At 49.9% G+C, this 64208-nt stretch overlaps 3 protein-coding genes across 4 annotated transcripts; 2 read left to right on the top strand and 1 right to left on the bottom strand.

Moving 5' to 3' along the window:
* Window positions 1-10572: 10572 nt before the first annotated feature.
* Adar (adenosine deaminase RNA specific) lies at window positions 10573-33278 on the top strand. Of its 2 annotated transcripts, none has more exons than XM_050166428.1 (15): window positions 10573-10690; window positions 14393-15812; window positions 17922-18105; window positions 19108-19256; window positions 19777-19915; window positions 20023-20207; window positions 24817-25042; window positions 25260-25431; window positions 26061-26154; window positions 26666-26788; window positions 27025-27158; window positions 29215-29397; window positions 30023-30135; window positions 30419-30546; window positions 30686-33278. In XM_050166428.1, exons 1-15 carry the CDS (start codon window positions 10663-10665, stop codon window positions 30930-30932), a joined length of 3525 nt encoding a protein of 1174 aa, XP_050022385.1. In that variant the 5' UTR covers window positions 10573-10662; the 3' UTR covers window positions 30933-33278. The 2 variants fall into 2 exon arrangements, with proteins under 2 accessions (XP_050022385.1, XP_050022386.1); XM_050166429.1 differs by having other exon boundaries at window positions 24817-24964.
* A 551-nt stretch (window positions 33279-33829) lies between these two features.
* On the bottom strand, window positions 33830-51124 carry Chrnb2 (cholinergic receptor nicotinic beta 2 subunit). The gene is made up of 6 exons (XM_050166418.1): window positions 43440-51124; window positions 42359-42504; window positions 42140-42184; window positions 41503-41612; window positions 39877-40849; window positions 33830-36521 (listed from the first exon to the last, which is right to left on the bottom strand). Exons 1-6 carry the CDS (start codon window positions 43501-43503, stop codon window positions 36351-36353), a joined length of 1509 nt encoding a protein of 502 aa, XP_050022375.1. The 5' UTR covers window positions 43504-51124; the 3' UTR covers window positions 33830-36350.
* Window positions 51125-51234: 110 nt separating this feature from the next.
* On the top strand, window positions 51235-60402 carry Ube2q1 (ubiquitin conjugating enzyme E2 Q1). The gene is made up of 13 exons (XM_050166419.1): window positions 51235-51703; window positions 53735-53839; window positions 54176-54280; window positions 54905-54955; window positions 57155-57295; window positions 57474-57558; window positions 58151-58211; window positions 58383-58473; window positions 58586-58644; window positions 58743-58791; window positions 59059-59154; window positions 59408-59474; window positions 59918-60402. The coding sequence occupies exons 1-13, from the start codon at window positions 51377-51379 to the stop codon at window positions 59947-59949; spliced, it is 1269 nt and encodes a 422-aa protein (XP_050022376.1). The 5' UTR covers window positions 51235-51376; the 3' UTR covers window positions 59950-60402.
* Window positions 60403-64208: the final 3806 nt, after the last annotated feature.

Raw genomic sequence — 64208 nt, forward strand, 5'->3', positions numbered from 1 at the left:
AGCCCCTCTTTTCCTTTTATAATAGAAACAAAAAGTACATCTCAGCCTGACCTGGTTGGGCAGGACTGTAACCTTAGCTACTCAGACTGCATTCAAGGCCTGCTTGGATAACCTGGACAAGACCTAATCTTTAAATAAAACAAGAGAAAGTGGGGTGAGATGGGCTTAGGGATATAGGTCAGTGGTACAGGCACTGGCTTAGCTTGTAGAGGGTCCTAGGTTCATTCTCAGCACTGAAAAAGAAAGAGGTGGGGTGCTTCTCATACAAATAAACTCTTAAGGAAAGAGGGTTACTGTTCAACCCTGTCCTGGCTCCAAATGTCTGAACTCCAGTTCCTGCCAGAGAACCACGTCCTGATATGCTTCCTCAATGTGAGCGAAGAGTGCGTTGCCCTTGCACTGGTCCCTTGGGACCAGAAGTGTTTTGGATAGTGTGTGTGTGTGTGTGTGGTTTAGGGAACACACAAAACGTCATTATATTTTCGCAGATCTTTATACACAGCCCTAGCACAGTCTCATATTGTAGTTTTGCATTTTGTATGTGAAGCAGTTTCATGGTGTAGAATTTTATACTTTGAACCACATCAGAGCTTGAAAGGCCTCAGCTGCAGCATTTGGCTCTAACTGTTTGGGATGCTCCCCATCGCTACTCCCGCCGCCCTCGGCAGTTTTGAGACAGCCTCCCTGCCTTTCAAAATGAAGTGTTTACACTAAACTGGGAAAACATAAGATCAATTTTTAAAATATTTGATTTTAATTTACATTTTATTTATGATTACATGAGCTTTTTTCCATATCCTGTTAACTACCTCTTTTATACTCAAAATTCTTAGTAGATTTTTGTCTATTTGCTGTGCTTAAGTGATTTTGCACTTCATTTTTTTATTTTGATTGTGCAAAAGTAAATTGCACAGATTTACTAAAGCAGGGGTTCTCAGCCTATGTGGGTCATGACCCTTTTGCAAACCTCTGTCTCCAAAATAGTTACATTATGATTCATAACAGTAGCAAAATTACAGTTATGAAGTAGCAATGAAATAATTTTATGGTTGGGGGTCACCGCAACATGAGGAATTGTAGTGTATAAAAGAAAAAAAAAGCTAATTTACTGTGGACTTTGTTCCCGAGTGGCCTATCTAGTCTAAGCTTTGGGGTTGAGCATACAAACTTTGGGATTGGGAGTGTAGCTCAGTGGGGCACTGGCCTAGTGTGTATGAGGCATAGCTTCCAGCCCAGCCCAGAAGATAAGGCACTTTTCATTCTTCTGAAGCTTAAACTACTGTAAGCTTAAACATGTCCTCACCTCCTTCGTTCTTTATTCTAGATTTACAAAATTTTAAAAAGCAATTTTCTGTTTTTTTTTTCAGCTTTTAAAAAGAAATTTGATGAATATGCTTTTTTAAAAAAATAAAAATAAATGTGTATGGGTATTTTGCCTGCACATATCTGTACATCACATGCATGCCTGGTGCCCATGGAGACCAGAGGAGGGCGTTGAATCCCACTGGATCTAGAGTTACAGATGGTTGTGAGCCTCCGCGTGGATTGGTGCTGGGGATTGAACCTGGGTCCTCTGGAAGAGCAGTTAGAGCTCTCAAGGGCTGAGCCATCTCTCTAGCCCCTTGTGTAATATTTTAAATAATAATAATAATAATAAATTAACTAGCTAAGGACTGGAGCAATGACTCGGTGATTGAGAGCACTGACTGCTCTTCCAGAGGATGTGGGTTCATATAGCAGCACACGTGACCACCTAGAACTCCAGCTTCAGGATCCAATGTCCTCTTCTGGCCTGCACAAGCACTGGTACTCTCTCTCTCCCTCTGTTTCTCTCTCTGTTTCTTTCTCTGTTTCTCTCTCTGTTTCTCTCTCTGTTTCTCTCTCTGTTTCTCTCTCTGTTTCTCTCTCTCTCTCTCTCTCTCTCTCTCTCTCTGTGTATGTGTGTCTGTCACACACACACACATACGCATGAATAGCTTATAAGAATTTTAACTGGAGGTCTGTGCTTTGTCTCGACTCCGCCGTTAACTGCTGTGTTGTGAAAGTGCCCGTTAATACAGGCGCTCCTGGCTAAGGCTGGTCTGGCTTGTGCCTTTTCACCTTCTCTATGCATGCAAAGAGCACACGCGTCGGTAGGAACATAGTTCACAGTTTGATCTTTCCCTAGGCCTGCTATGTGCAATTCCATCTGGTAGTACCCAGCCACACCGTCCAAGGGGCACCAAGAGGGCTTTTCAGAGCCGCTCGGCCGAGCTGAGGTGGCAGCGCACGGTGTAGCCGGTCCTCTCCTGGCGTTCCTTTGGTCGGTGAGGGAAATGGTGGGATGTAACCCCATGGAAAGTCAAGGTCGTCCATACAGTTCACTATTCTAGTGTTCTTAGCGCGTCAGAAAGTGCTGCGGGAAATTCTGTGTGTGTGTTAGTGCAGAGTCTTTCCGTGTGCAAGCGGGAAGATGGCTTCAGTCTCTGTCCTTGCCTTCTCATGTGTTCCTGAAACTGCCCCACCACGATCTATGTACTTGTGTGTACAATTCTATGGGAGTCACCGTGTATCTTAACAGAAAATAGACCCTTTTAATTAGTAGCTCAGTTGAGAACTAAAACGTTTCTCCTAGAAAATCATTGGTGCCAGTTTCTAGTCACAGCTAAAGAAACGCCTAAAGACAGCTGCTCTTCTCAGGGTCTTCACCATAGACTCATGTAGTGGAATCACACAGTGTGTACTTTTTATGTGTGGGTTTGTTTGTTTGTTTTTTTTTTCAGACAGTTTGATAAATCTCAGGCTGACCTTTAATTTGTTACGCATCTTAGGGTGATCTTGAACACCTGGCTCTCCTGTCTCTACCTGCAGGTGGTGGGATTACAGACTCTCCCATCACACCCAGTTTCCATTGTGTGCTTGGTGTGTGTGTGTGGTGTTTATGAATCCATATGTGTGTGAGTGCGTGAGGAGACCAGAGCTGGATGCCTCGTATTTTCCTCCATTTCTCTCCAGCTTGTATTCTGAGGTAGCTGGCCAGTAAGCTCCAGGGATCCCCCCCCTCCTCTGCAGTGCTGGAATTCCAGATGTGCTCATTCTGCTGTGTCCAGCTTCTTATGTGAGTGCTGGGTCTTCACACTAGTGTGGCAGGCGCTTCTTCACCCAAGCGGTCCGCAGTGCCACTTGGAATAGCACTGAGGTTCAGCAGTGGAAGGGCATTCGGCTGGTTCCCTGAGGCTCTAAAGACTAAAGTTCTAAGACCGGTGTGGTGGTGCACGCCTTCAATCCCAGCACTTGGGAGGCAGAAGCAAGTGGATCTCTGCGAGTTCCAAGCCAGCCTGGTCTACAGAGTGAGCTCCTGTCTCAAAATAAAATGAAGTTCTAAGGACTGGGGATGGGGGGAGGGGGGTGGTCCATTAAGTAAAGTGTCTGTGAAGGACCTTAGTTGATTCTCATAGCCCGAGTTTAAAACAAACAAAGCCATGCCTGCCCGGTGGTGTGCACTTGTAATCCCAGTGCTAGGGAATGGGGCAGGGAGATCCCTGTGGCATGGTGGCCGGCCAGCCCTACTTAATTGGTAAGCCTCGGGCCAATGAGAGACCCTCTCTCAGAGAACATGGGCTGTGCTCCTTAGGTTGTTTCTGGCCTTCACACACAAGTAGGTGCACTTGTTCCCATGTGTAACCCACACACACAAATACTCATATCCATGTGCACACTAAAAGAGAATATGTTACGTAAACACCCCCCCCCCCATTTTCTACTGTGGTCAAAACAAAGTTTCTTATTGTAAGCCATTTGAAGGACATAATACTAGAGTGTATAGGCCTGCAGGACCAGCTTTCCAGGTTGATCACATTGTTTAGTTAATTCCTAACGATATAGTCACCTTAGAATCATTAGCTGAAATTAGACACACACTGAAGGCTTTTCATGCAATGTCCAGTTATTTTGCAAAGCAGTTGAATTTGTCTGTTTAACTTTAGAAGATAGTTCCTTGGTTGTTCTTTTTTAAAGATTTTACTCTGCGTGTATGGGTGTTTTGTCTGTATAGATATCTGTGCACCAGGTGGGGTGCCTGACGTCCTTGGAGGCCAGAAGAGGGCTGGGATCCAAACTCAGGTCCTCCAAAGGAGCAACAAGTGCTGTTAACTGCGAAGCTATCGCCCTAGACCTCCTCCTCTTCCTCTCCCACTCCCTCTTCTCCTTCTGCCTCTGCAGGGTTTCTCAGGGTGGCCATGACTGGACTGGTACTCACTCTAGACCAGTCTAGCCTCAAACTCAGAGATCTGCACCTTCCTCTTGAGTGCTGGGTTTAAAGGCCTGAGGCATCATAGCTGGCTATTTTAATTTGTTTTTTGAAGCAGTGTCTCACTATTGAGCCCAGGTTAGCCTTCTGAAGCCTCCCAGTTGTTGGGATTAGAGACGTGCTGGCTGCTTCTCTTGATCACAATAGAACATTCTCTGGATGCGTGTTTTGCTGAATACTTTCTGTCTGCAAGGCTTCAGGCTGTGCTGTGACAGTGGCAGCTATTACTGCAAGGCAAGCAGGCTCGACCCGTGGAGATGCGTAAGCACAGCGAGTAGTGAGGAAGGTGCTAAGGCTGCGGGCACTGTGACTTCATCTGTCTCTATCCTCTCCTGTAGGAAAAGAGCAAACAGATAACTGGGGCTAAGCGTTTTCAAGCCTGCAAGAGTGTGATTTGACTATTGGGCAAACAGGATGGAGGGTGGGCCAAGCCAACAGTAGATAATGTGGCAGACATTGTTTTGGACCTAGACCTTTATCCTAAGATTAATTTGTAACCTCCAAAAGACATCAGTAACCTGATCAGATTTGAGAACACGTTAGAGAAGGCCTGGGTAGTCTCCTAGAGTCAAAATAGGATTGTGAGGTATCCATGGAGTCCCCAAACTGCATGTTGTTGTTGTTGTTGTGGGTGTGTCGTTTTTGATTTTGTTTGTTTGTTGACAGAGCTTACTCTGTAGCTAGGCTGGCTGTGAGCAAGTGGCTCTGTTAGCTTAGAGAGCATCCTGTCTCTGCCTCTGGAGTGGTGGTGACTTCTTACACAGAGCTTCACGTTGTCTATTGGAAAATTGAGAATGTGTGCTTTCCCCATGAGGCCTTGGTCCCCAAACTGCATCGCAAATACTGCAGGCAGCAGGTGACTCAGCAATGCAGAGGCTGCTCTCCCAGCCTGGAGGCTGCTCTGTGTGAGCTGGGCTGAGCTGCCTCAATAGGGGATGTGTCTGGCCTTGCTTGCTCCAGGTGGGCACTGCTTGGCTTGGGGCTGCATCCTTGTGTTCTTTAATGTCAGCATCTCAAATTGCTTTCCTCTGACTTCACAGGACCTTCTCTTCTGCATATTGGTGGAGATTTCTGTGAACTTGTCAATAGTGAAAGAATGACATTTAAAACGAGTTAGGAAGCCTGACGTGGTGGCACACACCTGTAATCCCAGCACTCAGGATGCTGGGACAGGAGGACATCCAGCCACAGTGGTGCTCAGCTGGCCCCTTGCCCTTGGAGCTTCCTCCTCAGCATCTGTTCTAGGACAGCAAGAGACAGCATCACCTCTAGATTCTGATAGGAAGATGAAATAAAACTGTTCAGTTGAGAACGGAGAGGAAAAAAGTAAATTCCATGTATTGGTTGTTTCATAAATTAGCTATTTGATGAATTGGCCATCTGGCAGATCAGCTTCCTGTGAATTGGCTGTTAGTGAAATCCACCTGCTTCCCAAGAAACACTGTAGCACTCAGGGCCCAGCGCTGTTGCTACGAAGGGTATAGCACTTCCTACAAACTGGAGATGGAGCCGCTGCTCTGCAGGAGCTAGGACTGAGCAGAGCTCACAGGCTGGGCCTGGGGGAGAAGAGTAAGGAAAGGACAGTTGGTAAGAATCCCCTACCATGAGTTCTAACTCAGTGGAACCCAGATGTGGGAGTAGCTGAGTCTCTCCACTGGTCAGTGCTGCTCACGGTACTGAGCTTGCGTAGGACAGGCGGCCTGAGTACCATACAGGATTAGTACATAGAGCCGCAGGTGTATGGTCACTTTGTGGGCTGCTCATGAAGCTGAATGTGATCAGCACACGGAGTGTTCTACACAGGACTGTTAGCTGTTGTTTTTGATGCTGTAGCTTTATTGTGTAACTACTAACAGTGCCCGGCACAGGCATCGTTCCCTTTCATTACTGGAGAGCTCTGACTCATTAATACAAGCATATCCCTTCTTCTGGAGACCGCTGTTGTTTGGGGGTGCCCAAAACAGTTCTTGCTTTCTTTTAACTTCAAAAATGGGAAGTTTGGCTTGGTGACACACATCAGCACTCCCAGCTGTTGGAGGGCAGAAGCAGGATGATATGGCTCAGTTGAATATGGAGTGCAAGGTGACTCTGGACTGTATGAGACCCTGTGTCAAAACAAAACAAACAAACAAACAAACCCAAATGCTGCTTCTGGCTACTGGCATCCGTAGAATATCTGTCGGGGTCTATAGAGCTGGCCGGTGCCTCATTCTTCTGTGTCCTGAAAGCCCCCAGATGATCTGAGCAAGTTCGATTGCAAGGAAGGCCCTGGAAACGAATGTTGCAGGGATAGTAGCTGTTTTAGTGGAAGGAAACCCAGTGATAAATATTGAAGAGGCTGGGTATGGTGGTACTGCAGCATTCAGAAGGCTGAGGCAGGAGTTTAGGGCTAGCCTGGGCTACATAGCAAATTCCTGGGCAGCTAGAGATATACAGTAAGACCCAGAGACAGGGGAGAAACATTAAAAAAAAGAGCAGAGACTAATAAATTTACACCTAGTAATAAGAGCTAGGTTATAGGGTGGGGGATGTGGCTCGTGGTAGAGCGCTTGCCTTAGCATAGGCAAGGCCCTTGGGTTCAATCACCAGCATTGAAAAAAGCGAGACTAAGCACTTGAGTGCATTTATGTGCCTATGCGCTTTGATGATGATGGTGCCACCGATGCCTGTGGGGCGGTAGGGCTGCTCAGCTGTTGATTGCACATACTGCTCTTACGAGGACCTGGCTTCGGTTTCCAGCACTCATATCAGATGGTTCACAGCTTCAGGAGAACCTGAGACCTCCGACTTCCTAAGGCACCTGTACTCATGTGCATGTACCCCGCCCCGTGCACAAACATACAGAATTTAAAATAATTAACATGAATCTTTAAAATACTAATGCTGTTAGTACTTAGTGTGTCGCTACCTTCTCTGATAACACATTGTTCGTTGTTCATGTAGCGTGTGGTCCTGAACAGCATGTTTCTCTCTCAATGGCATTGAGCCAGCACCGAGGGCAAGCAGACCCTACTGCATTGTAGACCAAAATGTTCCACCTGCAGGTAGACAACCATCTGTGTACTGAAGTGTGGCTACGGGAAAGGACAGAGCCAAGAACTGGTGTAGCGTGCCTCTCTCCACAGAGTGAGGCCAAACAAAATGTACAACAGTTCACCCAGACCACAGGAACTGCGGTGCAAGCCCAGGGCCTGGGGGACAGACCACAGGGACTGCAGTGCAAGCCCAGGGGACTGGGAGCTAAACCTGGTGCAGCCCTGAAGTGGACTACAGACTGGCCACAGTGAAGCCAGGCTTGTGCTGAGGTGTGTTTGTGTGTGTGTGTGTGTGTGTGTGTGTGTGTGTGTGTGTGAGAGAGAGAGAGAGAGAGACACAGAGAGACACAGAGAGACAGAGACAGAGAGAGAGACAGACAGAGACAGACAGAGAGAGACAGAGAGAGAGAGAAACTGAATTATTTGGGCGGTGACTAATGAGTAACCCTCAGAAATAAGTACATTGTAGGCTAAACTGAGGTCATCTCAGAGCTTGACAGGAGGCCACCAAGTTTCTAGGGAAGTAAGCTCTTTGTCACAGGACAGCCACCCTGTTTGTTCCCAAGGCCCTCAAGCTGAGGGAAAACTCTGGAAAGGTAGGCACCCACAAATTGATAGTGGAAGCAGAAAGTTGGCTTTCATTATGTATACCTGCTCGTGTTTTCTAAACACTTCCATAATAAACAATAATAGAACAGTATGAGATCTGTTACCAGCCTGGGAGAGGTAAGAAAGTTCTCAAGGGAGAGGAGACAAAGGTTTGTGAATGAGACTGTGTGCAGACACTCGGTTTATGAATAAGACTGTGAAGATACTTTGGTGCTGAGACCTTGGCAACAGCAGTTGTTCTTCCAAGGCATAAAATGATCTTGTAGGAAAGAAAGTTCTGTGTTGAGAGCTCTTCCTGTGTTTGGTTCACAGAGGACGGAGGTCTAGAAGGACCTAGAAGGACAGCTACCTGCACGGGAGTCACCGTGAAAGCTCTTCTGGATTCTTTCTGTTTACTTACCAGGAAGTCCAGAAAACAGAGGTAAGGCACCGTGGGATTGTGTGGGCAGAGCAGAGGACATGGGAGGTGGCTAGACAGACTGCAGGGGTGGAGGCGGCTTGCTCTGTTTCGTTGCCTTTTCAAGTTGTGTCCTCTAGCATGCACATCCATACATACATGTATGTAAACATGAGTAAGTCAGCAGTGCATAACAGTCAGTCAGCAAGCGTGTAGTCTCTCCCCAGGTGGAAACTAGACTGTAACTAGCACCCAGAATATCCCTTCTGTTCAGGGCGCCCGCCCCTGGGAGGCCAACCTGTCTGTGCTGCCTGCTCAGGGACTTTACATGTCTTCTCTCGTGTTAATGTATTGTTTCCATCTGTTGCATGTGGTTGTCGTTTTTACCTTGATCGCCGTACAATATTCTGATGCTGGTGCATTTGCTTATTTTTGTTTGATAGATTCTTGGGTTGTTTTCAGTGTTTTAGAGGTTATCCTGCTAGAGGCATGGAATGGTTAAATCATGGGGTGTGTTTTCCTAAGTAGAGACTTACGTAAGTGGCTGGGGGGCTGCTCCTACGCGGTCCTCTGTGCTAGCTGGAGAGTGGACAGCAGCGGTAACTCACTGTGACCTTCTTCACTGAGGTCCCTAATGGGACCAGAATGGACTTTTCCATGTGTTGGTTGTTACTTTTAGTCCCTCCTGTGCAGTGTCTGTTTTATACATTGTTGTGCTTATTTGAGAGCCCTGCTGTCCAGTCCGGGGCTCACTGTGCAGGGGCCGTAGGCTAAACAGCCCTGCCCGTGGGTGAGCCCCAGAGAGCACTGAAGGCAGCTGCAGCAACAGGAAGGCCATGTTCAGGAGTGTTTGAGCCATCCTTCTTGCCCAGGCTGCTGCATGCTGGAGCTCCCGATTGCACAATGTGCTGGGTGCCCAGGAATGTGACAGTGTCTTGCCAGCTATAGGTGCCCCGCTGCTGACAGAATCAGCCACACAAACTCTTTTCCACTCACTGCCTGGAGTCGGAGAAGACTTCCCCGAGACACAGTCTGTGAAGCAGATTTTGAAACACAGCTTCATAGAGCTGCAGAATATCATTGTGAGACAAGGAGGAGTTCTCCAAACACAGTGGGTGGAAACATCAGACACTGTCAGATAATAAGGGAGAGATCACAGGTCTAAGGACTTGGTCTCAGATGTGAAAGAACTCATGGCAGCCCTCCTCCCCATCCTCAGTTCCCCTGGGGACTGTCCCAGTCCTGTGACCGTGTTGTCATGAAGACTATCCTGACTACCCACCGTAAGTGGCGAACACAGCACAATACATAAGAAAGCGTGTCTGGGCCTTGAAGGTGTTGTCTGCTTCCCTTAACGTGGTCCCTGAAACTGCCTGTGCTGTGGGTGGGATCCTCCTAGGTTGTAATGGACACCCTGTTGAGGATAGTGCTTGCTTCCCATCCCCCAGCAGGGCTGGCATCCTGCACAAGTGATGTAATGGCATATTCAGTGTTGACTGCAGACTGGACTAAGAACCCTGCTTACACTGCAATTGGATACACAGTCTTTAACTTCTTCCATGAATGTCCGCCTTGCCTAGGTGTAAAGCTTCCCAGAATGCATAGCCATTCACTGTAGATCTTACTGAAATGTATATTTTACTAATATAAGTATATTTTAGAACAGCAAAAACAAAAGCAAAAACACTTTACGGAAAATGCTAGTAAAGGTGCTGGCTAGAAAGCCAGGCCCAGTGGTGCACATCCATAATCCTCTGCACTCGGGAGGCGGAAGAAAGAATATTGTTGAGTTAAAGGCCAGCCTCAGCTACATACTGAGCCAGCCTGGGTTACAGAATGAGACCCTGTCTCAAAAAAACCAAAACAAGGAAAAGGAGGAGCATTCTAGGCCAAGTAATAGAATATGAAAAGGTCGGAAAGGAAAGAGTTTTATCGGGGCATCGGCCACTCTAGGAAGGGACAGACTTGTAAATCTCTTAAGTGATGGGGATTAAACACGGAAAAGGAACTTCCTTACCGGGTAGAGGGGCGCTGTTGAGCCCGGATGAAGCTTTTAGAATATTATGAGCAAAAATTAGCTTGTCCTGTACATAAATTGCACCCCAGCTCTCAGATAACGACATGTATATGTATGAATAGTAGCGAAGGCTGAGTGGCGATGAAGGGCGTGGCTGCGGCGGCAGTCCAGCCCTTGGGGTGGGCGGGAAGCTGCGCTGCTGCTGAGAGCAAACCCCTCCCCCTGGTCCCGTCGTCGGGCGGGGAAGCTTTTCAAGGAAACGAAAGCGAACTCTGGGGAGCCATCTTGCGGCCCAGGTGGGGGCCTGGCCGGCGCTATGTCCCAGGGGCTCAGGGGACCGGCAGGTAAGCCCATGGGGTCTGCACCCCGGCGGTGCTGGGCTTGTGGAGTGCGAGTTGCGCGGGTTGTGTGCACCCTCATCCAGCAGCTCTTGCTCTCTGGTGCTTTATATTCAGTTAGTTGTTAGAGCTTTGAACAATCGCAGGATGGAGGCGTGGGAGAAGGTGAACTGGGTCTGAGCCCGACTCTGAGAACCCAGGCCAAGGCAGACACCCCTTCCCTTTCTGCTAGGGCCTCTGACGCCCCGCTGATCCGCTGTAGCAGCATTTGAGCGGCTTTTCTAGCCTTGGGGACCTTCTTCCTTGTTCACTTTCGGTTTCCTAGGAAATTTAAATCAGCCTTCAGATAACCTGCAGGCTGAGTGGAATTTTGCTAGCGCTGAAGTGAGGAATGGTGTTCTTGTGCTGTGGTGTTCTGAACAGAGGAATCTGTTCAGAAGACTCATGCTGTGTGGCACTGAGTGAGACATTCTGGAAGCCCGTGAGGACGGAAACTGTTGCTTGACACTGAAGGCTGGACGTGAAGGAAAGGTGGACCGCAGAGGGGAAGGAGAAAACTTTGGTGGAAGTAGAAATGTTCTTTATCTTGGTTGAGTGACTGGTGGTTTCTTTTTTGAGAGTACTCCTCATCCCTAGTGCTGGGATTGCAGGCATGGCCCACCCAGGTTTATCCCTCCAGTTTTAAAAAGCTGTTTGAAATGAACCATGGCCTCACACTTAGTAGGCAAGCGCTCTACCACTGAGCTATAGTTTAAAAGTGTGTGTGTGTACTTTTAAAACTTTTCATTTTTCAGGACATGGTGACAGGCACCTTTAATCCCTCACTTAAGAGGCAGAGGCAGGCAAGTGGATCTCTGTGAGTTCGAGACCAGCCTGGTCTACAGAGTGAGACATTGTCTCAAGAAACCTACCCAAAAAGCCAACTTTGAATTTTGTGGACATGCACGCATACATGTACTCCTGTCTGGAGGTGAAAGGACAGCCCCAGGGTTGGGTCCTCACCGTCACCTTGTTGAGACAGGGTCTCTTGTTTTCAGTGCTGGCCCTCAAGCTTCCAGGAATTTTTCTTCTTGGTCCCCTATATGCTTAGGAGTCCTGAAATTACTGCTGCTCATACTACACATCAGGCTTTTTGTGGAACTCGGGCCCTTAGAATTGTGCAGCAAGTGCTTTTACCCACTAGGTCATTGCCCCAGCCCTTAATGTTGTATTTTTAAAAGCCCTTTCTTAAAACACTGAGGACATCTGACTTGAAGAAAATGTATGTATGTGTGTGTGCGCGCACGCGCGTGTGTGCGTGTATGCAAGTATATGTGAAATATAGGCACACCATGGAACACATAGAATATGTATGTGTGTATATATGTATATGTGTGTGTATTTGTATATGTTTATATATATATAGTGACTAAAGACTACTCTGTCCCATTAAATGACTGTCTGCAGCTGTTCTCAATTGGGAATTGGTCTTTAGGGGACTTTTGGGGGTAAAAAGAAAGAATAAATAATTCCTTCTGTAGTCCTACCTTCCCAAAGTAACTCAGTAAATTCATTACTGTTTCTTTTTATCTTTGATCATACTAGTGTATGTGTGTGCACTCTTTTGGGTTTTCTCTTTCTTAATAGAAGAAAGTATAACAAATACGTACTTGTCCATTTACACTTTTAATATATACCCAAAATTTCTGTGGTTGGAATGCAAATGCAGCCAGTGTGGTAGAACACGCTTTTAATCCCAGCGCTCGGGAGGCAGGGGAGTCAGATCTCTGTGAGTTCGAGGCCAACCTGGTCTACATAGTGAGTTCAGGACAGCCAGGGCTACACAGAAACCTATCTCTTTAAAAAGAGAGAGTGTCAGAGACAGAGAATATATCCAACATATGTGTTTAAAAACTGTGACTAATGATCCATAGTGTGTGTATATTTCAATTTATTCAGCTGTTTTGTAACTAGGCACTCATATTTGCCAGACTTTGTTTGAAAATAGCCATTTAAATCAAGATTGTATTTAGGGACTGGAGAGTTGTCTCAGAAGTTAAGGGCAATGGCTGCTGTTAGGTCGCAGCCATCTGTAACTCCAGTTCCCAGGACCTTTGTCCTTTTTGGGCACCCAGCACACATGTGGTGCACAGGCATAAATGCAGGCAAAACACCCATACACATACAATAAATAAATCTTAAAAAGTATTTACCTAGAAACTGATGTTAATATCTCTGAATGAAAATGTCTTTCCCCCAAATTCATTCAAAGAGCCAATCAGAAATCTCCTACAGCCCTGTTATTGAACTGTGTGATTGGGTCGCTCATTCTGCATCATGTGGTGCAGAAAGAGGAGCCAGAGGTATTCTTGTTTGCTCAGACTTTAGTTCAGGAAATACTGCTCAGAGCTATCTACCCTCTTCAAGAAAATGGTTACTGGCTACCAGAAAAAAGGTTCAAGGTTTGACAATTTAGCGGAGACCCAGATTACATAACGATGGCATTGGTAGGGTCACTAGGCAAAGACATGTGGAGGTCACTGATACAGGAGGTCAGGTACCACAGAAGTGATTAGGATGGTAAGATCCCCAGTCCTGATGGAGAGAATCAGAGGAACGCTGAGAGTGCATCAAACATCCCTCCCAAGTGTGCGAGCCGGGGAAAGGAAGCAGAGCCATGCTCCTGTCCCACGACATGCATGCTCCAGCAGGGTGTCCATGGGATGGATGCTGCCTCTGGGGTAGCTGGGGAAGGTGCGGAGACCAACACTGCTTGTTCCCATGTTCAGGCGAGCCCGGGTGTCATCTCAAGAGGGAAGGAAGATCACGTGCTGCTTTTGGGCAGCGACTCTCTGGCTTCCCTAAAACTAAATTCTGATCCTCCAGGCCCAGCTGGCTAACAGGCCAGCCTCTGAGGGCCCTTCTTCACATGGAGATGGCCACTGCTAGTCACTCCTCCTTCAGCTGGGAGAGGGACATGCGCTTCAGTTTCACCCAGTCTTAAATCCTGCTTGGCAAGATCATCTCCAGGTCAAGGTTTGAGAGACTGTAAAGTGCTGTGTTGTGTGGTGGGGAGCCTGACCCACATGGCTGCCCTCCTGCACTCCGAGCCCCGTTTTCCTCCCCACTCCAGGGTTGCATTTCTTTCTTTCTAAAATACCATCTGCTTGTTTTTCAACTTTATAGTTATTTATATTTATTGAGATATATTGGTATAATATATTTATATATATATTATATTTATATATTATTTATTATATAATGCAGATACTGTCCTGCATCTATGGTAATCTGAGGACGGTCACTTCTCTTCCACCGCTTCGATCTCCAAGATCGAACTCGGGTCACCAGGTCCCATGGCAAGCGCCCTTCCCACTGAGCCGTCTTTTTGGCTGTGTTTTCTAGTTTTAGAAGGGTCATTTGGAGTGAGTAGAAGGTTTTTCCATCCCCTTGAACTCCGGTTACAAGGGGGAGAGTTAAGCTGCTGGAGGCCTCTCTGAGGCCTAAGAAGGCAGTGTGTGGCTTGTCCCCTTCTTCTCTGTCTGTGCTCCCTGATGAGCTTACAAGCAGTAGCCAGTGTGGACTGGAGTCACCCTGTGAGGACATAGGCTCAGTCAGCTACCCTGCCTGTTAGGACTCGGGAACAACTCGCCCAGGCAGAAACTGGAGGGATGACAGGCTCATGTATGACTCTAACTCAAGATCTGGCCTCCATGTTGTCTTCTGCAGGGGTATTCCCTTACCAGACACGCCCCTGCTTGGACCCCAGCTATGAGCATAGCAGCTGGAGACACCTGCAGCCACGTGTGCCCAAGTCTTACCCCAGGAGTTTCCAGCTCCAACAGATAGAGTTTCTTAAAGGCCGGCTCCCAGAAGCACCCTTGATTGGACACCAGCCCCAGTCGCTGCCGCCATTCTTCCCAGGACACTGGCCACGGTTCCCAGGGCCACCTTCCCAAGGCAAGCAACTGGAAACCTGGGGTTTCCCCAGGAGAGTGACTCCTAGAAGTCAGGGCTTCCACACAGGACTGCCACTTCCTCCCCGACACAGCACAAGTCTGCCATGGAGAGCGGATGATAGACTTTGCTTGCACTTCCAGGAGCTGAGCATCAGTCAGAATCCAGAGCAGAAGATCCTAGGCCGCTTGGAGGAGCTTGGAGAGGGGAGGGCCATCAGAGCTCAGGTACTAGCCAGAGAGCTCAGGGTCCCAAAGAAGGAGATCAATCATGTATTGTACTCCCTGGAGAGGAAGGGGAAGCTGCGTAGAGAAGTAGGAACTCCTCCTTTGTGGAGCCTTGCACCCCCACATCAGGCTTGGACTCAGCCCCCTAAAACTGTGAATCCAGACAGTTGTGGCCAGGAAATCCCTCAAAAAGAACCTGATTTGAACAGTGAAGACGGAGACCCTGCCTCTGACTTAGAAGAACCGCTTGAGCTTCTTGACATGGCGGAGATCAAGGAAAAAATCTGTGACTACCTGTTCAATGTGCCAAACTCCTCTGCCCTGAACCTGGCTAAGAACGTTGGCCTGGCCAAGGCCCGGGATGTGAATGCGGTACTGATTGACTTGGAAAGGCAAGGCGATGTCCACAGGCAAGGGGCCACGCCTCCCACCTGGGACTTGACGGATAAGAAGCGGGAGAGGCTGCAGATCAAGAGAAGTACACACAGTGTCCCAGCTGCTGTCCCAGAGGCTACCAGAAGCACCTCATTCCCAACCTGCCATTCGCCCCCATCGGGTGCCTCCAGCAGCATGGCAACCCCCAAAAGAGTGGAGAATGGCCAGGAACCTGTGACAAAGTATGAAAGTAGGTATGAGGCCAGACCAGGACCAGTGAGGCTGCGGCCACACGCTTATCACAGTGGCCCCTCTAGAGCAGGGTATGTTGACTCTGAAAACGGCCAGTGGGCCACAGATGACATCCCAGATAACTTGAATAGTATCCACACAGCACCAGGTGAGTTTCGAGCCATCATGGAGATGCCCTCCTTCTACAGCCCTGTCTTGCCACGGTGTTCACCATACAAGAAGCTGACTGAGTGCCAGCTGAAGAACCCTGTCAGCGGGCTGTTAGAGTATGCTCAGTTCACTAGTCAGACCTGTGATTTCAACCTGATAGAGCAGAGTGGACCGTCCCATGAACCTCGGTAAGACACCACCCAGGATCGTGCCTAGTGCTGCAGGTGCTTTGGCTCCTGCACTGTCTCAGCTCACTGTGAGTGGGTGGCCTTGGTGGCTCCTGTCTTTGCCTTCTCTCTTTTCCGCTTTTGGCTAAATCATCCTTGATTGGTCCTTTCTCTAAGTGCTAGTCAGGGAAAATAGACCTCAGGGTAGCCAGAATCCTGGCTGAGCAAAGAAGTGACCTTCCTTAGAGATGACTGGCTCTTGGGCACCCAGAGGTGACACAGACTGCTTCTGTCCCCATCACTGCCAGACTGAAGCTCCCAAGAGGAGTGTAGGAGCAGGTGGACCAGAGCAGGCCAGAATAACAGCTCTTACTCGGAGGCAGCAGGTACACTTCCCACCCCAGCCTCGGCTGGGAGGGAAAGGGAGGGCGTGTCACACAGAAAGCTGCCTGCCAGTCTTATCGCAGGGGCACCTGTACTTTTGCACACTTCTGCACGGGTCGTGGGGCTGCATTCGCAGTCAAGCTCACGCTCGCAGCTGGCCAGGCTTCGCACCCTTCCTAATGCTGCGAGCCTTAATACAGTTCCTCGTGTTGTGGGGACCCCAACTATGAAATTACTTTGTTTTTACTCCATAACTGTACATTTGGTGCTGTTATGAATTATAGAGCAAATATCTGAGCTGCAGGCTATCTGATGTGTGACCCCTGGTTTCTAGGGGTGAGGGCTCCCCACAGTGACCTGTTTCCTCCTTAACTTCCTTCATGATACCAAGTTACCGCTGCAGGAGAACTGTAAAGAAAGGGGTGTGCTCCCCAAACTGACAGAGCCAGGGCCCATTCTGGGACGAGGGGCTAGCATGGTTTCTCTCAGCACCCCTCCAGAGAGTTAAGGGAAAGCGAGGGTTTTGCTGTTGGTCATTCTTTGGACTTCCGCTATGTAAGGAACGTGCATGCTGCCAGGCGTGTTGGCACATAGTCACGACCCCAGCTCTCAGGCTGAGTACCAGGTTGACCCAGCTAATATATAGTAAGACTCGGCCTCAAAGGGGAAAAATGAAAAGAAATGACATTATATTATATTAAAGGGTTTTGAAGACCTACTAAGTAAGAGATCTGACCTCCTATGAATGAGTGGATCCGGCTTGACATTTAAAAGCTTGATCAAAGGACCCCAAGGCTAAGACCAGAGGTCTAGGACCAAGTGTTTTGGTTTTCATCCTAGACCTGGGACAGACAGAGCTATAGCACTGCACAAGCAATCAAAGAAGGGCAGATTGCTACAGTGACCTGGAACACAACACCCACCTAAACAGCAGGCCTTCAGAGGTGGCTCCTTACCTGCCCCTCCAGCCTTCTGTTCCTCCTCTCATAGCCAGCACCCCTTCCTCCCTTCCCCCGGGGCAGGTTCTGCTGTGGTGTCTGGGAACTGGAGAAGGGGCATTACACTATCTTTGTTGTCTTGTTGCACCTCCACGGAGGAGGCCTGGCCACAGTCGGCTAGGGTAAAGTTCTGGGCTTGTTAACAAGACTGTACTGTTCACCTATCTCTTTTGTGCACCTTATCCTCTTTCATGTTTAGAAGTGATAGTGGGCTGGGCAGTGGTGACACACACCTTTAATCCCAGCACTCGGGAGGCAGAGGCTGGAGGATGTGTAATTCAAGGCCAGCCTGGGCTATAGAGCAAAACCCTGTCTCTAAAACATGGTGGACCAGCAAGATGGTTCAGGAAGTGAAAATACTTGCCACCAAGCTTGACAGCTTGAGCTCAGCCCTCTGAACCTGTGAGGTGAAAGAGCTGATTCCCACATGTTGTCTCTGATCTGCATGCACACACACACACACACACACACACACACACACACACACACACACACAAGCTAAAGTAAAACACCACTGGGTGTGGTGGCCACGCCTCCATTCTTAATACTCAGAAGTCAGAGGCAGAGGACCTCTGAATTCCAGGCCAGTTTGGTCTATATGGAAAGCTTCAGGTCATCCAGGGCTGTGTAGAGATAGAGACCCTGAAAATTACTCAGTATAACAGAACATTCTGGATAGAGATCTCTTCTGAATGAGCAGAGAGATGACCCAGCCTGGTGTTGACATATCTAATCGCTTTCCACCAAGATTTAAATTCCAGGTTGTCATCAATGGCCGAGAGTTTCCTCCAGCTGAAGCCGGCAGCAAGAAAGTGGCCAAGCAGGATGCAGCAATGAAGGCCATGGCGATTCTGCTTCGGGAAGCCAAAGCTAAAGACAGTGGAAAACCAGAAGAATTATCCCCCTGTCCCATGGAGGAGGACTCAGAGAAGGTAGGTGTTCTTCCCTGGGGACACTAACCCTTGGCTGTTGTGTGACAGACTCCAGAAGTTGTTCTGGAACAGTCTCCTGAAGCAGCACCTACCCTTCCTCGTGCCCCCGTCTCCCCTTCCCTCTTAGCCTGCTCCCCTTCTACCATCCTGGTCTCATGGTATTTGCAGAGTGTTAGGGGAAAGATCCAAATCAGGGTTCTCTGGAGGAACAGAACTTATATAACAAATAATTAAAAGAAGATTTCTTGGATAGGCACACAGTATGGTCAGAGTGGCCCAGTGAGGGCTGTCTTACAGCCGGGAGACCGAAAAATGGCAATTGATGAGTCCCTGAGGCTGGGTACTTTGGCAGTCTGAACCTGGTACTGAAGGCCTGAGCAGTTCTTCTTGGAGAGCTGCTCTGATCCAGAAAAGCCAGTTCTAATGTCAGAAAAGGAGGCAGAGGCAGCAGCTTCAGCACGGATGAACTCCTCACTGAGAGTGAAGGCAAAAACACCAAGCTGTCATTGCCCGTGTCCATTTATCTGGGCTGCTAGCATTTAGGGTGATCTCCTCAGTCAGCTAAGTTATCCAAACAATTCCTCAGACGTGCCTACAGGCCAGTCTGACCCAGATAGCACCTCAGGAGGCTCCTTTTCTTTGGTTTTAAGCTGTGTCAGGTTGACAAAATCAACCATCACAGACCTTGAATCCACTCTCCTGCCTGTTTTAGGAGATAAGTCTCCCCTTCCTGTGCCCACAGCAGCTCCTTTGAAAGCCACTCCTAACATTTAGGTGTCTAAAAGAACAGCTTAGCTGGGTGCAGTGACTTTGTCATTGCAGCACTTGGCATGCTGAGGCAGGAGGATTGCTTTGAGGTCAAGACTAGCTTGGGCTATAGGAAGAGACTGTTTCAACAAAACCAGAAGTTGGGAGAGAAAGTCTCAACAGCCCACTGCCCTCTTCTTGGGTAATCTGGTGAGAGTTTTGTTTCTGTGTTTTGTCTTGTGTTTTCTTCTCCAGGCAGCTGAGTCCCAGACCTCCAGCTCCTCAGCAACACCCTTGCTCTCTGGGAAGAGCCCCGTGACCACGCTGCTCGAGTGTATGCACAAGCTAGGGAACTCCTGCGAGTTCCGTCTCCTGTCCAAAGAAGGCCCTGCCCATGACCCCAAGTATGTCCTCTGTGTGGTGCCTACTGTGGAGGTCTCCCCCAGTGTAGGAAAGGCACCTCCCCTGCAGCCTCGGAGATGAGACATCCTCCCTCTTTATGGTCTCTCCTGCTACAGTCTGGAAAGGGCCTTCAGGGCCTGGCTGCTACTATGAAGCAGAGAATCTGGGATTAGGAGTTCAAAGGGACCGAGGACTAGGTAGGGTCACAAAGTGGGCAGCGTGGCGGTCACTGTTGGAGCAGAAAGATTGAGGGCCTGGGCATGCCTTAGCAGCTCCCTGTGTGGGGGTTCTGTGCATTCTTGTTCAAAGAAGGCTTCCTGGAGGGGCGAGGCGTGTTGAGTCTAGCCAAGTCCGGAGACCCTGGGGCAGTGGATGGGCGGGGCACACTAACTCGCCAAGGCCAAAATAAACTCTGCAGAAGTGCTGTGTGAGCTACAAGTAGTACAAGAGGACGGCAGCCTGACAAGGGTGAGCAGATCCCCTCAGCCCAGCATTTGTGTCCTTTGCCCCATCTCCTCCAAGGTTCCAGTACTGTGTAGCAGTCGGAGCCCAGACTTTCCCCACTGTGAGTGCCCCCAGCAAGAAAGTAGCGAAGCAGATGGCCGCAGAGGAAGCCATGAAGGCTCTGCAGGAGGAGGCAGCCAATTCAGCTGATGACCAGGTGGGGCACGGTCCTACAGGTTACAGCGTGGGCAGATTCGGGGTGTCTCTGAGCCCCTCTGGGTTTTCTGACTTGTTGCTGGTTCCTCCCCGGCTAATCTCCCTCAGTCTGGAGGTGCGAACACGGAATCACTGGATGAGTCTGCGGCACCCAACAAGATCAGGAGGATTGGTGAGCTCGTGAGGTACCTGAACACCAACCCCGTAGGTGGCCTGTTAGAGTATGCCCGCTCCCATGGCTTTGCTGCTGAGTTCAAGCTGATTGACCAGTCTGGACCTCCTCATGAACCCAAGTGAGTGTCTTAATCCTGGCAGCAACAGTGTGTCAGCGGGTGAGGGTGGCTGTGGCACAATTAATAAAAACTGAGAGACAGAAATTGGGGTTCAGCCTGAAGGTCAGAAAAGCAAAACAGCCAGCCACTAGCTCTTTTCTCTACCTCAGTCCAAAATGGCGATCCTGCCTTCAGGAACCTCAGAATGAGACTGTGTCTGAGAGCTGTCTCCTCCCATTTTATATTCCTCTCTAGTGCTGGGATTAGAGGCACACGCCACTACCGCCAGAGTTTTCTATGGCAAACTAGCGTGGCTACTGGGATTAAAGGTGTGTGTCACCACTGCCTGGTCTATAAGGCTGATCAGTATGGCTGTTTCACTCTCTGATCTTCAGGCAAGCTTTATTTATTAAAATCCAAATGAAATATCCCTGCAGGTGGCTTGTGAGCCAGTGTAAGAATGATGCGCAAAGACAGTGGGCCACCATCTAGAGAGTTCCGTCACCATTCCAGAGTGGGAGCCTTTAGTTTCATACAAAAATTATTCAAATGGTTGAAAGATTATTCAATGAAAAGTTTCTCTCCTTTTCATCCCTTTTCGAGTCCTTTTCTGTAAAGATCTTTATTTTACGTGTGTAGATGTTTTGCCTACGTGTCTGTCTGTGTACTGTGTGTTCGCAGTGCCCCTGAAGGCTAGAAAGGGGCTATATTCCTGGGAACAGGAGTTAGATTTTAGCAAGCTTGCCGTATGGGTGCTGAGAATCAAACACAGATCCTTGGAGGAACCGTCTCTCTAGCCCCCCCCCATCCATTTTTTAATTTTAAAAAGTAACTAAGATGAAAAATCTCATAAAAAAAATAACATGGCAGGGCACTAGGAGAGAATCAGAAGCTAGGAGACTAGCAGCTCTTGCAGAACATCCAGGTTTGGTTCTTAGCACACAGGGCAGCTCATAACTCTCTGTAGCTCCACTTCCAGGGGATTTGACTCCCGTTTCTGGCCTCCATGAACACTAGACACGTGGCACACTTCCATCCATGTGGGCAAACATTTTGTGTGTGTGTGTGAGACACGGTTTCTTTGTAGCTTTGGAGTCTGTCCTGGAACTAGCTCTTGTAGACCAGCCTGGCCTCAAACTCACGGAGATCCACCTGCCTCTGCCTCCCGAGTGCTGGGATTAAAGGCCTGCGCCACCGCCACCCAGCTTAGTTTTTTTTTTTTTTTTAATTATCTTTGGACCAGCAAGATGACTCAGTGGGCAAGGGTACCCACCCTGATGACCTGAGCTCTATCCCTGTGACCCATATTAGAATAGAGAGGGCTGATTCACAGATTGTCTCTGGGCACCGCACATGCACCGTATGTGTGTGCCTCCCCCAACAAAAACAAACTGATTAAAACTGCTATCTTGCTATTTTAAACTTGTCTTTTTTAGTAGTACTGCCATTGATGTTTCTGTGTCCATAAGGATTTGTGTTCCGTCGTGAACTGCCTCATTTGACACCCATTTTCTTCAGAGTGTCACTCTTTAGTCTTCTAGAGCTTTTCAAACAAAGAACATTAGACCTTTGATGATCATAACCCAGTTCAGATCCCTCAAACTAAAGGGGCCCAAAAGAGCCCCTGAGCACCTCCATTTCAGGGTGCCTTTATTGTGTGTGGAAGCTGGCTGGGAAAGAGGACATGGTCTCTTGTCCCCCCTCCAGCCAGCCTCACTCTCTTGGTCACATGATAGTGGAGCGCCCATGCATTCCTCTCTCTCTCAACTCAGTCATTGGCTTGGAACATGAGAACTTAGGAACTAGGATAGAAGCTAGGAGGATGCAGCAGACTTAGGGCGGTGACAGTGTGGGACTCGCCGTGTGGCTTGTCCTGGGGAGGCGAATGCTGATTTAGTAGCCATTCTGTTTCCAGCTCACAGAATCCCTCCTTTGTGTAGATAACGCTGCGCCCACTTTCCCCACTCTTTCTGGGTGACCCTGACCCACTTGTTGGCTTTTAATGTCTAAATGCTGGAAAGTGCTGGCTGTGCCTCTCTAACCCAGACCTCTCAAAGCTCCAGACCCCTGTGTGCAGTTACACCCTTCCACTCCAGTCAGACACCTACAGGACACATCCTAAGCAGAGCTCCAAGACTTCCTGTCTCAGTAAACACTACCTACCCTGAAGCCAAGCCCTGTCTTCGCCAGGATTTCTAGTGCCCTGATAAGCACCATGAACAAAAGCAGCTTAGGGAGGGGAGAGTTTATTGCCATTTCCAGTCCAGTAGTGGACTCATATTGAGGGAAGGCCGTGGCTTGCTCGGCCCGCTCTTATACAGCCTGCCGAGCGTGCGCTGCCCACAGCCTCACCACGTTCTTGTCCCTTAGTTGAGCTTTCCTGCTAACTTTTGTTTTCTCCTTTGAGCCCACTCTTCCAGACCTTTGCCTCAGATTTCCACCTAAATCGCAGTTGGCACTCTGAACTGATAGCTTCTTCCCACTTGAGAGAAGAGATACTCATGTCCAGGCCCTCCCCTTGAGTGCATGGGGACTGGTTGTTTCCTCTCTCCTCCTCCTCTCTCTTGCAGCCTGTGTTAGCTTATTGACCCCTTACCCATCTTTGAGAGACTGAGTCTTGACCTTCTTCCCTCCAGGCTCTACCCCATTTCTCTGCTGTTCTAGATGCTGGACATCTCCAAAAGACTGTAGTCACTGTTGTGTTTCACTCCCCCTGGGGGCTGGAGAGAGCTCAGCAGTTAACAATGTGGACTACTCCAGCAGAGGAGCCTCGTTCATTTCCCAGCACCCACCACCTGGCCCCAGCGTCCAGGGGACCCAGCACCCCCCTCTGGTCCTCTCAGGCACTGCACAGATGCACATACACAATTGAAAATAAAAATAAGATCTCTGCGTACTCTGCTAAAAACCTAAGCACTAGCCGGATGTACTCACTGAGCTCTTGAGATGTGGCCAGCGTGACTAAGGTCTGAATACATCACGCAGTCTAAACTTCTAGTCACTTAGCCTCATGTGGTTTATAGCTTCCATATAAGAATGCACAGCTCTAAAGGATTCTAATTTCATAATTAAGAGCTTAAACACATTCTGTTTGTACACACAAAAGTAAGTAGACAAGGCTCATCCTTCCCAAAGACACAGTGGCCACAAAATCTTTCTGATCTCCAGAGGCAGAGGCCGCCCTCACTTAGTTCTGAATTTGGCCCACTGGCTGGCAGAGACCCGCCAGCAGGGGCAAAGAAAGGAGCACATGCATTCAGAGAAGCTCAGTGTGGATGGCAAAGCCTGGGCCGTGCCTCTTCTGCCCCAGTGGGTTACCCAGTGCTAAGTTTGCATCAGGATCCTACAGAAAGCTAATAGGTTTCTAAGCTGCTGTGCTCTGACTTCCCTCTGGATTTGTGGGAGCCTGCCCCAGGAACAGTGGGGACCCCTCCCTACTTAAGAGCCCCTGGTACACCTCCTCCCTCCCTCCTCCACTCCCCCATAGCTGTCTTGACCTGCTGGAAATGAACAGATAATGCCTTGTGAAAGCTTGGCTCTTGGCCTAAGGCAGACCTTGTCGCATGCACCTTTCCCAGGTTGTCAGGAGGCACAAGGAAGCAAAATTGGGTCCTTTAAGATCAGACAGTTTTAAGAGTCAGAAAATGGCATTGCACTTGGTTGGCTTCCAGAGGCCCTAGTCTTGGAGAGGGGAGTCAGAGTGCTGAACACCTAGCATGTGGGAAGGCAGGTATCCTTCATTTCCACTTGAGAAGAAACCTTTTTATTTTGTGTCTGTATATGTCATTCCTCAATCACTATCTATTTTTCTTCTTTTGTTTCTTTGTTTTTAAATCTAGACACAGGACCTGTCACTTGGCCTGGAGCTAGGATAGGCTAGCTAGGCTGCAGCCCCTGGGAGCCACTTCCCTCTGTTGCCGGAGCTGCAAGCATGCTGCGCCACTCTGCCAAGCTTTTTTTTTTTTTTTTTGAGGTGGTAGTCCTTGGGGAGGGGGGCATAACTCCGGTTCTTGGACTTATAAGGCATCTTCCCAGCTTGTAAAAAAACCGTTTCCAGTTCTCTCTCAGCTTCCCTTCTAATAAGGAACAGCTCAGAGCCTTCGCAGGTAACACCACAGTGTCTAGACAGAATTTAATAAGATTGTATTTTTGTCGTTGTTTTTGTTTTTCAAGACAGGGTTTCTCTGTAGCTTTGTAACTAGCTCTTGTAGATCAGGCTGGCCTTGAACTCAAGACATCTGCCTGCCTCTGCCTCCTGAGTGCTGGGATTTAAGGCATGTGCCACCACTGCCCGGTGATTGTATGAATTTTATAGTCACTTCCAGTTTATGGGAAGTGGCACCGTTTCCCCATTTATGGTAATGAAATGAAATTTACTTTTAAAATATGTTTATAGTTCTGATGATTCTGGTTAGTGGGAAATACTAGGAAATAGAACAACTGACGTCTGGATAACAAACAAACAAACCATGTAATCATGAATGACCAGAATCTGAGGAGTACTTCCAAGTGAGACCAGCCGGTCCTATGTTTGCAAAAGTGGCCTCATTCTAAGCAAGCCTGCCTTCCACGCACAGCCTTGGGGGGGGGGGGGCTGCTGCTTGTTTTCATCCTCATTCTCTTCCCAAAGGTTTGTTTACCAAGCGAAAGTTGGGGGCCGCTGGTTTCCAGCCGTGTGTGCACACAGCAAGAAACAAGGCAAGCAAGATGCAGCTGACGCAGCCCTCCGTGTCTTGATCGGGGAGAGCGAAAAGGCAGAGCAGTTGGGTTTCGCAGAGGTAACCCCAGTGACAGGGGCCAGTCTCAGAAGAACTATGCTTCTCCTTTCCCGGTCCCCAGATGCACATCCAAAGACAGTTAAGATATCTGCTTTTGGTGCTCTCTTTTCAGGGGTGGTGGGGTTCTGCTTGCTCCTGCCCAGAAGAAGTCGGCTCTTCACTTGGCCGTAATTATCCCTAGGCTTCCGTCTTGGTCTCAGTAGAGTGCATGCTAGGGTACTAGATGTGGGGTGGGAAAAGATGGCTCCCTTGCCAGCAGACACCCAGGGTCCTGACACTGCTCCTGTCCCCACAGCTTCCTCTCACTGGTAGCACCTTCCACGACCAGATGGCTATGCTGAGCCACCGGTGCTTCAATGCCCTCACCAACAGTTTCCAGCCCTCCCTGCTCGGCCGCAAGATCCTGGCTGCCATTATCATGAAGAGAAGCGCTGAGGACATGGGTGTTGTAGTCAGTTTGGGAACAGGTGAGTGACCGAGACATTGACCTCTCTGGAGTCGTTGTAAGCAAGTCCAAAGGTATGGGCCAAAGAGTCCACGTAGGTAGAATAGCTTCAGAGTTGTTGGCATGATGCTGAAGCATTTTGGAGCTGGAGCTGTTAGGATTGCTTTAGTTAGCTACTTAGCAGTGAGCACTGCAGAGATAGCCCCAGGGTCTGTGGAGTCCGGCTCTGGGATTGTCTTAGCAGTGAGCACTGTCTGACTCTGGGATTGTCTTAGCAGTGAGCACTGTCTGACTCTGGGATTGTCTTAGCAGTAAGCACTGCAGAGATAGCCTCAGGGCCTGTGGAGTCCAACTCTGGGTCCAGCTTGCCAGTTCTGGAGCTCAGATTTATGTTCCTTTTAGCTGCATCTGCTCAGATTTGGAATGAGTTTGGGGTTTGACTAGGATTTGTTTTGTTTGGAGGCGTGGTGGCTCAGGCTAGCCTCAAATACCTCATCCTCCTACTTCAACCTTTCAGGTGCTGAGGTTATAGGCATGCGCCACTGTGCATGGGTTCTTCTCTAAGTGAAGGAATAGAATCCAAAACCTCTGCCGTAGTCTTGGCCTGCCTCACCAGCACTCTGACTGCTCCAGTTTTGTTTTGATGCCCAGGGAATCGCTGTGTGAAAGGGGACTCGCTCAGCCTGAAGGGAGAGACGGTTAACGACTGCCATGCAGAGATCATCTCCCGGAGGGGCTTCATCAGGTGAGCAAGAGGGTCACAGCCGTTTGCTGTTGTGGGGCGAGGCCCTCCTGGTTCCCAGTCCACTCACCTTGAAACCCCAGCAAATTGACAGCCATCTGTAGGGCCTGTCATGTGCAGTCCCTTCTGTGACCTGACTGCATCTTCCCAAACAAAGTGACCCTTGCGTCCTCAAGCCTGAGGAATGAAGCAGCCTTTTCTCTCCATGTGAGAACCTGTGCTCAGGCTCTGCTCCTGCCGGTTTTCTTCTAGGGCTCTGCTGTAGTTGGTGAAGGGCAGAGTCAGGGAGAAGCAACAGCTAGCCCTGTAAGGTCTTGAGTCGGTGTATTCTGCCTGGAGTGAAATGCCAAGGTCTGCTGAGGAGAACTTCTCAGTCCCTCTTCTACCTGAGAGGCAGAAAGCTGTGTCCCATGGAGGCCTTTCCTTACCTGGGTTCAAACCCAGGGCAGAGTGTGGAGGTGTGTTCTGCTCTGCCCAGACTTGAGCTGCCCCCTAGCCAACTTTCTTTCGGTAGGTTTCTCTACAGTGAGCTCATGAAGTATAACCAACATACTGCCAAGAACAGCATATTTGAGCTTGCCAGGGGAGGAGAGAAGCTCCAGATAAAAAAGACGATTTCTTTTCATCTCTACATCAGGTTTGTACCCCTGGTTTGGATGTCCACATGTTCCTCTATACCAATTCCTGACCTTATACTGTAAGCCAGGTCTGCTCCGTGTCTGAGGTGCATACCCAGAGAGCAAAGTCGTTCCTGCCACCCAGTACCCATATAGGCTTAAGAAAACATTCCTGGCTTTGATGACAAGTGGTCTCAGGACCTGTGAGTTGGAGGGAGATTGCTGGGGGAGTCTTAACTAATGCCATTGTTGGCAGCACGGCGCCGTGTGGAGACGGAGCCCTCTTTGACAAATCCTGCAGCGACCGTGCTGTGGAAAGCGCAGACTCCCGCCATTACCCTGTCTTTGAAAATCCCAAGCAAGGCAAACTTCGCACCAAGGTGGAGAACGGTGAGTGACAGGTGACCTCCCTTCTACTTCCACAGGCTCTGCAAGACTGCCAGTGGGCGGTGAGAGGGAGAGCAGGTTCTGTGCGGAAGCCTGAGGCTTGGGAGAGCATCTCCAGGCTGCTTAGGAACCGCTCTCTGTGTCCGACAATGGGGGTGTGCAGGACTGAAGAGGGCTGACAGATGTGGGGTCCGCTAAGCTGGCATGTGTGTTGTCAGCATCCTCTCTTCTGTTACCCGGTGTCTCCTCACATCTTTCCTATCCCTTCACACTTCAGTGTCCTCCAGATGGTCCTCAGACGTTAGTCAGGTCCCTTCTTCTCCCTGCAGCCCATGTTATACTCCTAAGGAGTGAAGGTGTGTGTCCACGGAAACACATGAGCAGGCTTGCTCATGATGGCCTTAGTCACGATGGCTAGAGTGGAGCAAACACAGGTAGCCACACCCACATAAATGGGATCTGTCCATCTGAGGGACTATTACCTGCCATAGGAAGGAAGAGCTGTTCTGAGAGCTGCCACAGCGTGGGCCTTGGCAACAAGAACATATATCATGTGATTTCATGTCTGAAAGGGGCAGAGTAGACAGGTGCACAGACATAGAACATGAACTGGGAGTTGCCAGGCAAGCAACTTCCTAGTGTAAAAGACTTCTTTGTTTCTTTATAAGGTGACATAATGCTCAAAAACTGGTTGTGATGTTGGAACAAGCTTAAAGACATTGTGTGTTTTAAATGGTGGATTGTGTGATATGGCATAGGAATTGTGGCTCCATACAGCTGTTCTGAAACAAAGCCAAACCTTCCAGGTATGCAGCTACTCCCAACTCTGGAAGGCCAAAACTTCAGGATCAAACATTTGTACTTGGGTTAAAAAGCAAAATGGCCCAGTTGTAAAATGTCTGCTGTGCAGGTCACAAGGACTTGAGTTCCAGTATCAGAGCCCAGCCTTGGCAGTGCACACCTGGAGCCCTGCTGGAGGCTCAGAGGCAGGAGAATTTGGCCAAATGAGTGAGCTTCGTGTTCAAAGACCCTGCCTCAAAGAAAGGTGGAGATCAAAGAAAGGCAGCCAACATCAGCCTTTACATGTACACACTTGTATGTGTACTTGCATACACACAAAAATACACTATACTAACAAGTACACGTACACACCCCTGCTACATATACACACTATATGGTCATACTAAAGCTAGGCCTATGTCTCAGGGTTTCTATTGCTGCAATGAAACACCATGACCAAAAAACAAGTTGGGGAGGAAAGGGTTTATTTGGCTTAGACTTCCACATCACTGTTCATCACTGAAGGAAGTTAGGGCAGGAACCTGGAGACAGGAGCTGATGCAGAGGCAATGGAGGGTGCTGCTTACTGGCCTGCTTCTCATGCCTTGCTCAGCCCGCTTTCTTAGAGAACCCAGGACCTCCAGCCCAGGGATGGCACCACCCACAATAGGCTGAGCCCTCCCGCATTGATCACTGAGAAAATGCCTTAGAGCTGGATCTCATGGGGGCATTTCCTCAGCTGAGGCTCCTTCCTCTCTGATGACTCTAGCTGTGTCAAGTTGATATGCAAAGCCAGCCAGTATAGGCTAGGAGTGGACTTGAGTGGACTTGGTTCCCACAGGACCCCACACTCCTCCTCTCAGCCTGCTGCTGCAGATGCACTGGACCCCTTGCTGCCTCGGGGCCTTTGCTGTCTCTGTCTGCCACACGCCCTTGTGCTTAGCTTCCCTGACTCCTATGCCCTCGCCATTTCTGTGCTGTCCCGGTCATCGCTCCTTCAAGTCTTCCGAGCTCTGCGAGCTCCCAGTTTCTGCATACGTGTCTGTTTGCCAGTCTTTTCCCTCTCCCTTTCTTCCCTTCCAGCCCATAAACATAGCAAGAGGCAAAGTCTCGTTCTCCTAGTCATGTGATTTTCAGTACCAAGCATATAGTAGGGCACATAGTAGGTACTATAAAATATAAGCAGCCAATGGCCCATACCTTGGGCGCACACATAGTGTGCCCAGGATATGGTTTGATCCAGTGGCCTTCATCAGTCCAACTCAAGTCTCTCATGCAGGGGAAGGCACAATTCCTGTGGAGTCCAGTGACATTGTTCCCACGTGGGATGGCATCCGACTTGGGGAAAGACTCCGTACCATGTCCTGTAGTGACAAAATTCTACGCTGGAATGTGCTGGGCCTGCAAGGGGCACTGTTGACTCACTTCCTACAGCCTGTGTACCTGAAATCTGTAACACTAGGTAAGGGAGTTACTTTGGGAGCTGGAATCCTCCTGTCCTTGGACCAGATCCCAGCAAGCCATTTGTCCTGTGTTCCTATGGCTCCCTTCCCAAGCGAGCTGGGTTTTTCGCTTAAGAACAGGGATCAAGGGCTGGAGAGATGGCTCAGAGGTTAAGAGCACTGGTTGCTCTTCCAGGAATCCTGAGTTCAATTCCCCGCAACCACATGGTGACATACAACTATCTATAATGAGATCTGGTGCCCTCTTCTGGTGTGCAGGCATACTTGCAGGCAGAACATTGTATACTTAATGAATAAATAAATCTTAAAAAAAAAAACAGAATCTAAGTGCTCAGTCTGCTGTGGCAGGGAAGGTGGGCGTGGGCAGCAAGCAAATGGAGGAAAGACATGCCAGACCACATGGGTCCTGGGGTGCAGCAAGGCCCCTCAGAGCCTCGGGGTCTTCCTTCCCATCCTCTCCCAGTCCTCTGCATTTCCTCCAGCCTAGGTATTTGATGTCCTGTGTGTCTTGTGTGGACACAGTCAAGCGTCTCACAGCAAAGGAGCTGCTTCTTCTCTCCCAGCTCCTTGTGTACCTCTGCCTCTCGGCAGCCCAGGTGTAAACTTGCTTTTGTTTTCACCCAGGTTACCTTTTCAGCCAAGGGCATCTGACCCGTGCCATCTGCTGCCGTGTGACCAGAGATGGGAATGCATTTGAGGACGGGCTCCGCTACCCCTTTATTGTCAACCACCCCAAGGTGCTCTACCCCATTCTGTTTGCTCTTGACACACACCTCCTTATACAAAGCGTTATGGATGGGGAAGCCTTTGCTGGGGTCCCAAGAGCAAGTGCTTGTTCCTTTTGGGTGTCTGGGCTTCAGCTCTCAGTCCGAAGTGCAATCTGAACCATGGTGAAGTTAGTGCAGCTCTCAAAGGGAACGACCAGGGCCTTACACTCCTTACCCAGCAGTCTTGCCGCCCTGCCCCCAAACCTTTGTTCTGAAAGGGTTCCCTTTCTCCCATTACTCCATGGGTTCCTAGGTCGGCCGAGTCAGCGTGTATGACTCCAAAAGGCAGTCTGGAAAGACCAAGGAGACAAGTGTCAACTGGTGCTTGGCTGACGGCTATGACCTGGAGATCTTGGATGGCACCAGAGGCACTGTGGATGGGTAAGTAGGCAAGAAGGCACGGGAGAGGCCCACCAGGCTTGCTGCCGCTCCCAAGGGCCATCCACCTTCTGCAGAATTCACACCTTAGCCCTCACCTCACCTGCTTCTAGATGAATGACCAATGCCTTTGTTTCCCCAGACCAGGGAAGGAGTTGTCTCGGGTGTCCAAGAAGAACATTTTCCTTCAGTTTAAGAAGCTGTGCTCCTTCCGTGCCCGGAGAGATCTACTGCAGCTCTCCTATGGGGAGGCCAAGAAAGCTGCCCGAGACTACGAGTTAGCCAAGAACTACTTCAAGAAAAGCCTGCGGGACATGGGCTATGGGAACTGGATCAGCAAACCCCAGGAGGAAAAGAACTTTTATCTCTGTCCAGTGCCCAATGACTGACAGTGGGGCATGTTTCCCACAGGGTCAGAGGGAGTTTGTGGCATTCCTCATCACATTGGGCCAGAGTTTGGGGGCTTTTGTTTTTCTTAAACCCTACCCCCCCCCTTATTTTAAATGGAGGAACCATGATAGATGGTACCAAGACCTTTGGTTCCCATTTATCGCACTCGCTTTGGGATTTCGAAGTGGGGTCTGGCCAAGCCTCCCCAAGCAAAAAGTCAGAGATTCAAAGCAGAGGGGCACTTGTTCCCCGTGTGGTATAGCCAGTCCCTGATCCCCGCGCCTGGTCCCTCCAGTTTAGTTTTATGGAGTTGCATCTCCTTTTTGTTTGCTACACTGACCTCCTGTGGATCTGATTCCATTCGCATCAGTTCTCTATAAATCATGTCGGGGACTCATGATGGCACCTCTGTAGACCTGCAGGCCCCTAGTCTTCCCTCCCAGAATTCCTTCCCGTGATGAGGTTTCTCCTTCCCACCCCAGAGGGGGAAGAGTTACATAAAGGATTGATGACATGTTTACAAGAAAAGGAGCTGAAAACTAATCAGGGGTTGTAGGGCAATGGGAATGTGGTAGAATGGTTGGGACAGGCAAGCCCTGCCCAACAACAGGCTGTGCCGGCCAGCCAGGGAACTTGCTTCCTGGGCACGGGAAAGTTGAGAACCAGATGTGGAACTGAGAAGGTGCCAAAGCCGAGCGGGTGCCCCAGTGGGGGCCCGCAGAGCCCTAGCCAGGGTACAGCAGCATTCCTTGGAATGTAGCCACACTCCAGTCTGCCCTCAGTAAAGCGTTCCCAGAGTCTGGCTCTGTCCACATGGAGTATCTGTGTGAAGAGCTGAGGACAAGAAGGGATGAATGCAAAGCCTCCTGGTGGCGAGGGCACTGGTCCACTTGGGATTCTTCTCATAGCACTGTTAACAGCAGAAGTTGACAAAGCCTTGCGTAAAATGAATGTTTCTAGAAGGCCAGAGATACTGATTCTGGACCACATTACAGACTTGAGAGACAAATATATTTTTCCATTAGTGAATGTACTTTCATTTTACCAGATGGCTTCAGAAGCTGATTCATGGGCGGGCGCAGGGCACCGCGATCTCCTGACCTGCCCCGCCCCTTTGGGAATCTTGATATACATCTGTACCGCAGTGTTGAAGGTGACAGGGCACACTAGCCCCCCACTCTGGGGTGGGCTGCTCTGACTCCTCCTCCCCCTAACACTGAATTGTGTGTGTGTGTAAGAGCCTTAGCCTCTGTACAGCAGTGTTGAAGGTGACAAGGCACACTAGCCTCCTGCTCTGGGGTGGGCTCTTTTGACTCCTCCTCCCCCTAACATTGAATTGTGGGTGTGTAGGAGCCTTAGCCTCTGTACAGAGTCTGGCTTTAGCACCAAGTCAGCCAGACAGCTAGACCCCGCTCCATTCTGCCCCACAGGACCAAACCCATGACTTTCCTCTGAATGGCGTGGCTCCATCCAGGAATAGCTGTATCAGCGGTTTCTTGCACTCCCTTGTTCACTCTCAGTGCTGGCTCCCCCACCCTCTGGCCCACTGCCAGCAGCAACCATATCATATTCGCACTTTGATTCTAATGGCTGCTGTCTCAACCTATGATCAGACCTGGCTAACAGAAGAACCTGTGTCTTAGCAATACACTGGGGATGTATTGTTTGCACAACACCAAATTATCCTATGGAACTGCTAGTGTCTGCAGTGGTGAGGGTCTGCATGCAGATGTGTGTGTTGTCAGCTGGGGCATGTTACACCTGACACCTGCGTCTGACTGAGGCAAGGCGGCCAGGGACTTTTCTCCATTGATTCCTTTGGCCCCTCTGATCCTTCCCGGGTATTCATTCAAAGCAGCAGATAGATCCGCTTCAGCAGCTTCTTCCTCAGACCCTGCCTAGCAAACTGTGGTTCCCGGTTTCCGCAGCTGTTCCTGTGGGCCTGCTGAAGTGAACCACTGGCACACACCCTGCCTCCGGGCCCCTGGTCAGAGGGGCGGAGCTTCCACCACGTTTTCTCCACTTTTGTGTGTGACCTTCATTTTAAGAAAATGAAGCCTTCCCTCCCGCTGTTTCTTACTGATTTCTGTAGTTAACTTCTCTGAGCTGTGACTGTCTTGCATTCTTTGAATAATCACGTGTAAGAATTGTCAATGCCTGAAACTATTTCCTGGACTCAAATTGAAGGGATTTTTGTTGGCCTTGGGGTTTTGGCAGTGACTCCAAGACAGAATGGAGAAGGGCCCAGGCCTAGCCTTGGTGCTGTGACGGATGCAGTCCTTCTTGTGTCCCTTAACAAATTGCAGTATACATTCCTCAGAAATAAACCCACTGAAGCAACAGGACTCTTAGTTTCATGGCTTGGTTGCTTGGGGGAGGTGAGTTTGGGGACAGACCCATGACACTAAAATCTCCGGCCACAGCCACAGCTGATTTGCGGTCCCCACTTTTCTACAGCCTGACTGGGTGTCAGTGTGGTAAGTCAATGGGCTGGGCGCTCCAACCCTGCCCCCCTTTTCCCTGCTCACAGCTTCCCTCCCCATCTGAGCCCTCCTCTCATCTCTCTTTCACTGGGGGGGGGGGGAGGCTTATGTAGGCTCTCAAAGCCCCGGATGGAGGGGCAACGCTGCAGACCACAAGTCACTGCTCCTGGGGCTCACCTCCTTCCCCCTACAAGTGCTCAGCCTTTCCTGTGCCTGTATGTGCCATTTGGAAGGGAGTTAGAGCTGGGAACAGGGGTGGCTTTGAGTGCATCTTCTCACTTTGTGGATGGCATCCGAAGTCTCCCTCTTAAATGTCAAGGAAACTCCTCTCTTTCTACACAGACACTCTCTCCAGAATTCCTGCATGACCCATCTTTGGCCCTTCAACAGTGATACCATACCCAAGGAAGCTGAGTGAAAGACGATGGGCCAACCGAGGTCATAACACTTTAGATCAGGACTTTATGTGGTATTGTTTATCACCTGTTTCGATGCAGGACTCAGGAATTGAGCAGTTTTAAAGGCAGTTCAGGGTGACAGCTCCTGCTGTCCTAGAGTCTCAAATGTCTCTGTCCTCAGCCACTGGGCCCGCCTCCAGGGAAATGGAGTATTCCAGTCTCTGAGGATGTAGCTCAGGGTGCAGTACTGCTTGGCATACACAGGATCCCTGGCTCCCAGCCTTGAAGGTAGGAAACAGTTTTCTGAAGGCTAAGCTGAAGGCAGAGAGGCCCAGCCACAGTTTCACTCTGATCCCAGGATTTGGGCAGAGGTGAAAAGCCAGAGCTGCGAGTGGGGGTTCTCTAGTGTTCTCCCCTTCTCTTGTGTCTGTCTTGTCTGTAAGGGTTAGCGCCCTTCTCCCCAAACAGAACAAAGTAACAAGGCAATATTTAGAAACAATTTTAAGAGGAATGAGTCCAGCTACAGGGGTGGGCAGCAGGAGTGGGGACATAGGTTTAGGGAAAGTGATGTGGACCACTGCACATACTCTGAGAGTGGAGACGGGTGTGCCAAGATGGTATAGAGATGGGTGGGTGAGGAACCTACCAGTTCCCAAAGTTTTAGTCCTTTGGGAAGCACGTGACCAGCACACTGACCGACTTCTTAGACATGATGGGATAATTACTACAAAGTGACCGTTGTTCTGTCCAGTTAGGTTTGGTGAGTGGGAAGCTGGCCAACGTAAGAGGGGCTCAACAGCCATTTCTGCCTGGAAGCAGAGGGTGACAATAGACAGGGACCGTGTCACTCTGCTTGGGGGAGAGTTCAGGCAGCTCTAAAGGCCTTGGCTTTCCTCCCCAGGAGGCCAAGGTGACTGGCAGGGAGCAGGTACCAGGCTCTCTGAAGACATGTTCTGCTGCTGCTCAGGACTGTCAAAGGCAGAGTCCCAGAGGATAGGAACAGTGCCCAGTCCCTCACTGTTCTTGTTCCTTACAAGGAAGTCCTTTTCCATTTAATCTCCAACCCCAAAACAACAACAACAAAAGAAAATCTGGAGGGTCCTGTGTTCTGTTTGTTTTGGCTTTCCTCACCCTTGGCACCAGCTGCTCCAGACTGGCAGGTCTCCACAGTGGCAGGGAGTCTGTGGGCCATGTTTCCAGGCCAAGGCGGTCGCCAGCTTGCTGGAGCTTGGTCACTGATGGGAATCCCCAACTCCCTTCTTCACTGCCACTCCCAGGCCACCCTGTCCCAGATACCCATGCAGGCTCAACAAACCAGTTACCTGATTCTCTTCAGAGAAGGCTTCATGGAGGAGGCAAGGAGTCTCCCAGGGTAGAGACAGAAAGCCACAAAGTGGCAGGGACTGAGTTTCCCCCAAAGCCTCCTAGTATCTTTTAGGGCTCACACTGCTCTGACACATGATGGCCTCTTACCTCCCCTCCCTTGTTGCAGTCTCTTCTTCAAAAGATTACACCCAGTGGGAGGGACAGCATTTCCTCAGGATCCTTCACCAGCACGGGTCCTTCCCACCCATCACAGCCCTGCCAACCTCGGTTCCCACTGTACAGATGCTGAAAGCAAGTTCTAAGATGGGCACTGTTTGCCTGATATGTTCAACAGTACACGGAGAAGCGTCGGACAAACTGCTCACTGACCTTGCCAGCCCTGGCTGGTGACTAATTTGCACAACAGCCAGTTACAGGAGGTAGTTGACAGCCAGTTAATTTAGTCAAGGTGGGCGCAGCAACAGCTGGTGGGGTCTCTGAGCCTGGAGCCTGCAGTGGTTCTGCCCTCCAGAGGTGCACCATCTTTCCAGATGCTGCTTCTGATGCCAGGGTGCTTTCTCTGGGGCTGGAAGTTTGGAGAGGGAGTCCTTCTATAGGCAATTTCTTGTTCTAGTAAGAGGAGGTCCCTTCTGCCACCAAGCAGAGATGCCCAGGAGCGCCCCTGATGGCTGGGAAGTGCTCCAAGGGGCCGTTCACTTCACAGTGTTCTTGTGTCTGTCCAACAGTCTGTGGCCTTGGAGCTGGGCTCTGGAGAGCCTAAGCTGAAGCTCCCCGGGAAGCTCTCAGAAGGACCCCCTAAAACTGCGATCCTTCCAGACCAGCTGCTGTCCACATAAGTTGCCGGGTGTCAACTATTGGCCGCACTCCCCCACATCTATCTCAGCGGTCTCCACTGTCAGCCTGGCTGGAGGATCTGAGCCCCTCTTCTCACCTCCTCTTCTCCCATGACTTGGAGGCCATAGATAACTCTGTCCCTTTCTTGGCCCCTCCTCCTCTGACTTCTACTTACCAGCCTTGGCTCCCACCATTATCACTACTGCCTGGATTAGCTCAGGAGGGGAAGGAGAGCAGCTGGCACAGCCTCCAGGCTGCAGGGCTACGTGAGTGGGTGTGTGAAACAGGTCTTCAGAGGAGTGGGGATGGAGCCATCTTCCACCCAGTACTATTGAACCCCAGGGGTCACAGGGAGGAGCTGCAGACGAGTGAGGCCTCACTTGGAGCTGGGAGCTGAGTGGTCAGGGTGGAGGAAGGTAGTGGCAGTATAGTTCTGGAAGAGAGGCTGCAGGAACATGCCGATGGTGCCAAAGACACAGACAAAGACAAAGATCCAGAGGAACAGGCGGTCGATCACCATGGCAACATATTTCCAGTCCTCCCTCACCTGTATGGAGGAGATATAAGTGGCTCAGATACTAGTCTCATGATGTGTGGGATGGGGTAGAAAAGTCCCTTCCACACATGTAAACACCCCACCCCTCTTCCTCAGCAAGCTCCGATCTTGCCTGCTCTAAAGCTTCTAGTGCCTCCACAGCCCCCAGGGCCCATCCAAACCCACCCATCATGCATAGGAGCCTATTTTCCTTTGCCTCCCACACTCCAAAACTCAGGGTTAGTGAGAACTCCAACATGTCTTCCTGGTTCTCTCACTTCCTTAAACAAACCAAGAACAACAACAAAACCCTGCCAAACACCTACACATATTTCAAAGCCCTAATCAAATATAATCTTTATGAAGGCTTCCCTGATCCTTTTGTTCCCTTGGCACTGGTTTATATATTGCCAACATAATGTTTAGACTATGCCATACTGCATCTGTATGGCTAGCCCTCCACCAAACTGCAAACTCCTACATTAAAGGGACCCTGATAGCATCTAGGACAGAAGTCAGTAACTGGGAACTACGGGCCCTGAAGCTCTATTTTCATAATAGTTGGGGCACCCCATCCTGTACTGATGTTCAGAAGGTGAGAATGGAGCCCAGGTAGGAAAAAAAAATCAGTCAGAAAGCTAATAATAGCCTATGGGGGTTGGGAACCAACTACACGGTCACAGAAAAGCCAGTTTCTCCTCCAGACATGTTCCTCTGGGGCCCAGTAGCTCACAGGATGGGAGGAAGACAGCTGTGCACCTCCATGTAGCTGGCACAATAGCATCCTGAGAGGCACTGGGACACAACCCTGTGGTTTTCAGTCTCTCAGGGAGACGGAGACAATAAACCAAAGATTATTCACTGAGAGGGAATGGAAGACTAGGATGGAGAGACAGAAGGAAGAAGGGAGCAGGGTGTGACCTGGAAACACCTCTTCCAGGAGCCACACTTAGAGCAAGTGAAGGAAGCCTTGATCCAAGGTCACACTGGAGATGTGGGCAGGCAAAGCCAGCAGAGCCCTGCTCACATTGTTGGTCCCGTGAAAGGCAAATCTGGGGGAGGACACTAATGGGGCTTGGCAACTAAACGCAACTCAGGGTCCTAGGTCTGGGGGTGATGGTCCTAAGAAGGCCACTGCTAGGGCAACTGGAAAAGCCTGAATGTGGACTTCACAGTAGTGAAAGTATTGATGCTCTTTCCAGAAGTTGATCTTTGAGCCTGTTATTTTCACTGTTAGTTTCACTGTTATTTTGGTCGGTTGTTGGCTGCAGTTGGAACTCACATGCGAACTGTGACCTCTACCACTGAGCCACATCCCCAGCCCTGAAGCTGAGTCATGCAAGAGAGTATCCCTGTTCTTAAGGAGAGACACACTGGAGTGTTTGGGGTAATAGGTCATATACAGGTTTACACTTAAATAACAAAGCAAAAATTAATGACACTAATAGGTTTTTGTCTTTAGAAAAAAAGTGGTTTAATATTGTCAGCTTGATGAGATTTTGAATCACCATGGAAACAAACCTGGGCAAGTCTATGGAAAGTTTTCTAGATTGGGTTAATTGAGGCAGAGAGCACTATTCCATGGGTTAGGGTCCCGGACAGAAAAAAGAAAAAAGGAAAAGGTTAGTTGCGGATCAGTGTTCACCTTCCCCTGCTTCTCGACTGTAGGCTCAGTAGGACCTCGGGCTATAACCTCAAACTATAAGCCCAAACAATCCTTGCTTCATGAAGCCGCTTTCGTCGGAAATTCCATCACAGCCGTGAGAAACAGTAACTAATACAAAGGTTGTTCAGGGTGGAGGAACGCAGAAGCAAAGGCTCGAGGGCAGGAAAGAGCTTGGCTTGCTTGAGACAACTGAGTGATAGGTCAGCCAGAGGGCCAGGCAAAGGGGTTATTTAACTGCAGCACCGGAAGCTGAATCAGGGAGGCAATTCCGGTCCACACAGAGCTGAAGCTGACCAGGGTGTTCGCGTTAGGGTGACAGAGCACTAACGTGGGGAATCATTCTGGAGGTGGGCGGTGGTGGCGCACGCCTTTAATTCCAGAGGCAGGAGGATCTCTGTGAGTTCGAGGCCAGCCTGGTCTACAGAGCTAGTTCCAGGACAGGCTCTAAAAGCTACAGAGAAACCCTGTCTCGAAAAACAAACAAACGAGAGAGAGAGAGAGAGAGAGAGAGAGAGAGAGAGAGAGAGAGAGAGAGAGAAACTAGGGGCGGCTGGGGTATAGACCAAGCACTTGGTTTTGGATGTGCTGAGTTTTAGATCCCTCTGAGGCATCCAAGTAGGTCACTGCCCGCTCAGCACCTGGCTTGGAATGGAGGCTACATACATGATGGACTGCGGCAGCGGTGGAGCCGGAGATCCAGCAGCAGCTGAGCCTGCACCCTAGTGTCTCCCTATTGGCCTCAGGGCCTCATCGTGGTCTCAGCCCCTCTGCCTTCCTCTGAGCTATGAAATGCTCCCTGTCTCACGCTTTCCTGCAGTGCAGAGGAAAAGATGTCTGAACTCGGCTCCCAACAAAAACCACAGTGCCTGTCCTTTCTCCTTCACCAGGAATGGCAGAATCCTAGAGGAAACCTTGATGGTCACTATAGCAACAACTGAGCCTTGGTTTAAAACTAGTCAGGTACCTAAACACTGATCTCAGAGAAGGCCAGATGGTACCCAAAATGGAGGGTAGGAAGTCAACCCATTGCATCTTCCTCCAACTCCTGGATTAGTCTCAAGGAATCCCCTTCTAGGAAGATTGCGGGGAGGGGGAGCCAGAAACTGAATGTGCAAAATGGGTCTAAGGAGCCCGGGCCTCTATCCACCCCATCTCTATAAGTACTTCATTAGCCTCTTTTCAAGGCCCAGGACAGTAGAAATGGATATTGATTTTAAATTCTGCTCTGTCCACCGGAATCAACCCCATGGACCCTCTCAACTACCCTTTCCCTGTCTGTCATCATCACTGTCTTCATCTGCCTACTCTGCGGCCCACAAGGACGCATCTCCATTTGCACAAAGAGTAACACACTAACAACTTGATGTGCTCATGTGCCTATAGGGAAAAACTCAGTGACACCCTCAAGCCCAAAAGAACTTCCCCCTGCCCTAAGATTCCTGGCTACCTCCCTCACCACACTGATGACGTCCCAGCTGATGCATCTCACCCTGAGTACTATTCCTCGGGGAACCACAAGGTCATCATCTGTGTGGTGCAGACTCCAGTGCAGGCAAGTGAGTCTGCTAGCCTATCCTGCAGAGTCCGCCTTGCTCATGTTGCCTCTCCCCTGTACCTTGGCTTTGGGAGCCTAAGCAACACCTACTTCCCACACATAGGAGCCCTTGCTCCTAGCACACCTATCTTACACTTCATACTCACGCTCTGGTCTTCATCCTCACTTCGCATGTGGTCTGCAATGAAGCGTACACCGTCCACTGCCTCTCGGAGGCCGCAGCTGCAAGGCCCTGCCGAGTGCCCCGGGCCAGCTGCAGGCATGGGCTCGGCCCCAAAAGCCCCAGCCAAGCCTTTCACTGACGTGGGGTTGACAAAGCAGGTGCATGGGTCAGCGGCAGGGCCCTCAGGGAAGAAGACCGCGCCTGCACCTTCGCGTTCCCGCTGGCGCCTCCTCAGGCGCAGGCGCTGACGGGCACAGCGGTGGCGTGGCTGCTGCAGGAAGAGCAGGGTGGGCAACTTCTCCAGGAAGATCACCTTGACCCAGGGAGCCATGGTGTGCGTGGTGGGCGAGCGGTGGTGTACATTGAGCACACACACACTAGTGACGATGGAGAAAGTGACAAGCACCATGGTGAACATGAGGTACTTTCCCACCAGCGGAACATCGAGGGAGGTGGGAGGCACAATCTTGGAGATGAGCAGCAGGAATACCGTGAGCGCCAGCAGCACGGAGATGCAGAGCGTCATCTTCTCACCACAGTCCGAGGGCAAGTAGAAGACCAGGATGGCCAGCGAGGTGATGAGCACGCAGGGGATGATGAGGTTGATTGTGTAGAAGAGCGGCTTGCGACGAATGATGAAGTCATAGGTGATGTCCACATAGGTGGAGTCGTCTGGGTTCTCGTTGCGCCGGCCTGGCAGCGCAATGATGTCCCACTCCCCACTGGGTGTGAAGTCATCCAGGCTGGCCACGTCACTTTTGAGGACCAGGTCGATCTCTGTGCGGTCGTAGGTCCATGAGCGGAACTTCATCGTGCAATTCTGCTGGTCAAACGGGAAGTGCTTCACCTCAATCTTGCACGCACTTTTGTAGATGGCAGGCGGTAGCCAAAAGATGCTGCCATCATAGGAGACCACCGCATTGGAGTAGAAGGACACCTCGTACATGCCATCAGCACTGCCAAGGAATGGGGCAGTCAGCCCTGGCTTGAGGGTCTCCATCCCACTCATCAACCCAGCAAGGAGGACCTAGGCTAGCGGTGACCCTCTAATACAGATAGGATGCAGGAATGGGGCTGGAGATGGGAGCTGCACAGGCTGGTGGTAAGAACAGGTATTCTGTTCAGGAGGCATGCACAGCCTCAGCGGTAGAAGAGGATGATGGGGGTGGGATGCATCTGCTACTTGTCCCGAATGTGTAAGCTGAATATGAGGGTAAAGAGGTGGGGAAGCCAGAGAGTCTGAGCAAGAAACCCCAGCAATGAAGAGGTATGGGCTCAGTCCTGTCAGTTAAGGGAGTTGTGTGCCGTCAAGGTAAGAAGACTCATTGAAGGGAACAGAACAGAATCTAGGTGAAATGAGGACCCTACATTCTTTGTCACCACCACACAGGCTTCCAGAAGTGCCCACTCTTGAATCAAGTTAGGCACTGAGAACTGTCAATCTTTACTTTCCCTATCCCCCCCCCCCTCCAAATTCCGGCAACCTAAGGAGCTGGGAGAGGCTGATCACAACAGTGCCTTCCTTTGGAGCCCCTCCCCCATGAGCTCAGTCCCTCCCAAGCACACCTCTGGTCTTTCCTAACCTTCCTATCACTCCAGGGTCACCTACTTGTTGTATAGGACCACATCTGGGAGCCAGATGTGTTTGGAAGGGAGCCGGACTTTCTTCATATTGTCGAAGTCCTCAGGTTTCCAGGTGAGGCGATAATCTTCCCACTCCTGGAAAAGAGAGAGAGCAAGGTACTACCAGCCTCTAGCCCGAAAGGGCACCCAGAGCCAAAGAAAGGCACAAAAGAGAACTCATAAGGCTTGTGGAAAACTTCAAGTCAGTCTTCTCTCCACAGCGACTTCTCTGCCCAGACATAGGTCATGTGATGATGCTTCTTCATGTGGTTTGCCAGCTGAGCCAGGGTACTAGACTTTACATTTCACAGATGTGAAAATGAGTCTTGGGCGTGTTTCATGTGTTTAAAATCAGAGTTGAACAGGGATGATTGTGAAAACCTGTAATCCCAGCACCAGCAAGGCAGAGACAGGCAGACATCTCTGTGAGTTCAAGACCACCCTGATCCACATACTGAGTTCTAGGTCAGTCAGAGCTACACAGTGAGAGCAGATTCTGAATCAATTACAGTGCTGGTGAGTAGCCCAGACAAAGGATTCAAACCCAACTATTCAGGACTCCTCGCTGCCGGAGATGGAAAGAGAGAAAGGGGGAGAGGATGTGGGTAGGAAAGACCACTGACCTGGGTCAGCCAGACATTGGTGGTCATGATCTGCTCCCGTTCATGCTGCAGGGAAACAAGGTAGCTGCTGAAAAGGTCCCCAGACCTCAGCCCTTCCACCGCCCTCTTAGGGTCCCGCAGCCACCACCACCTTAGAAGCGCCAGGAGCAAATGCAGGAGCAAACCCTTTCTGGCTGAGCTGACCTGTAGCTGGACAGAGAGTTGGAGAGCCACACTCACCACACTGATAAGCTGGGCCAGGGACACCATGAGCTGAACAGTGACCAGCTCCGAGCCGTTCGTGGCTGGACGGATCAGCTTGTTGTAGCGGGAGGGATCCAGGAGGTGCTCCACTAGCCGCTCTTCTGTGTCGGTAGCCAAAACCTCTGGGTAAGGCAGGGCAGGAAGCGAGTTAGCAGAAGGGTTCACAAAGGTCCTCTTACCCAGGGAGTGGGGTGACTGATCAACTTCCTCAGCCTAGAAGTTATAGCCTCTTCACAGCCCTGTGCTTAAGGATACTGCAAAATGTTCAAATAAGCCACAGGACCATAGAAGCCCCAGGCTGACTTGCATAGATAAGTCCTTCTCCGAGACCATTCACCTCTAGACTGCAAGGATTAATGGGGACTTGTTTTCCCCAAAATGTTTCAGAGGGACAAGCCTCTGAGGTTTGAGATTTCTGCCTCCCTGGGTTGGGGCAGAATAGTAGGGATGCCTGAACTGTGGGCACGGGTACCCATCCCGTGTTGTCATGCAGGTGTGGAGAGTTTGTTCTATTGTGCATTGCCCTCTCCTCATGCCTCCCTTTCTGTGACCTTCTGATCACCCACAGAGCGCCTCCCTTGTCCTTAGTCTGGCATTTTCTACTCTTCCAAGTCTCCTGTCCCAGGTGGGAAGTCACAGTTCTCCCCTTCGTGCCCTGTAGGGTGACCCAAATCGGGACCCCAATGAGGGGAGTGGGAAATGATGGGGAGCCAGGAGGAAGGCATTAACCCGGGTCATAAAAAAGTAAAAGAGTGTCAAGTCTCTTGTCATCTCAGAATGCTCTCCTTCCTTCCTTCCTCTTTGTGCTTGTTTCTTCTCTGCAGTGGCCAGGTTCCCACCTCTCCCTGGCCTCTCGTCTGCGCCTGTGCCCGAGTCTTCCTCCCAGATCAGTCTTCCAGATGCTCCCTGCAGACCCTGGAGTCACTCCCCATCCCCCAGCAGGCTCCTCCATCTCTAGACTGGAATTCCTCTTTTTGCCTTTGTCCTGGCAAAGGTGGCAGAACTCGGCGTCCTGAGCCACTAGCCGAGGCCGAGGAGCCTGGCCGCCAGTTCTTACCTGAACACAGCCAGAGAAGGCCGAAGCTGAGCAGCAGCGCCATAAAGCTGGAGCGCCGGGCCATGCCGCCAGCATAGCGCGGCTTCGCCGCCGCAGACTCAAGGGGCTGCAGACGGAGCGCTGTCCGCGGTGCTGAAGCCGCGCAGCCGCCAAATTCCGGGTGGGGCTCTCGGCCTCCAGGACTGAACGGTTCCTAGAACGCAAGGAGGACCCGGCTTCTCCCCGGTGCCGGACCCGGCGGCGGCTCTTCCAGGGAACACAACTGGGACTGCGAGGGGAGGAGTCTCCGCCCCAGAGGCGGAAGCGCGGGATCCCAGGGAAAAAAAGGTGGTCCCTGAGTGGGATGCTCTTTAGCTGGGCCTGCCTAGGAGGGGTGCGTGTGAGAAGGCGACCCTCTCTCTGCTCAGTGGACAAGTTCAAAAGCCCCGAACTTGGGGCAGGACTTGGCAAGGTTTGAGTAGGACTGGGAGGGAGCGAGAGTGGGTGGTAGGTCAGGCTCTCGTAGGACGCGGGGTGGGTTGGGGCTGTTTCTAAGGTTACTGTCCTTTATGTTCTTACCCTCTTTATGTTCTGCTCTTCAGGAAAGCAAAGGATGAGACAGAGAATATGCATGTTAGGACCTGGGACAAAGAAGCAGGGAACAGGAGGCTGGCTAGTTTAAAAAAGCAAATTGCTTTGGAGTTTTGGAATAGAGTCCCTTCACCTGTCCCTTTCTCTGCTTCCATAAGTTACTATAAGGCCAAGATCTTGCCAACCTTCGGGGGGGGGGGGGGGGGATCTAAGCTAGAAAGGTCTAGACCTCCTGAAAAGAAGGTAGCCTTGAAGGTTCTGACGTATGGACAAGCGGCCAATATCAATGGTCCCTTCCACTGCAGTCGTCTTCTGTGTTTGGGGAGATCAGGGGACCATTTCACAGAGAAAAGAATGGAGCAAGCACAAAGGAGAGCAAAGATGAGAGCGATGTCAAAACTCAATGACATCTTTGATCTTGAAAGCCCTGAACTTTTAGCTACTGAGCCCATATAGGACCCCTTTTTTCTTAGCAGATCAGTGGTCACTTTCAACCAAAAAGACTCCTTCTGAAGCAAACTTAGCAGGCAGCCAAGGCTTCTTTTATTCCATCAGCGCCTGCTCCCCAACCTCACCTGGGCACACCGTCCTCAGCTCCACACTCAGCTCGTGGCAATGTCTTCAAGATCCTTGGCTATTTTACCCCTCCCAGCCCTTGGCCTTTTAAACATAGAGTTCTCTTCAGCTCTTTTCTCACCCGCTGCCCAACTCCTTCTACTTAAACTTGAGTGTTCGCAGGAATTTCAGTTCCTCAGGGAAACTGTGACTAGGATTGAGTTAGGTACCTTGTTAGGCTTTACCATAATGGAATCCTACAGCAGCACTGCCTTTCCAACTAGAGTAGGAACTAGCATAGGGCCTGGCTTAAGATGAGGGCTTAGCCGGAAAATAATGCATGACAGACATGTTTTATTGTCCCTGCTATAAATTCAGGCAGAAGCAACTTAACAAGTGCTCGGATTTGGGGAGTCCAGGAGTTAGTGATGCAGCTTGGTGAAGGAGTGCTCACCTAGTGTGTGCATAGCCTTGAATTCAATCCCCAGCATGGGAAAAGGGGTATGGGGAAGACTTTGAAGGGCAAAGTCAGGAAAGTGCAGTAGAAGCAGCAAGGTGATGGGGAGGGAGAACATCCACAGTGCGTGTGGAGGTGGGTTTAGATCTACGTCACAGGTGCATGGGGAATACTTTCTTCAGAAGAGATCTGAACACCAAGTGAAGCCTAGAGAGGAGCAGAGTGTGGAGTCACAGCACTTGGGGAAAGACTCAAGGGCAGGATATGTCTCCAACAATTTAGATCAACTTGGATTGAGTATGTCCTGTGAGCCCGGAATTATTTGGAGCTGTGGAGGCAGTAATCAAAAAGACTTCGTTCCAGTTATTAAAGAGACCACAGTGGCAGCAGATTAGCAGCCATTGTGACGACTGCTCTGGAAAGGACAGAGAGGAGTGTGGGAGCCTAACAGGGACTGGGTAGCTTAGTTATTCCACACTCCGGAGACAGCATCTCCAGTCGGTGAAGCGTGAAGAAGGCTGGCAATGCCTCCTATTGCTAAACTTCCTGGAGTGCTTACTCTTTTCTGATGACATACTAAAGGCCACTCACTCTTTTCATCACAGACTAGGGGCACCATTCATTTCCTTCCAGATGACAGACTTCTAGATCTTGCCAGTTCAGGTAGTGTATACCTTGGTCTTTACATTATCTTCTCAAACTTTAGTGTTGGCTTCAAGTTTACTTCTAGTTTGGCAAGGATGACTCTACGGAGATAATCACCAGTGACAGAGGAGAGTGGGCCGCCCTCCCTCCTCATCAGTACCCACATCCTTCTACAACACAGAAATGTCAACCATGACACAAACATGAGTAAGCAGAGTTCTAGTGCCTCGGATTACAAGGAATATTTTCTTTTGAAAACATTGTATTTCCTTTATTTAAAGTGATTTACATTTTAAAAATTTGTTGCCAGAGTAATACTTGTGTTCATAAAGAACTAAAACAATACAATTAGCAAAGCAGACTCAGAGTCCTACTACTAAGGAGAGAGACATCTACTCAGCAAAACTATCTACAATTATTTAGGTATAACATTCACACAGAGAAGTATAGTCAATGTATCTGGATACATCATCTTGAGAGAAAAATTTTTTTTTTTGGTTTTTGAGACAGGGTTTCTCTGTGGTTTTGGAGCCTGTCCTGGCACTAGCTCTTGTAGACCAGGCTGGTCTCGAACTCACAGAGATCCGCCTGCCTCTGCCTCCCAAGTGCTGGGATTAAAGGCGTGCGCCACCACCGCCCCCGGCCTTGAGAGAAATTTTGTTTAAAGGAACAATTATTAATAAATAGCCAGGTGTTTCTCCCAGTCATTCTCTCCTCCCTGAGGACAGAGACCCCAGTCAACAGTACTTCAAGTTCTGGAGTGGAGCTGGAGCAATGTAAAAGTAGTTAAGAGCACGGGTTGCTCTTCCAGGTCTCCAGTCTGAGCTCTAGTACACATGACAGCTCACAACCACTTGTAATACCGGTTTCAGGGGATGCTGGCCTCCAAAGACATCACACACATTGGTATACACAGACACCTGTGGGGCTACATGCAGGCAAGCACTCATACACATAAAATGAAACTAAATATTAAAAAACAAAATTCTGGAACCAGTTATTGGGAATGATTACACAATAGTATGAATGCAAATGGAAAATTTTATGGTATATGTATTTTATCATAATTTATTTTTGAGAGTTTCATGAAGCCCAGGCTGATCTCAAATTCACAACAGAGCTGAAGCTGGCCTTGGATTCCTAATCCTGCTGACTCTACCTATCAAGTGTTGGGATTCCAGGCATGTACCACCACACCCACCAGCAATTTTCTTAGATGACTAAAAGAAAAAAAAAGAGCTACCATTATGACTTCTAATAGCAGAAGTCAACTTTGCCTGTTAGACTTCATATAAATGGAATAATAATCTGTATCTGTTTTATTGATCTTATGTTAGGGAGAACTATGGTGGTCATTGTTGATGTTCACCCTTCATAACTGCAGAGTGTGACTACACTATATTTATCCATTCCACCCCTGATAGACTTTTTTTTTTTTTTTTTTTTTTTTTGTTTTTTGAGACAGGGTTTCTCTGTAGCTTTGGAGCCTGTCCTGGAACTAGCTCTTGTAGACCAGGTTGGCCTCAAACTCACAGAGATCTGTCCACCTCTGCCTCCCGAGTTCTGGGATTAAAGGCGTGCTCCACCACCACCCAGCTGATGGACATTTGTTTTCTACTTAGGACCATTAAAATAACACTGCTGTGGACATTCATGTCATATTTTGGGTATAAAGATATAAACATAAGGCATACATTTTGGTTATTTTGCAAAGAGGAGCAAATTATGCTTGTTATACGTTTGTAGTTACCCTTCTTCATTCACTGTTTCACAAGCCTCTCTCCATAAGGGTAAGTATTCTTTGATTCTATTATTTATCAGTGGTATGCCCTAGGGGTTGGACAAGCTTAGCAAGTCCTCTACTACTGAGATATCACTCCAATTCCTTTTTTTTTTTTTAAAGACAGTGTCTGTGTAGCCCTGGATGACATCAAATTCATGATCTCCTGTCTCAGCATCCCGAGTGCTTGATCCCTTTTGTCTAGGAAATTTTAGGTCTTCCTTCCCAAACTCCTTCCCCTTCAGAACTAAATCTTAGTTTCCCGCAAAGCTCAGCTGTTAGTGCTGGTACTGACATTTGCTTCCATAGCTTCTTAATGCTCTGTTGACCTTTTGAGCCTCCCAGAGCTTACAAAAGAAGCTCAAATCCTTAAACAGCTGCAAGATTCAGCCTTTGTCTGCCTGACCTCCATCATTCTCCTCTATTCAAGACTTACTATTCTTCTGTTTCTTCAACTTGCCACATCCTTCAAGATGTGATGGCTACGGAAATTCCATTCTGTACCAGGTATCTCCTTCATAGCCATTAGCCTCTGCCCTAAATTTCTGAAAGATGAGCTCCTTGGAACCTGCACCCTTGGAACTGATTAACAGCTTGCTCTGGCTTCTGTAAACCCGCTTATCACTGTGTATAGGGAGTGAGGTACCTCGGTTATGGCTGTGAATGGGGAGAAGAGAGCTCCTCACACAGCTGAGGGGAGTGAAGTGGTTTACACAGCTGAGCATTCCAAAGAAACAAGGTTGTTGTGGTTGTCACCTTTAAAAATCCTTCCCTTAGCCCATTCTGCGTAGCATGCCTTCAATTTGGCTTTTAAGGCTGTCACCCTGCTAGCAGTCTTAATAAATTTATCTAATTACAATTCCCATAATGCCATCTCTCCTGCTTGGGACTTGTCGACTCTTGCTCCGTCCACTCTAGGCACTCTTGAGAACACCTTCCCAGACCTCCAGTCTTCTCCTACGAGGTACTCACTACAACTGCAATTCAGCGCTTTAACGTCTGTCCATGCAGTAAATGTCTGGTTCTCTAAGTTTTTATTTATTTATGGGGGTGAGGCAGAGGCCATGGCATAGTGGGTGAAGATCACAGGACAGTTTTGTGCAGTCTTTACTCTTCTACCTTTGTGGGTAAGCAGGATTAAACTGCACTAGGCTTGTGTGGCATCTGATCTGCCAGGCCAAACATAAACCTGAGAATGTAAGGACTGGGTCTGCTTCACTCGGGGCTGCTTCTTCAGTGCCTCACACAGTTGGTGCTCAGGAAGCATTTGTCCACTTCCCATACTTGTAGATTATGGCTTTATCATCTTTTCCATGAGTTCCATGAAGGCAGGGACCTTTTACCCACTGTTTTCCTGCCCCAGAATTCACTAAACAAACCTATGCACTCATTGCCAGTTCTGCTGGAGGCCACACTATGCCCAATTATTTTAGGTATGACGTCATATGAGGTTTATCAGAGACCTGCGATACTGAACAAAGCAGCAATAGAAGACGCCATGCTCCAGAGACCACGACTTGTGGGCTCCTCGGGAGGTGGGGTGTGGCTTACCAGTTTGTAATATTGTGGGGTTCTCTCATTGTGTTTTCTTCCAAATTAAGCCCTTATGAGATATAGTTCAATGGCAAAGTCTAACATAGGTGTGACTCTGGGTTCAATCTTCAGGACAATAAATAAATGTATACATTTAAAACTTTCATATGGGGTAGGACAATGGCTCAGTAAATAAGAACACTTCCTTGTTCTTACAGAGAACTGGGTTTCAGTTCCAAGCACCCATACAGCAGCTCACAATCATCTGTAACTTCAGTTCCAGGGAATCCAATGCCCTCTTCTGGCTGTGTGGGCACCAGGAACATATGTGGTACATGTGCATATGTGCATGCAAAATATGCATACACACAAAGTTTTTAGAGAAGGCTCTAGTCAGGCCTGGTGTGTGCCTGTGTAATCCCAGTACTTGAAGGCTGAGAGACGGTCCACTTCCTTGTCTCAAGTTCCAGTTTCCTGGATCAGGGCTGTAGTCATGTGACCTGTAAAAAGTTCTAAAGCATGTGGGGGCTGAGCAAGGTGGTGTATGCCTGACTATCAGCTAGCTCATCACTGGGAAGCTGAGGCAGGAGGATGAAGATTCCAGCCAGCCTGGGCTACATAGCAAAACCCTGACAAATAACAAAAAATAAATAAAACAAGCAAGTAAGAAGACCGAATAGGGTAGAGGACATGGGCACAGACCTAAAAGTCCAGCTCAGTAGCTAGAGATCCTAACCTCCATCTGTAAAATAAGAATTAAAACACTTACCTTGCAATGTTGTTGGAAGGATTAGAAATATTTGCGAAATATCCCTGGCTCAGGGAGTCCTTGGTAGACTAGACTTACCATTACTCGTTTTTGTGTCGTGATAAGGGTATCAAATCCAGGGCTTCCACATTACTAGGCAAGCAGCCTACCATATCCCCAGCCTTTTCTTATTCATTACTTTCGTGGCCCAGACAGAAGCTCATTAAGTTACCCATGTAGGCCTTGGACTTTCGACCCTCCTAGACTGTTGGGGAACCACTGCTAGGTTTGGCCTACCCCATCATTTTATGCTTCCCGCTTGTGAGCACGTACACGAAGACGGTATGTAGCTAAATGATCGTGATGCTCACATCACAAGAAAACCAGCCCTCCCCCTTCAAAAATAAAATAACAACATGGAATTTCTTTAAAAATCCGAAGTTGAACTCGGCCAAGGGACGCCTTCTGCTAACATCACTGAGGGAATGAACAGCCCAGAACCAAGCAAGGTACAGTCAGCTTCAACAGAGGTAAAGGTGGCGGCGGCAGAAGGGCCAAAAGGTCACAGGCTGAACTGGCTCAAATGCATCAGGCTAGAAGAGGCTGGCACCTGCATTTTGCAGCTCTGGGGTTCAGAAACCTCAGACGGCGTTGTCTTTTGTGACAGCGCCACCTAGTGGGAATGTAGCGGTGCTGCCATGAATTCCCAACTGCTCCGGATCAGTGCGACAGGGCAGGAGCATCCGGTCGGCTGGAGAGACTTCTATCCGACTGCTGGATCAAACCTGTGACTCTGTGGAGGAAGCCGCACCATCCTTCCCCTCAGACGTAACCGACCAGGGGCCATACTCGACACTCTGGTATCCTCGCACCGAGTCCTTGGAACAGGCCAGAGAGATCGTCGTTTTCTACAGAGCCATTGTACGGATGGAGAAACCGAGGCCCGGCAGGAGCGTAGACAACCCAGGCACGGTCACACGACCATAGAGGAACCGCAGGGAGAGCCCAACCAGGGAGAGCCGGACCGCGGTGGAGCTCGCCTCCCCGACCGCACGCCGGGTCTGCCGCAGGCGCAGAGTCGGCCCGACGGCTCGCTTGAGGATGCGGGGCGGACGCCGCCGTCCGCCGTCCACCGAGCGCCCGCGACACCGGCGCGCGGGCGGGGCCGCGGGGTGCGGGCAGGAAGCAGACTCCGACGGGGCGAGCCCTTGGGAACGCCGGCCACGTGACGAGACACGCCGGCCACGTGATGGGGGAGCGCCGGCAAAGGGTCGTCGTGCGCGGTCACGCACGACGCACATACACGCACGGAGGCGCTTCGACCGGCGAGCTGTGGGCCGCGGGTCACATGTGGAGGGTGACAGGCGCGGACCGGGGGGCGGGAAAGACGCGGGCATCACGTGCCGGGGGCCGGAGCTCGGAGGTCACGTGAGGCCGGAGGCGGGGCCGCCGCGGAGGGGGAGGGGCGCGCGGCTTCCGGCGGCCGTGGGGGGGTGGGCCGGCGAGCGGAGGGGGCCTGTCCCGGAGGTGGCGGCGGCGCCATCTTGGCAAAGGGGGGATCAGGAAGTGCGGACCGCGGCGGCGGCGGAGCCCGGAGCGGAGGCCGGAGGCTCCCGGCCCGCCGGCCCCGGAGCGGAGCGGAGCGGAGGATGCAGCAGCCGCAGCCGCAGGGGCAGCAGCAGCCGGGGCCGGGGCAGCAGCTGGGGGTCCAGGGGGCGGCGCCGGGGGCCGGGGGCGGCCCGGGAGGGGGCCCAGGGCCGGGGCCCTGCCTGAGGCGAGAGCTGAAGCTGCTCGAGTCCATCTTCCACCGCGGCCACGAGCGCTTCCGCATTGCCAGCGCCTGCCTGGACGAGCTGAGCTGCGAGTTCCTGCTGGCCGGAGCCGGAGGGGCCGGGGCCGGGGCTGCGCCCGGACCCCATCTCCCCTCTCGGGGATCGGTACCGGGGGAACCCGTCCGCATCCACTGCAACATCACGGTGAGGATCTTCTCGTTTGCACCGCGCTGTGGTCCCTTGTCTGGTGCTCGAAATCATACCCTACAGCCTCCTGCCCTCGGAGGACCCCGAGGCCGGAGCCCCCTCTTGGGCTCGGCTCCTTCTCCCCAGGCTGCACTCGTTTCTTTTGCTTGAGGTTCTGTGGTGCAATCAGTCTCTACTGTTGACCCCTGAGTGCGAGGGGCACCCCGACTTGTGGCCCTCGACCACCCCCTCCTAGGAACCCACCTACACCTCAGGTTTTATGGCTTTGGTGCCTTTCCATGACTCCTCCACAACTTTACCGTGTCACTTAGGAAGGCCCATTTCTTCTCCCCACCCCCAACTCCAATAGAGTCCAGGCCTCTGCTGGAAGGACCTGGCCTGGAACTAGGCCCTGTTCAGTAGTGACCCCTTGTCAACAGTTCTTGCCACTTAGATGTTAGCACCTGTGGGTTCCCTGCCCGGGCATCCCTAGTTCAACCTCTCTCTGCTCCCTGAATTGGCTCCACTTTGGATTTCATCTCACTCTGGTGTAACTAGCTAACCTTTAACTCCTCTTTGCCTCAGCTGCTAGCAATTTTGCCACTCCCCTCCCCGTTTCTGGCGTTATGTCTACTTGTCCTAGGTGGTTGTTGCCTTTTCTGGTGGTGCTAGTGTGTGTGTTGAGCAGTAATAGCGCCATTGCTCCTCAGTGGACTTCATATCGTCCTAACTATACCAGATTAGGAAACACCTTACATGTGGCCAGCCTTATTTTATCACTTGAGGAAACTGTTGGGTGTAATTTTGTAACATCTGGTACTGCTTGATACAGTGCTCACATTGGTTGATAACACCCACTTGTTAATGGTCTTGCCCCTGCTGGAGCTAGCTAGAGAGCCAGTGGGCAGTACCTTTAGCCACACTGGAAATGGGAGTGGCCTGGGGAGAGGCAGACTTGTGAATTCTCTGGTACTTGAACGCTTCAATTTGTTTTCCATGGTGTTTTCTATCCCTTTCTGCCACCAAACCAGGCCATGGTGGTGAGGTGTGGGAGCAGAGTAGTCATGAGACACTTGAGTTTTGGTGGGGAATCTAGCCAAGCTGAGGCTTACCTCACCAAGCTATGACCACTAGGAGCGGCTCAGTCAAGTAAAGATTTTAGCATCTTCGGTCCTGTTTCTCCTGCAGCACTGGTTAGAGCTATGGCACCGCTAAGACCCCCAGTAGAAGTGGGTAAGGCTTCCCTGGCATGTGTTGAGACATCAAAGATTGGATTTTGCTAAGTGGATTCACTTTACGGGTAGGTTTGCTTCCTCCAGCGGCTTCCTTTCAGTTGCCAGAGGCCAGCCACTATCTTTGTCTTTGGGGGTTCTCAGCTGCAGTGCCCATGGCCCTTCTAAAGGAAGCTTGGCCTACACAGGTCCCCTGACCTTGGGTAGAGTGGGGGAGTCTGTTTAGGCTCCTTTGGCATGGTGGCTCAGGAATGCTGGGAATGTCAGTAGCTGTGGTGGAGGCTTCTTTCTCCCAGCCGATGCCTGGACTGAAGAGAGGGCAGGGAGTGGTAGGGAGAACGGGTCTCAGACGGTTCTGTCTTGGGTGGAGGGCGGTTCCTACACATGCCCTATAACTGTTAGCTTTGAAGACCGTTTTATTTTAGTTCTTCCTCCCCTGGTGGCTACAGCCTGCATTTTTCTCATCACTGTGGCTGTTAGGAGGTGATCTTCCTTCCCCTGATGCTGGAGTGTGGAAACACTGAGACTCTAGCCTGGGTGTGAGAACTTGAGTCTAACAGTCAGGACAGAAGGCCAGAGCCTCCTTCGCTATGGTTAGCACTCCCTGGTTTCTCCTCTAGAAGAAAGTAACTTTGTAGGTTGCTTCTTAGTTCAGGCCCTCCCAGGCTCTGTCTAGGGAAGCTGAACTGGCGGTTTTAGTGGAGGGCATGGTGGTGGGAAGGAAAGGAACCAGAGTCTTCAGGGAAGAAGGAAGGCTAAGCAAAAACTGGTTTTCCCAGTTTTCCCTTGTGACCACTCTCCCTGCTTTCTCCCGCAGGAATCATACCCTGCTGTGCCCCCCATCTGGTCGGTGGAGTCTGATGACCCTAACTTGGCTGCTGTCTTGGAGAGGCTGGTGGACATAAAGAAAGGGAATACTTTGGTGAGGGGCAGGGGGGTAGAATGCATGTGTTCCCGGTGAGGTTTCAACCATAAAAGTACCCTATGAGGCAGCTGGATCTGAGAGGGGGGGGGGGTCCCCAGGTGGACCGTCTTGGGGAAGACTTCTTGGGAGAGTTGCTTTCTGAGGTCAGAGGAGGCAGGTTCCTGTAGCAGCCCCAGGATAGGTCCACTAGGGAAAGTCATTCCTGTAACTGTGAGGGCTATCCAATTAGAGAAACAGCCACCATTTTGGGATCTGAGCTAAAAACTCATCCATGCAGCAATCCAGATTGCAGTAAGGGAGGTGTATTTGATGTGTCTGTGGTCCCCACCCCAGCTCTTGCAGCATCTGAAGAGGATCATCTCTGACCTGTGTAAACTCTACAACCTCCCTCAGCATCCCGATGTGGAAATGCTGGATCAGCCCTTGCCAGCGGATCAGGTATGCAACTGAGGACTGGGCTTTGGGTCCTGTTGTTCAGTCATACCAAAGAGCGCCCGACAAATTCTTGATAACTGAAATGGAACTGTGGTTGCTCCTGCAACTCCCACTGCTCCCAGTGATTCCCAGCTTCTTTCTTCTCCAGATGAGACTCTAGCTAAATAAGGCACTACCCATTGCTCTGTCCTATCAGAACTCATTCTCAGGGGCAGCATCCCTCAGGTTGAGATGAGGAGGACGTGTTTACTATTATCTTAGCAATAGGAATTGATAACTATTGGCAACCCAATAGTTCTTTGTTTAGAACCAGAAATGCACTGTCACTTAGAGGGGTTCTCAGAGAAGGTGAGCTAGGATCTGCAGAACAGATGACAAGAGCAGCCATGAGTTCTTTTTGTTTTTCTTTTCTTTCCTGGCATGTCCTAGCAAGAGAATAATTGGCTGGTAGCAAAGTCATCCATCCCTTGGGCTCATGCTTCCACTCAGTTCTGGCTGATAGAGAAACTGGCATCTTTATGGGCACAGTGCCCAGCGTCCAGACCTTCAGGGCCAGGGTTAGGTCAGGCTGCATTCTAGCAACCCACTGGGTTCTGATCTTGGTCTTTGCCCTAATCTCCACTGTAGTGCACGCAGGAAGAAGTATCTTCAGAAGACGAAGATGAGGAGATGCCTGAGGTAGGCTTACCATTTGAAATGGCATTGACAGGAAGTGTTTATCTCTAGTATGGGTCGTTCAATGTAAACAACTCCAGCTCCCAACTGGGGAAAGGAATGTGACAGTGGAGTAAAGACTGGCCTGGAGTAAAGGAGATGGCCATCTATTATCCATTCTTTGAAAACAAACAAATACTGGGCAAACTCATCTCAGATGGCTTCAGGAGTCTCGACAGACCCTAATTGCACCCTGATTGTCTTATTTGGAGAGTTTCACTTATTAAGCTACAGTCTTTTCATCTCCAGAATAAGATTATGATACATATTACAGGGTTGTTTCAGGTGGTAAATAAATAATAATGTATAATATACTTGAAAGAATCTTTAAAAATACAGATGCTTTATTTATCTCACTTTTAAATGCATGGCTATTTTCCCTGCATGAATGTCTGTGCACTACATACCTGCAGTGCCTGTGGAGTCCAGAGGGCATCAGATCCCCTGGGACTGGAATTATAGATGGTTATAAGCCACCATGTGAGTGGTGGGAACCAGTTTCCTAGAAGAGCAGCCAGTACTCCTAACCGCTGAGCCATCTTTCTAACTCTTGTTTATGTTGAGATATGTTGAGATAGGGTCTTGTATAAGCTAGGCTGGCCTCAAACTCACTTGTGTAGTCAAGGATGGCTTGAACTGATCCTCTTGCCTCTACTTCCCAAGTGCTAGAACTACAGGCATGTGCCACCATGTCTAACTGTAGGTGCTTCTATAGAATATAAATAAGTTAAGTTGAGCTTCATAGCCAGATAGGACTTAACCTTACTTCTGTGAAATCTGCTTTGAATGGGCATGAGAATTAATTCACTAGACCTCAACTTTCCTATAAAATAAAGGTAATGATAGGATAATTCAATGTTATAAAGGAATAAAGTAAGCTAGTGTGTGTTGCCCTTAGTACAGGACTTTACAGGATATCCTTTTGTAGTACTGTATCTCTGATCGTGTTTCCTAGCCTTGGACCCAGATCTGGTAACTTTGTACTGATCTTCAGACCCACAGTGGGCTGATGAGCCATGAAACAGTCCTTCCTGGCAGTTCAACCCTCTGTACCACGCCCCCAGCACCTGACTATGGAGCTGAAGCTGCCTCTGTGTGGCCTCTGCTTGGTGAGCCACTTGTTCACTCAGAGCCAGGTGAATAAGGACCTAATTATGTTGTTGGTTTTGGCCATCTCCTACTTTGGGCCACCTCATTTCCATCTTGGCAATGAGTACTTCTGGGGACCCAATTCAGATCCTGCTATTGTAGGAGGAGAAGAAGAAATTTATTTATTATTTAGTTTTCTCTTCACATTTTTAAGATGTGTTGTGTGTGTGTGTTGGAAGTCAGGACAACTTGGAGGAGTCATTTCTAGCTACTGTGTAGGTTCCAAGGATTAGACACAGTTACAGTTATCAGACCTTGCAGCAAGCACCTGTACCCTTTGAGCCACTCGCTGGCTCTTAGTCTACTCTGTTAGGCCTAAGGTCCTAAGGACTCCTGGGTTTGAGAGTCTAGCCTAATAAATAAAAGCTTTTTAATCACTGGAGGCCAAAGGTCCTTCACCTAGAAATTGAGAAGTATCTGCTGCCAAGGAAATTTTAGGAACAGTTGAAGCAGGATCTTCCTAGGGAACAGAAGACAGTCCCTTTCTCAGTTCTCTTTGTAGCTCTGCTGCTATGGTTTAAGAATGGAGAAAGAGAAGAAAATTTCCTTGGGAAGCCAGGTGTATTGATACACACCTTTAATCCAGTACTCAGGAGGCTGAAGCAGGACAATCCCTCCAACTTTCAATCTAGCCTGTCTAGGACAGTGAAAGATATATATATATATATATAAAATATATATAGATAGATAGATAGCAAGAGCCTGTCTCATAATAAAAGGTGCACACCTGTATCCCTAACACGTGACAGGTGGAAGCAGGAGGATCAGGGGTTAGCCTCACCATATGATGAGTTTGAGGACAGTCTGGACTATATGAGACTCCATTTGAAAAAGCTAGACCCAACTTGCATTCGCCTGTAGATTGTGGAGGGAATGAGGCTAAGCTGTTTCCAGAACTGGAAATGTATTACCAAGAATGCCACGGGGACTTGGGGCTCTGGGACAATGGGACTAAAGAAAGGATAGTCTATCCACTATCTTTGTGGTGTTCCTCTGCTCCCACGCCTACCTCAGGATACAGAAGACCTAGATCACTATGAAATGAAAGAGGAAGAGCCAGCAGAGGGCAAGAAATCTGAAGATGATGGCATCGGAAAAGAAAACCTGGCCATCCTAGAGAAAATTAAAAAGAACCAGAGGCAAGATTACTTAAATGTACGTGCCTTGTAGAGAGGCGAGGCGAAGGGTGGTGGGTGCTGACTGGGGAGCAGCCACGGCACCAGTATGGAGTGCTGCCTCCTTTGTTGGATCTCTCGGATCCTCCCCCTATGCCAGACTATCTTAAGGTTTACCCACCAGATCAAGGAGTAATCGTGTATGCTCTCCTTGCCAGGGTGCAGTGTCTGGCTCGGTGCAGGCCACTGACCGGCTGATGAAGGAGCTCAGGGATATATACCGATCACAGAGTTTCAAAAGTGGTGAGTTTGCCCAGGGGCGGCATAGGAGTTCCTCAAAAAGGACATGGTATGAGCCGGAAGATGGCTTGGTGGATAAAACCACTTGCACCGAGTTTTAGGACCTGAGTTCAGTCTCTGATACCCACATGACAGAGAGAACTGCTATTTGCACGGATGGCACTTGCATACACACACACACAGAAATAAGCAAATTCATGTAATTGTTTTTTAAAGGATGCAGTATGATGCTGACAAGAAGCCCTGAGAATTTCTAGATCACACAAATGCTTATAAAAGTTTCAGACTGGGATTGGAGCTCCTTGAGGCATGGGTTGTCACATATCCAGAGACAAACCTGGACCCTTTGAGCCTTTTTTTTCCTCCCCTTTTTCATTTTTTGAGACAGGGTTTCTCTGTGTAGCCTTAGCTATCCTGGAACTAGCTCTGTAGATCAGACTGGCCTTGAAACTCCATAAATCTGCCTGCCTCTGCCTCCCAAATGCTGGGAGTAAAGGCGTGCACCACCATTGTCCCGGTTGAGTCTTTTTCTTGGGAAGGGAAGGCTCCACCTTTTGGTCCAGACCCATCTTATTGATGCTTCCTTTCCTTCCAGGAAACTATGCAGTCGAACTCGTGAATGACAGTCTGTATGACTGGAATGTCAAACTCCTCAAGTGAGTGGCAGCTCTGGGATGAGAAAATGGAGTGACTGGAACCTCAGGGGCACTTGTGTCCCATCCAATGTGTTGGTTGCAGGGTCCCAGGAGCAGGTGTGGGCAATGGGGCCCATAGGAGGCTGCTCAGTCAGGACCCAGCAGTCTGAGCCCAGATTCGTTGCTTTGTAGAGTTGACCAGGACAGCGCTTTGCACAATGATCTTCAGATCCTGAAGGAGAAGGAGGGAGCAGACTTCATCTTACTTAACTTCTCCTTTAAAGTAAGATGACTTGGTCCCAGTGCTCTCTTCCTGACTGAGCCTTCCCTGCCTGCTTTGAGTCTTACGAGAGTGCAGGCCTCTCTTTCCTGACTGCTGTCTGCCTCTTTCTCAGGATAACTTCCCCTTTGACCCACCATTCGTCAGGGTTGTGTCTCCAGTCCTCTCTGGAGGGTGAGTGACTGGGCAAAGGGAATAGGCCATTTGTGATGCAGCAGGTGAAGGGACTGGACTTGTGGCCAGGCACAGCTGACTAACCCTTCTTCTTACAGGTATGTTCTGGGCGGAGGTGCCATCTGCATGGAACTTCTCACCAAGCAGGTAAGTGAGCCTGTTTCACTCTTGGCCATTGGCCTGGGTGGGGCTGGCTGAGCTCTTACCATTGGGGAGAGGGGACAAGTCATAGCCATAATATGGCCCTTTCATTGCACTAGGCAGAGCCTGTACCCAGGAACTTAGGTGGACAGGTGGTAACTGTGCTGGGAGTAAAGGGCCCTTCTGTAAAGGCAGCCTCTTGTGGGGAAAGGTGCTGAAGGTTTCTCAGGAAGCTGTTTCCTGACTTCCTGCTTTGTCCCTGCTGTGCCCCAGGGCTGGAGCAGTGCCTACTCCATAGAGTCCGTGATCATGCAGATCAGCGCCACGCTGGTGAAGGGAAAGGCACGGGTGCAGTTTGGAGCCAACAAAGTAAGGGCCCTGGGACCATGGAGAGCCAAGTACAGCTTGGGCCACTAGCAAGCTAAAGTTGCCTTTGAGAGACAGATGTTGGTATGGGCGGAGGTCTGGAAAAGGAAGCTGTGTGTGGTGTGTCCTCAGGGCCTTCCCAGGCAGAGGGGCTTGGTGCTGGAAGCTGGGACTCTTGGTTTCCTGGGTGACAGCCTGCAGAGGAGGGATAGTGGGCTGCAGCTGGCCATGATCTGACTGGTGACTCTCTCCCCAGTCTCAGTACAGCCTAACAAGAGCACAGCAATCCTACAAGTCTTTGGTGCAGATCCACGAAAAAAACGGTGAGGTTGGAACCTGGCCCCAGAAGAGCCAGCCCCGTGCAGGCCCTGGCCCCACGCCAGTCAAGTACAAGAACCTTTGGTTTCTGAGCTTTATTGTCCATTGATCCAGCATCTGCCCAGTTCTCTAGAAGTCTGAAGGTGGCTAACCTCACTCTTTTCCCCCCGAGAAGTACCGGGCGGGGGCGGGGGTGTCTAAGGTAGACTGGGTCCTGTCATCTAATTCCGGTTACTTCTGGGTGGGCTCACCATTCTCTCTCCCTTACAATAAACAACCTCCGGGTAAGTATCCTCAGCTTCCCTATACCTGTGTCCCCACTGTGGGGACTGTACATCCTTCCTAAGATCTGCTTTCCTGGAATCATAGAGATGTCCTCAGGGATTGGGGTGGGCAAAGTTGACCTGGGCCTGCCCTTTCACTGTGCTGGTTTGTGTTTTTTGTGCAGGCTGGTACACACCCCCAAAAGAAGATGGCTAACCCTGGAGTACATCCCCTTCCTCCTCCCCCAGGCACCACTGGACCAATTACCTTTGAATGCTGTATTTGGATTTCACGCTGCCTCTGGTTCCCTCCCTCATTTTTCCTGGACGTGATAGCTCTGCCTATTGCAGGACAATGATGGCTATTCTAAACGCTAAGGAAAAACAACAAACAACATACTGAACTGTTTCAAGTACTCAAGACTGACTACAAACCAACCACCTTGCTGGAACCCTTGCTAGCAGGCATTCTTATAAAGAAACTCTCAAGCCTCCTTATATTGCTGGAAACTCAGCTGTGCTCCAGACTAGAGCCTCCTTACCTATGCTATGGGTTTTTAATTTATTTTCTCTTATTTCATGTACACTGCTTTTTTTGGTTACAGTGTATGATGGATGTGTATGAAAAAAATGTATCTTTGGGAAAACAATTACAGTTTGTTAATTTGAAGATGCTGGTCTTGACTCATCCTTATTTTTATTCCCACATCCCCTGACTGCTGGGGAGGGGGGAGGGGTGCCAGGCCCACCATGCTTGGTAGCAAGGAGAAGCTGCAGAGAGGCTGCGTTTTCCTGCTAGCACAAGAGAAATACCAAGCTGAAGGAAGCACTTGCCTGATCTGACCCTAGGTGGCTCCTGAAGGCCTCTGGAGCAACCGGCACCTCTATTCATTCCTTGGAACAGTCTGGCCTGCTGAACTACAGTGCAGAGGCCCAGAAACAACCTGATTGTTACTGCTACTTTGTACTAATCTCCATTTTGAAATTTCCAAGAAAAAGATGAGACTCGAGTAGCTGCTTCATAAACTCCTTTTAAGATGAGAGGGGTGGGGCCCAGGCTCCTGGATGCATGAGGTTTTCTCTAATCCCAGCAACCTGCTGAGTGGCTGTAATTCCTTGGTTCCCTGCTTTCCCGTGTGGTCTCTGCTCACCTCTCATCTGCTTCATTAGATGAGCTAAGAAAAGACATGAACTTCGGATTGATGGTTCTAGTCATTCCCAAGCTGTGGGCCACCTGGAAACAGCTAGCTCCATGTGGTTGTGTTGTGTGGTGGGTCCTCGGCTCAGCCCCAGGAAGCACGGAAGGGAAAAGTCTGCAGAGCCAGAAATGGGCACTGTGCACTGTGTTGGATGGACCTGCTGTTGTGAGACTGCTCCCTACGTGGCACCGAAGCCTGCGTCTCCCTGTGAATGAGCTTGCTGTGGGACCACCTGCCTGCTGACGTGACAGAGGCAAGGGACAGCTAAGCAAGGTCCCAGGGTTTAGAAAACCCAGCTCTGGGATGGTTTTTATGCTTTTGAGATGGGCATTTTAATTTGGTTACCCTCCCTTGCCTCCCCCCCCTTTTCGTCTAGAAATTTGAATGTCTTGCTGCTTTAGGTGGATGGAGAGTTCACCAGTCCTACTTGATGCTGCTCTAACTCTGCCTACACCCACCAAATTAGGGGTGCTAATACACAGTGAGTCTGAGACAGAGGGGATACAAGGGGAAAAGTCATTCCATGGACCTGAAATCCAACTCATAGCCTGTGTGGCTTCCTTCTGAACTTAATGCCAGCCCTGACTGGCTTGTAGATTGTGTTTTTAGTAATGTGTACTGTGAGCTGTCCTCTGTATAATGTATTTTGTAATGTATTTTTCTCATCTACCAAAGGATGAATCAAATAAAGTTATTTAAATAGTTTGGCTCTAATAAACTTATTAAAATGGGTTCATATCCACTTGACATTAAGGAAAATGTCAGGTCTGTGAACTGTGACATCAACTCCTGACACCTCTCCATTTTTCTTCTCAAATCTTTTATGATAAAGTTTAAGTTTAGGCTTCTCATAAAGTTCCACTGAATTTAAAAATGAGGCCATATCACAGAGGGCAGATTTCTTTGCAGTAGAAAAGGCAAGGAATGTGGATCTCTGACCCATGTAGGGTTTCCTGGCTTGGAGCCCATAACTGAGTGAGTGGGAGGCTCACAGCTACTTCCCAGTCTCCATGCAGCGCTGAGAGGGCAGAATTAGGATAGCAGGCAATGACCAGGAGAAAGTCAGTTACCCTAAACATGGGAGACATGGCGACCTTTATTTGTAGGGTGATGGCTCACTGTTCTACCAGTTTCTACAAGTAACAGCAAGAAACAGGCAGGGGCTCTTCCGTCCTCCATGAGTCTGCCCTGGGATACAAAGAAGAGGGGAAAATATGCTTGGCTGCCTCAGGCTTCTGACCTAATGGAAGCTTACTGGTTTGGGTTCAAACGTTTATGCCAGTTTAGTAGGCTAAGACACCTGGCAAACAAAACTTCACCCTTTGGAAAGATAAGTCGAAGGCAAAATGGAAAGCAATTCAGTGCTGAGGCTCCAAGAACGGATGGCACTCAGGCAGTGCAGACAGACAATCAGCTGGATGTTCCCAGCATGCCCCATTAAACGCTTCAAGCCTGAGGATATATGGCTGGAAACAAAGTCGGTGAGATGGCAGGGTACCCCATCTATACCCCAACTCCTGGCCCATGTTCAGCTTGCTTCATCTAAAATTTCAGGGAGATCCACAGAACTCTGGCAGAGGGACAGTCAGTCAGTGATTTTTTTCTTGGGGATTTAATGGACACCTGGTGTGAATTCAAAATGTCTGCAAAACAATACACTACAAAACTTAGGGCAGGTGGTGGCAGAGGAGGGAAGCAGAAGGCGGAGGCCACAGGGAGCAGGCTCTGGCGGCAGACCAGCTTCTCCAACAAGTCTCTGCTAGTGTCTGCTAACTCCCAGCTCTGGGAGGAAGATGATGAAAGCTGAGGCAGTGGGAAGCAGGGGGTTGGGGCAAGGTAGGAACTTGTATGAAAAGAGGCAGCCCTGTTACTGCTTTTCAAACAATGACAGGGTCCTAGGTTCTGTTCTCTAGTGGGAAATTCTGTGGTGATAAAATGATGTTTTTGCCATGGTAAGTGAGCATTTACTTGTTGAAAGACTGTCAAAAAAAAAAAAAAAATCTTTCTCCAGGAGGTTTCTCCAGAACTCAGCCCTGCCTTTCCTCCCACCTTCAAACTCTGGGACTGTTGGTATGAGCGATACCAGGTCTGACTAGGGCAAAAGGAACCCTCCTCCAGGATGCCATTGTCATGCTATGCAATACCAGGAAGGCCCTTTCACTTTTCTGACCCTGCCCTTTCCACCCACAGAAGGAAGAAAGTCAATCCCCTTGGGTGGCTTTCTCGGTCTACTGAAGAAGCCCGTCTACAGCTAGGCCAGGCTCGCTGGCTCTCCTGGCAGCTGCTCTTTGGATCAGGAGGCTCCCTTCTGGGCCACCTTCCAATATCCAGAACCAGAAGGTCAAGAGGCCTGGCAGCAGACCTCTTTTCATGCAATGACCCACGATGCCCTCTGGGTGGAGCTCCTGACCACTGGGGGGAGCTCCCACAAAACCACTGGTCTCTCAGGTAGCCTGAACTCCTCACTTCAGGAGGCGCTTTTCCGTTCTAGGAGGAGGACTGTGTCTTCCTCGACTTTTCCCAGTTCTCCAAATCAATATTTCCTCCTCCCCCTCAACCTTGAGAAGGGATAGGGAAAAGAGGGGTCCTCTGTGTTTCTAGAGGGCTCCAGAAACAGGTGTGACAAGCCCCAACTCAGGCGGGCACTCTACCACCAGCAAGGCTGCTACTAAGGCAAAGAGAGGGCAGAGCTGAGGGGAACCTACCAGGACGGTGCCCCAGAGGTTCCAGAGGATGGAAGACAACACGGATGGCTGAGACAGGTGGGAAGGTCCAGTCATCATTGTCTAGGCTATTCAGGGACCACACAGGGGTGGTGGTCGACTGCCCAGTAAACACAACCACAGCCCAGCAGCCTGCTTTATCTAACCCAGCAAAGGAGAGAGGCAGGTTATACCACTCGGTCCTATGCACAGCAGCTCTCTGTAAGGGATGGAACTCTAAGGAACAAGACACTGCAAGACGACCGACGCAGGCGGGCAACGCAGGCCGCAGGCTGCGGCCGGACCGGCGGGGACTGGCGCTGCGGCAGAGGACGCAGGAGGCAGGGACCAGCGCGCAACACCGAGAGCAGATCACGCCACTACAATTAAATCAAAGAGGTAGGCCTTTGGTTGGCGAGGTCCCTGGCAAACGGGGAGCCGGGTCCTGTTCCTGAAGACCCTTCTGAGGGGTGAGAGGGATCTTGGCCCCCGGCAGGAGCCAGGAAACAGAGAGAGGGCAATTTGTAAGAGAAGCCTCTGGCCAGCAGAGAAACCTGATCCGATTTTAAAAGACC

The sequence above is a fragment of the Alexandromys fortis genome, unplaced genomic scaffold (genome assembly GCF_014885135.2).
Source record: "Alexandromys fortis isolate MF-2015 unplaced genomic scaffold, M_Fortis_MF-2015_v1.1 scaffold_152, whole genome shotgun sequence".
NCBI classification, from domain to species: Eukaryota; Metazoa; Chordata; class Mammalia; order Rodentia; family Cricetidae; genus Alexandromys; species Alexandromys fortis.

Coding starts and splice junctions, on each gene's coding strand:
- Adar (XM_050166428.1), top strand. CDS start 10,663: ATGTCCCAGGGGCTCAGGGGACCGGCAG. Junction 10,691..14,392: donor GGGGCTCAGGGGACCGGCAG/GTAAGCCCATGG, acceptor TGTCTTCTGCAG/GGGTATTCCCTTACCAGACA. Junction 20,208..24,816: donor GGACCTCCTCATGAACCCAA/GTGAGTGTCTTA, acceptor CTCTTCCCAAAG/GTTTGTTTACCAAGCGAAAG.
- Chrnb2 (XM_050166418.1), bottom strand. CDS start 43,503: ATGGCCCGGCGCTCCAGCTTTATGGCGCTGCTGCTCAGCTTCGGCCTT. Junction 41,613..42,139: donor CCAATGTCTGGCTGACCCAG/GTCAGTGGTCTT, acceptor TCTCTTTTCCAG/GAGTGGGAAGATTATCGCCT. Junction 36,522..39,876: donor GTGAGGATGAAGACCAGAGC/GTGAGTATGAAG, acceptor TCCTCCATACAG/GTGAGGGAGGACTGGAAATA.
- Ube2q1 (XM_050166419.1), top strand. CDS start 51,377: ATGCAGCAGCCGCAGCCGCAGGGGCAGCAGCAGCCGGGGCCGGGGCAG. Junction 58,212..58,382: donor TGGAATGTCAAACTCCTCAA/GTGAGTGGCAGC, acceptor GTTGCTTTGTAG/AGTTGACCAGGACAGCGCTT. Junction 58,792..59,058: donor TGGAACTTCTCACCAAGCAG/GTAAGTGAGCCT, acceptor GCTGTGCCCCAG/GGCTGGAGCAGTGCCTACTC.